We start from the raw sequence: 72089 nt of genomic DNA, 5'->3' as shown, positions 1-72089 counted from the left end.
ATGTGTGTAGAGCTCTTTCCATGAAATAACTGAAAGGAATTAAGGGACATAAATCAATCCTTTTTTTATAAACTAAACTATACAAAAGGAAGAGTGAGACTAAGCCCACCCGAGTAGTAAGCAGAGTAGTTTCAAGGACTTTTCCTATCATCATGTTGAATCCTATAACTTTCTGCTTGAATCAGCAGTGACTTTGAAGTCATTGCAATTTCATTGCTACATAAATATAACCTATAGTCCTATAAATGGGTGTTATTGACCAAAAAAATGCAGTCAGAATGAGTTTCAAAACTGTTTTAATGTAAGTTTGCCGCGTGCTAAATGAATGGTAGCATCTAAAGCAAAAATAGACTTTGGAGGCAAGCTTTATTCTATTGATGAAAAAAAAAGATGTCTGGAGAACTAAAGAAATTTGTTCCTGATCAAACAAGATGTAGATCAGAAATAAAAAGCAGATCCTGTTTGAATTTGAAGTCAGCATGAGTTTAAAATCCTGGCTTTTCCATTTGCTATTTTTGTAATCATGAGCAAATAATTTAACTTCTCTGGCTCTCAGTTTCCTCTTTTATAAAAAAGAGGAAGTAATACTAAATAACCTCTAAGGTCCCTCATAGATAGGGATGTGCTTGTAAATGTTTAAAAACTGGTTCTTTATAGGCTTTTTTTTTAAAGTTTAATCTACATAAGTCACACTTTCTCCAGCATCTTTCTTAAAATTAGACAATTAATAAAAATACATATTAATCTCTGATTTGAGCATTTGATGAATGCCAAAGTGAAAATGTCCATGCTAAAAATTTAATAATCAATTTTTCTGAGCCAGTTAGAGCCATCCCCAGCATTCCCCTGCATCTCTGGCTCCTGCTCATGGCCACAAATCTAATGATCTTTCTATTATACTGTATTTCTGGAAATGTTTCTTCCAAGGGTTTTCTGGGATATCAGGAACATAAAAAAGGAAGTATATCACAATCAGGGGAAAGCATCATTATAATTTGGCTAAAATTCAAAGGGGAGAGTGAAAAACTGCCTAATCTCAGTCATCCCTAAGGCCTTTTCAACAATCACCACCATAAAAACTAGGCTGTTTTTTCCCTGTGACTCAACAGAATCTATTGTCTGAATGAAACTGGATGAATGCTGTATAATCATGATCAAGGATGACTGTATAGTAAGAAAATATACTTCTCTACCTTCTTTGCAATGTTAGAAATTTGTATGTACAGAATAATGTATATATTACCAGATTTGCTTGACAAACTACTTTTTCTCCCTTGCTTCTTTTTTAAACATTTATTTTATTTTTTGTCACATTTGAGTTCCAAGCTGTTTCCCTCCCTTGATCCCAAATTGAGACAGAGAAAGACAGAGAGAGACAGAGACAAAGACAGACAGCGAGAGAGAGAGAGAGAGAGAGAGAGAGAGAGAGAGAGAGAGAGAGAGAGAGACAGAGAGAGAGAGAGACAGAGAGAGACAGAGACAGAGAAAGAACTACACAATACATAGTAATTTATACCAGTTCTTTCTCTAAAGCTGGATCCTCCTTTATGGAACCTTTGTAGTTGATCTGAATATTCATCTAACTCAGGATAGCTTAGTCATTTACATTTATTCTTCAAACAATATTTCTATTAGTATACATAATGTTCTCTTAGTTCTACTTGTTTCACTCTTCATTATTTCATGCAAGTGTCTTCATGTTTTCCTAAAATCAACCTACTCATCATTTCTTATAGCACAGTAGTTTTGCATTATAATCACATATCACAACCTATTCAGTCATTCCCTAATTGACAAACATCCCCTCAGTTTCCATTTCTTTGCTGCCATAAAGAGAACTGCTATAAATATTTTAGAACATATAGGTTCTATTCATTTTTCCCTGATTATCTTGAGGAATCAACCTAATTGTGGTATTGTTGGATCAAAGGTTTTATAACTCTTTGGGCATTAATTCCAGATTACTCTCCCAAATGGTTTATCAGTTTATAGTCCCACCAACAATGTATTAATGTCCCAATACTTGCCAACAACAGAAAAAAATCCCCACTAGTTCCCTAGTTCCCTCCAACATTTCTTATTTTCCTCTTCTATCATTTTAGCCAATTTGATAGATGTGAGATGGTATGTCAAAGTTGTTTTAATTTTCTTTTATCTAATCAATAATTAAACTTTTTATATGACTATTTATACCTTTGATTTCTTTTTTCAAAACTACCTGTTCATATCTTTTGACCATTTATCAATTGGAGAATAATTTGTTCTTATAAATTTGACATTCTCTATATATTTGAGATATGAAACTGTTTTCCAAGAAATCCTGTCTATATTTTTTTTTCCAGTTTTCTGCTTTCTTTCTAATCTTCACTGCATTGGTTTTATTTGCACAAAACCCTTTTATTTTAATGTAATAAAATTATCCATTTTACATCTTACAATGTTCTATCTCTCATTTATTTAAAAATTCTTCTCCTATCCATAAATCTGATAGTAATATGTTCTATTTTCTTCTAATTTACTTATAATATCTCCCTTTATATATAAGTCATGTATCCATTTTGACCCTATATTGATAAATAGTGTAACATATTGGTGTAACTTCTGTCACACTGCTTTCTAGTTTTTCCAATAGTTTTTGTCAAACAATGTATTTCTATCATGAAAATTTAAATCTTTACATTTATCGAAACACAAGGTTACTTTAATAATTTAATATTATTATTGTATTGCTACTCTATTTCACTGGATCCACCATTATATTTCTTAGCCAGTTCCTAATAGTTTTAATAATTACTGCTTTGTGATATAATTTAAGATCTGACAGTGCTACACATCTTCCATTACATTTTTTTTCATTAATTCCTTTGAAATTTTTGACCTTTTGTTTGACCCTTATTATTTTATTTCTAACTTGATAAATATTTTTTGGTAATTTAATTGGGATGGCACTGAATAGATAAATTTGGATAGATTTGCTATTTTATTATATTGGCTCAGTCACCCATGAACAATTAGTATTTATTTTTCCAATTATTTAAATCTTATTTTATTTATATAAAAAACATATTATAATTACATTCATATAGTTCCTGGATTTGGTTTGTCAGGTATACTCTGAGGTATTTTTTTTGCCTACAATTATTTCAAATCACCTATCTCTTACTACTTTTTGGTAGTGGGGCTTTGCTGGTGATATATAGAAATGCTGACAATTTATGTGGGTTTATTTTATATCCTGCTACTTTGTTGAAATTATTCATTGATTCAACAAGCTTTTTAATTGAATCTCTAGGATTTTTCAAGTATCATTTACAAAAAAGAGATAGTTTTATTACCTCATTGCCCATCTTAATTTCTTCAATGTATTTTTCTTCTCATTGCTATTGATGGTATTAATTAATAATGGTGATAATGGACATTCTTATTTTACTCCTGATCTTATTGGGAAGACTTCTAGTTATCCCTGTTACAGATAATGTTTGCTAATGATTTGAGTAGTTTCTTCTTACCATTTTAAGGAAAAATTCATTTATATTCATACTTTCTAATGTTTTAACTAGGAACAAGTGTTTTTTTTCAAAAGTTTTCTGTATCTAATGCTATAATCATGTGATTTATGTTTATTTCAAATAATTTATTTAATATTAGAATTAGTTAATCTTTAAATGTTTGTTAGAATTCATTTGTAAAGCTATCTAGTCCTTATACTTTTTTCTTAGGAAGCTCATTTGACCTGTTCAATTTCTTTTGCTAAAACAGGTTTTTTAGACATTCTATTTCCTCTTCTGTTAATCTGAGGAGTTTATGTTTTTGTAAATATTCTTCCATTTCACTTAAATTGTTTGTTATTGGCCTATAACTGGCAAAATAACTCCTAATCGTTGCCTTAATTGCCTTTTCATTAGTTGTATATTCACTCAGCATTTCTTACATGTAATTTGATTTTCCGTTTTCTTTTTTTAGTCATATTAATCAACGGTTTATCTATTTTATTTTTTTCATAAAGCCAACACAAGTTTTATTAATTCAATAGTTTTTCAATAGTCAACTTTATTGATCTTACCTTTAATTTTCAGGATTTCAAATTTGGTATTTAATTGGGGATTTTTAATTTGTTCTTTTTTTTATTTTTTTAACTGCATACCCAATTTATTGATCTGCTCTTTATTTTATTGGTGTAAGCATTTAGAGATATAAATTTTTCTCTGGTTATTTTTGCTACATAAGTTTTGATATATTATCCCTTATTATAATTCTCTTTAATGAAATTAGTTATTGTTTATATAAGTTGTTTTTTAACCCACTCATTCTTTAGGATTAGGTTATTTAGTCTCCAATTATTTTTTTAATCCATGTTTCCATAGTGTTTTATTAAATGTAATTTTTGTTGCATTATGACTTGAAAAATATGCATTCAATATTTCTGCTTTTCTTCATTTAACTATAAAGGTTTTACATGGTCATTTTTGCCACTGAAAAAGAGATGTATTCCTTTCCAATCCCATTCATTTCTTTCCAAATATCTATCACATCTAGCTTATTTAATATTCTACTTAATTTCTTTCTTAAATCCCTCATTATTTTATCTTTTCCTTTAAAAATCTGAATACTATATATAGTATTTGGTGCATATATATTTAGTATTGATATTATTTCTTTACCTATGGTATCTTTTAGAATGATGTAGTTTTCTACTTTATCTCTTTTAATTAAATCTATTTTAGCTTTTCTTCATTTGAAATCATGATTGCTGCCCCTGCTTCTTTTTATATCACTTGAAGTATAATAAATTCTACTCCAGCTATTTTTATTCTGTGTACCTCTTATTTTAAAATTTGTTTCTTATAAACCACATATTGTCAGATTCTGGTTTTTGATCCCTTCTGCTATCCTTTTCTGTTTTATGGGTAAGTTCATCCCCTTCACATTCAAAGTTATAAATATGCTTTGTATATTTCCTTCCATCTTATTTTTCTTCATTGTTTATCTTTTTTCTCTCTCTTTTTACCCTTTACCTCCTCAGGAATCTAATTTACTTCTGACCACTGACTCCCTAATTTACTCTCTTATTTCATGCCCTTACCCTCCTATTTGTCTGTATGTCAAGAAGACTTTTATGGTCTATTAAATGTATATGTTATTCCCTCCTTAACTCAGTTCCAATGAGAATAAGGTTCCAGTACTACCTGCCTCCCACTCAATCTTTCCTCTTTGTATATGCTTTCAAACTATCCTAGTAATAGAACATTCTTAAGAGTTACAAATATAATTTTTGTTGTGATATGGGAGCCACCTGCCAATGGCTGCTGGAGTCTAACTCAGATTTGTAGAATGTGAACAGATGATGATGATACAAGGAGACTGAGAGACAGTTGCGTTCTCTGACCTCTCTTCTTTTCCCTCTTGCCTTAATTTATTTCATTTCCAATCCACAAAGAATATTTGTGTCAGCAAAGGATGCCTTGCAACTCCTTCAGATGTTATAATTCACAGCTGTGGAGGCTCTCAGAGAATTGACCTGCCCCCTTCACCTAGGCATGGTCCTTAATAATTTTCCCATATGAAAAATAATTTAATCTTAACATATCCCTTATAATTAGTGTTTCATATTTACCTTCTTATGTGTTTCCTAGTTCTTATATCTCAAATTTTCTGTTCAGTCCCAGTCTTTTCCTCAAGAATACCTAAAAGTTTTTTAGTTCATTAAATATCAATTTTTCCTTGCAGAATTATATTCAACTTTGCTGGGTGGGTTATGCTTATTTGATCACCCAGTTCTTTTGCTCTTTGAAATGTTATATTACATGCCCTTAAGATTTTTAATGTAAAAGCTGCTCAATCTTATGTTGTCCTCACTTTAGATCCACTATATTTAAATTGTATCTTTCTAGTTGTTTGTAATATTTTCTCCTTGATCTTTGAAACCATAATGTTTCTATGAATTTTCATTTTTGGATCTCTTTCAGACAATGATTAATGGATTTTTTTTCAACTTCTATCTTACTTTCTAGTTCTAGAACTTCAGAACAATTTTCTTAATAATTTCTTGAAGTAAAATGTTAGACTTTTTATCGTAACTTTCAAGTAATCCAATAATTTTTATATTGTCTTTCCTTGGTCTGTTTTCTAGAGCAGTTGTTTTTCTAGTCATTGGCTTCCCTTTGCCTGAAACTAATTTTTAAGGAATTATCTTTCCTAAATTTTGGGGTCTCTTTTCTCCCACTTAATTGACTTTTTCCCATAATTTTCTTGCATTACTTTTATTTCTCTTGACATTTTTTCCTAGACCTCTCAGTTAATTTTTAAAGTCCTTTTAAGGTCTCATTTTGGGCTTGTGACCATTTTATATTTTTCTTTGAAGCTTTACAAGAAGTTGTCTCAGACATCAGGTTTTTCATGCTGTTGTTTTCTGAGCTCTCTCTGGGGACCTTTGACCTCTTAGTTTCTTCAATGTCTTATAAGCCACATAATCTATAATCTATATCATATTAAATGTATATATTAACCCAGAGAATAGGGTTCCCACACTACCTGCCTTCCACCCAATCTTATTTATAGAGCCGGCTGTGGTCGCTCCTCCTCTGGCTCATACCTTGGTCTATAAATGACTTCAGGTGCTTCTCTCCACCCTTTAGCTGATCAGGTTCCCAGCACCACTACCAGTGCAAACTCTCTTGCTCCCTGTAGAACCTCAGGTTGCTGAAGCACTAGCTCCCCTCTGCCCTAGAATCAAAACCAAGGACTCTGTTTTACTGCCAGTAACCAAAACCAGCAGGGCCCTCCACCCCTCTTCATGTGCTTGTTCCTCCTTACCCAACTGGTCAAGGTATCTGAGACCCACAGAGGGTCCCCACCTTCTTTCTCTGATTAGCTATCCAACCCCTACTGTCATCAGCAAAAGCTCATGAAATTAAATCTACCAGCCCAGCTGTCCCCTGGGATTGTTGTTTTTTGATTCTGTGGTATCTGCCTAGAAGCAAACTAAACTACTACCCTGAAGGTCAGCTCTTTCCAAAGTGGATAACTGCTTTATCTCTACTTTTAATTATTTCTACTGCTCTAAAATTTACTTTAAAGCATTATTTTAAGTTGTTTGTGAGGAAATTTGGGAGACCCAGGTAGGTTCCTGCCTTATTCCTCCATCTTCCCACAATTCCTTGATTCTTTGTTACTAGGGCTAGCTGAGTAAAGGTGCTGTCCAAACCAAAGTTATCGGTGAAAATGCTTTAAGAAAATAATTTTTCATTTTAAGAATCTGTCTGCCTGATTCCACTTTTGTTTTACAACAGACAATTAACAAGACCAATATTGTCATTTATGTGAAACCCAAAGGACCATGGTGCAAAACACCTTAAAATCTCATCTTGCCTCATGGAAACAAAGTATATGAGGAGGAAGAACAAGTAAAGAGTGGTGTGTATATCTTAAAAGAAATATATTTTTTCCAGAACCATGTAGAGGAGCCAAATTTATAAGGCCAGTTGTTTGAGCTAAGAATTGAATGGAGTTGTTGCTAAGAAAAAATAAGACAATTCTCATCTCCTCCGTGCTGAACAGCCAACACCAATTTTAGCCACCACACAGTGCTTCTCAGGGATTCTTTTCTCTTTCTTGTCAAGAGGCCATGCTCATCTGTCCTTTAGAAAATTTAAAGCATCCAGAATAAAGCAGAATGAAAAACACTTCTGCCTACTCTGCTACTAAGAGGATGGAGTGGGAAGCCATGTAGCCTATTCCAAAAATGTGGTGGAGAATAATAATAGAAATGGTGACACTTTGCAATTCTATAGCTTTTGCAAACATGAACTTGTTAATCCGGATATGCAACCTCCCCATCACTTGCTGGCAGACATGCCTTTGTGTTAGTCTTTTCTTTCCTGTCACTCTGGACCCAAAAGAGACTTTCTAAATGCTCCTATCATGCTTTGGCTTCCAGCCACAAGTCATCATAGAAGGAGAGACAGAGCTAATGCTGACAGGTTACTCAAGTGAAATCCAAATGACTGCCACTTTATATCTTAACAAGCTTTCAGGGCCTTTTGTCTAGAAAAGCCAGCCGTGAAGAGCAAGTCAGGAATGCTTAAGCCCACTGACCTACCCACACCTTCGAGTAGGAATGGGAAGATGGGGGGGAGGAAATTCTGGGTGTTAATAGCTGCATTGTTTCTGTTAGTGGGAGGGAATTTCATCAGTGGGCTCTTTCTGCCTGCTTAATAAGCTCATTGCAGAAATTCTGAGTCACTGGATCGTGGTAAGCAAGCTTAGACCCTAATTAAACCAGAAAGAGGATTTTGTTTAACAATCAGAATTCCAGGATTTTATACATCTAAAGAGTCTTTGCTTGCTTCCTCCTGAAAAGCATCACAAAGGGGCAGGTGACCTTAAGTCCTGGCCAATGTTGTCAACAAGAAGCCTATTTCAATAATCATCCTGTCATATTATCTCTAAATTCACAGTTCTTTTTGTTGTCTTAACTGTATCTAGTACACATCTGTACCCACCCACATCACATTCCAAAGCAAGAGTTGCAAAATCAATAGTGGTACCCTGCCCCCCAAAAAAGCCACACCCAGAACAGTGAATTCAGTTCTGAATGCCACATTTTGGAAAGGGTATTGTTAACCTGGAACCTGCTCAGAGTGTTGAGGTCACTGGAGAGCATGTTAAGCAAAGATTAGTCAAAAGAAAATGGAATGCTTAGCCTGTAGAAAAGACTGTTGGTGGGCTTGTATAGTTCTAAAGCTTACTCTCCATGGTTAGTTTTTCTAGAATAAAAATATTTTTAAGATTCTGAATGCTTGTTAAATAATAAATTGATGTCATTTAGATTCCACCTAAGTGATGTTTCTGAGTATCTAATTGGCAGAAGAGGAATGAGACTTTTTCTACTTGGGAGGAAACAACAGAAGAAGGAGGCAGAAATGGAAAGGGAAAGGAGGGGGAATTTAAGAATAGAAGGTTTTGATTCAATGTAAAAAAAGTTTACTAACTCTGCCTCTAGAAATAAGTAATGGAAAGGATATAGACTAGGAGCAAAATCCAATTTAAATTAAATTCAACAAACATTTAAGTGTCTAAGTCAGAAACAAAACATCATCCAGGCTTAGGTGAACTATGGTAGATTCAAGTTTAACCTATTTGTACAATGATGCACAAATCTTTTAAGGACTCTCATACAAAAATTAGAAGATTGGGCCATGTGATCACTAAAGTCTCTTTTAATTTTAACATTTCTTCAATTATCTTGTCCTTTGTATTTCAGTTTCTCTTTATATTTTTCTTCTTTGTCATGTCCAAGTCCAAGTCCTAAAATAGCTTACATTTGTCCTGACTGTCCCTTGAGACTAATATTCTCCTCTTGTTGCCAGACTTCTCTGATGAATTGCACCTACTGTCTCCTCTTCTCCTATTCCCTTCCTTCTCAACTTGAATCTGGCTTTCCAGCTCTATCATGTTATTGAAACTGCTCTAAAGTCAAATATTACCTACTTTTAACTGGATCAATGGCTTTTCTCAGTCTTCATCTTATTTCCCTGCATTTTATCATTTGGAAACCTAAGAATCTCCACTTCAAAACCTCTTCTTTCTTAATTTCTGTGACAATTTATTATCTTGGTTTTCCTTACTGCATCCTCCTCCCCCAGCACGCGCGCGCGCGCGCACACACACACACACACACACACACACACACACACACACACACACCCCTCTGTTTCTTTTGTTATGTTTTAATCCTCTTCCTTTCTACCTTTTCTTTGGATAACTTCCAAGCCTCTGCTCTGGTACTTCAATTATTCTCCCTATACTTTCAATCTTTCTTAGTCTATCTATTTGATCAATTTTCATCTTTACAGTAATGATTCCCAAATTATCTCTCTGGACCCAACCTTATTCACCCCTCCCTACAATACAATTCCACTTGACTCTCCTATTATCACCTCAAGCAAATTTTATGTAAATAAAACTTAATCTTTTCTATTTATGTCAGACATTATTATTCTTGCAATTTGCTAGGAAAGAAATGATGGAGTCCATACCCACTTTTTCATACTTGTTGATTGATTGACTAGGTTAATGGGAATTTGGAAGAACAGCAGAAACCATTTTCTCTTCGTGTGTATTTTTTGTTGCAAAATTAGAAAGATTTCATCCGGCTTTAGACTCTCTGTTTTTCAGTTTAATCAGCCTATGGGATAAAATTCTTCTAAATCAAGGTATTCACACAGTGGCTCATAAACCATGATTCCAAAGGGAACCAAGTTACAGCTGTATCTCAGGAAAGAACTCTTCTGTTTCTTTAGGGTTCACCTAAAAGATAATACCCACTTACATTTCTATTCATTCAACTTCAATTCTAAATTCTTTGACATGAGTCAGAGTCTCTTTGAGAAATATGTTGGATATGAATAAAATGCTAATTTTATCTCTGAAATGGTTCATTAATAAATAACAAAGTGTTTATAAATATGCAAAGAATACGATTAGTCCATTCCACAAGTTCTCTGAGATGGGAACATTAAAAGCATGCCCTACAGAGAAGAAAAAAAGTTAAAATAAATTTAGATTCTCCCTATAACATATAAGTAATGAATACTGAATAATTTGCTTCTGATAGTCGTTACATAAAAGCAAATCATTTGTCCCTTTGAACACGAACAACATGTCATAACTATAATTTACACATATGGAAAACCGTATAAAGACTAAATGAGTTATCAATGAGAACAGTAGCAAATAACAGCTGTTTCAACAAAATTTCATGTATCCTGACTTGTACTAATCATCATTTTATTTAAGCCCAGAAGGCCATAAGAATGTTACTCATTCCACTGAAATATATCTCTCTTGAACATTTAAATTAAAACTTGAAATAATTATGTTATTTCAATGCTTTATTACAAAAATGGTGAGTACTCCTCCCATGAAAATCTGCAACCCCTCCAGATATGTAGTTACAAAGTCAAGTACACTTCATATTCTACATTCCCTCTTCAAAAAAAGGGGCTTCTGTGCTTATTTCTAAACAAACAAAAGTTTCTTTCAGGAGGGCAAAGTGAGAGGGGAGTGAGAAGAGAAGGGAGAAAACGAAAAGAAAATGGAAGATGGGAGAGGAGGAGACAAAGAGAAGATAAGAGCAGGAGGGAGAAGAAAAGAGAGCTGAGAAGAGAGGTAGAGACAGAGACAGAGACAGGGAGAAAGGAGAGGGAAAGGAAGAGGGAGAGAGAGAAGTAGAGGGAGAAGAAGAGGGAAAGGGAGAGGGAGAGGAGAGGAGAGGGGAAAGAGGGAGAGGAAGAGGGGTAGAAGAAAGGGGGAAGGGGAGGGAGAGGGGGAGGGAGAGGGGGAAGGAGAGGGGGAGAGAAAAGGAGGGGGGGAAAGAGAGAGGGGGGAGAAGGAGAGAGGGAAAGGGGGAGGAAGAGGAAGAGGGAGAGGAAAAAGGAGAGGGGGAGGGAGAAGGAAAGATGGAGAGAGGGAGGGAGAGGAGGAGGGAGAGGGAGAGAGGAAGAGGGAGAGAAAGACAGAGAGACAGACAGAGAGACAGAAACAGAGACAGAAAGAGAGAGAGAGAGAGAGAGAGAGAGAGAGAGAGAGAGAGAGAGAGAGAGAGAGAGAGAGAGAGAAAGAGAGATCTTTGCCTGTCATATTCCCTCACCCCACCAAAAAAAAAATGCTGGGAATTTTTTATAATACTTAATTCTTTGATAGAAATGAGCCCTCAGTAAGGCATCTCATTGTCATCTTCTGATAAAAATTCTTTACCTATCATCGCAGAACAATGTTGTTCTTCCTTTGAAATATTCCCTAGAAAAATTGCCCTGCCAATCTTCTCAGTTTATATGATTAGGTTTGCAATCTCATCTCTCTAGAGGTTTATTCACTGCTTAAAAGAAATGAACCCATAATTGGGTGTGCTACATTGGACAGAGGGTCCAACCATCCCTTATTTAAGCCTAGCAATGGGCAACAGAGATAATAGCACGTTTTTCCATTCTTATGTGGATTTTAACAATACTAGCAAATGTTAAAGAGACTACATGGCATAGTGAACAGAGTGATAGACAAAATGAGGAAGAATTGAATTAAATTTGACTTTTGGCACTTGAACTTTATAGTTCAGTTTCTATGGTTAAGTCACTCTAAGACTTATCTATTACACTATAGATGGGTTTCCATATGTGTTGCTCAGAGGATTTCTCAACAAAATCACTGGTTATTGACTTACTAATATGTCAAAGATTACAATTTAGAGTACATAAAAATGTGAAGCATGCCTTCACCAATTTTTTTTACTTAAAATGATTATTTCTTAATTTAAACATGATATCATCTCTAGGCTTCAGGAAACTATTTCTCAATATTAAATTCATCTATGGGTCTGGGTTCAAACACTGATTCTATCTCAACCTCAATTTCTTCAACTATAAAAAAAGATGAAGAATGGACCAGATAACTTCAAAAAAATCCTTCCAGCTCTTAATCTATAATTCTATGATGTATCATTTCATCAGAGCAAAGTACAGTAGTATTTTCATCATAGTTATATTAAAATTGTATCTTGCTCTGATTATCCTGACCATCATCATCTCCATCTAATCAATATTTTAAGTTTTATAAGTAGCCAGTATAAAAGAGGCAATAGCAGGAAATAAGAATGCCAAAGAGGAATTTGGACATCACTTACAAATTATCCCAAAGATCAAAGGAGCATAGTTTACAAATTTTATCACACATTAATTAAAATTACTATGCAGCAGTGTTACTACTAGGCTTATATCCCAAAGAGATCTTAAAAAAGGGAAAGGGACCTGTATGTGCAAGAATGTTTGTGGCAACCCTTTTTTTTTATAACTTTTTATTGATAGAACCCATGCCAGGGTAATTTTTTTTACAGCATTATCCCTTGCATTCACTTCTGTTCCGATTTTTCCCCTCCCTCCCTCGACCTCCTCCCCTAGATGGCAAGCAGTCTTTTACATGTTGAATAGGTTACAGTATATCCTAGACACAATATATGTGTGCAGAACTGAACAGTTCTCTTGTTGCACAGGGAGAATTGAATTCAGAAGGTAGAAATAACCCGGGAAGAAAAACAAAAATGCAAGCAGTTTATATTCATTTTCCAGTGTTCTTTCTTTGGGTGTAGCTGCTTCTGTCCATCTTTGATCTGAATTAACTCTCTTTATCGAAGAGATCCACTTCCATCAGAATACATCCTCAAACAGTATCATTGTTGAGGTATATAATAATCTCCTGGTTCTGCTCGTTTCACTTAGCATCAGTTCATGTAAGTCTCGCCAGTCCTCTCTGTATTCATCCTGCTGGTCATTCCTTACAGAACAATAATATTCCATAACATTCATATACCACAATTTACCCAACCATTCCCCAATTGATGGGCATCCTTTCATTTTCTAGCTTCTAGCCACTACAAACAGGGCTGTGTGGCAACCCTTTTTGTAGTGGCCAGAAACTGGAAAATGAATGGATGCCCATCAATTGGAGAATGGTTGGGTAAATTGTGGTATATTATGTTATGAATATAATTGTTCTGTAATAAATGACCAACAGGATGATTTCAGAGAGGTTTGGAGAGACTTACATGAACTGATGCTGAGCGAATGAGCAGAATCAGGAGATCATTATATATGGCAACAAGACTATATGATGATCAATGCTGATGGATGTGGCTCTCTTCAACAATGAGATGAACCAAATCAGTTCCAATTGTTCAGTGATGAAGAGAACCAGCTACACCCCGCAAAAGAACTATAGGAATTGAGTGTGGACCACAACATAGCAGTTCCACTCTTTCTATTACTGTTTGATTGCATTTTTGTTTTCCTTCTCAGGTTATTCTTACCTTATTTCTAAATGTGATCTTTCTTATGCAGCAAAATAACTGTATAAATATGTATACATATATTGTATTTAACATATACTTTAACATACTTAACATGCATCGGACTACCTGCCATCTAGGAGAAAAGGTGAGGGGAAAGAGGGGAAAAGTTGGAACAGAAGGTTTTGCAAGAGTCAATGCTGAAAAATTACCCTTACATATATTTTGTAAATAAAAAACTATAACAAAAATTAATATGTTGGTAATGTACAATCAACAAACCTATGAAGACACTGCTGTTGAAGTTCTTGGTCCTATTTTATACAGATCCCAAATAAATTCTGGACTTCCTCAGTAAAAACCAGGATAATTCCAAGTGTTACTGATAATTTTGAGGTGGTATGAATATATTAACTTTAAAGTTGAACTGACAACTTTGAAATGATTTGGATGTTAATGAACTAGCCCCAAAGTGACATAGATAAAAGTTAGTTCTCCAAAAAACCCTATTAAAATGGTACTTCTAACTCCTGCCCCCAAGCAATCTTCTCTCTCCATCAGGTCCAGGCTGCTTAGTGCTCCCAACTCTAATCCAGTTACACATCCATATGTCTTCCTCTCCCCTTCATCCTCTTCCGCACTGCGACCTGTCTTCCTTCACCATCCCATTCTTCTGTCCTCACTTGGTCTGCCTTTGTACTCCCTTTCATTCTTTTTCTTTTTTACATACTGACAGCTGAACAAAGATGAAGAAATTACAAGTTATCCATCCGTGGATTCACTACAACTTTATATCACTTCAACTAGTTTTCACTACTTTAAAGTAATCCTTTTAGACTCTTCTTAATTCACTGTCCCACTCATGACAGTGACTCTTTCAAATCTTTTCATCTCTTCTCAAACCCTCCATTTTCATCTCTCCTCATATTTTGTTGAAAAATAGAGACAATTCATTGAATGTTTCCTCTTCTCTCATCTTCATCTCAAATCACCCAGATGTTTTCTACTTTTTCCTCATTCACCCATCTCACATGATGAGGTAGCCTTTCTCCTGGCCGAGGCAAACTGTTACAGGCATAAGTAATCCTATTCCCATCCCATCTTCTCCAACCGACTGCCCCCCTCTTATCATCCTTATTCTTACATTTATCTTCAATGTCTCCCCTTATAATTAATGACAATTGTGTCCTGTAAGCACTCAGAAATCCTGTCTCAGTGCAGCAGGAGCATGAAGTACTGGACATTTTAAACTAGATGTCCCACAGCCATCTTAAACTCAACCGGTCCAAAATTGATCTTATTTTTTCTTTCCTCAAAACCCTCCTTTATTTCTAATTTCTCTATTACTGGGTTTGAGTTTGGGTTGAAGCAATGGCTCAAATTGTGATTTGCTCAGGGTCACACAGCTAATAAGTAACAAGCGTCTGATGATTGGTTAGGCCATCAAACCATCCCCTCCCTATTACTGTTGAAGGTATAACCATCTTCCCAGTCATCCAGCTCACAAATTAGATGTCATCACCATCTCTTCCTTTCTAACCCTCCTTATCCAATCAGTTGCCAATGCCAATCAATTTTACTTGCAGGTAATTCTCATATGCACTTTTTTCTGACCACCTTGGTATAGGTCCTCATCATCTGACACATAGACTATTGCAATATCCTTCTGATTACTTTCCCTGACTCAAATCTCTCCTTGCTCTAGACTATCTTCCTTTCATCTGTCAAAGTCAGCTTTCTATCAAGCCATTCTCCAATTGATAAATGGTCAAAGGATGTGAACAGACAATTTTCAGATGAAGAAATTGAAACTATTTCTAGCCATATGAAAAGATGCTCCAAGTCATTATTAATCAGAGAAATTCAAATTAAGACAACTCTGAGATACTACTACACACCTGTCAGATTGGCTAGAATGACAGGGAAAAATAATGCGGAATGTTGGAGGGGATGTGGGAAAACAGGGACACTGATACACTGTTGGTGGAATTGTGAACACATCCAGCCATTCTGGAAAGCAATTTGGAACTATACTCAAAAAGTTATCAAACTGTGCATACCCTTTGATCCAGCAGTGTTTCTACTGGGCTTATACCCCAAAGAAATACTAAAGAAGGGAAAGGGACTTGTATGTGCCAAAATGTTTGTGACAGCCCTGTTTGTAGTGGCTAGAAACTGGAAAATGAATGAATGTCCATCAATTGGAGAATGGTTGAGTAAATTGTGGTATATGAATGTTATGGAATATTATTGCTCTGTAAGGAATGACCAGCAGGATGAATACAGAGAGGAGAGACTTACATGAACTGATGCTGAGTGAAATGAGCAAAACAAGGAAGTGGATTTCTTTGACAAAGAGAAGCTCTAACTCAGTTTCAATTGATCAAGGATGGACAGAAGCAGCTACACCCAAAGAAAAAACACTGGGAAATAAATGTAAACTGTTTGCATTTTTGTTTTTCTTTCTGGGTTATTTTTACCTTCTGAATCCAATTCTTCCTGTGCAACAAGAGAACTGTTCGGTTCTGCACACATATATTGTATCTAGGATATACTGTGACATTTACCTTGTATAGGACTGCTTGCCAAATGGGGGAGGGGGTGTAGGGAGGGAGGGGAGAAACCGGAACAGAAGTGAGTGCAAGGGATAATGTTGTAAAAAAATTACCCAGGCATGGGCTCTGTCAGTAAAAAAAGTTATTAAAAAAAATTTTTTAAGTCAGCTTTCTAAAGTACACTTTGACCAGGCCATCCCCACTATGCAATAATAAACCAGCCTTTAAAGGCAAAAACAAATGTACACAAGCAGTTGGGGAGTAAGAACTCACCATTCAATACAATTCTGTCTCTATTCATTCTATAATGGTTAGTTCATTCCCACCCCATTAATCCCCCTATTCAAGAGTTATTGAATATCCCAACTGCTGAAGTATAACACTTTAGCTATGTATTTCCTCATTTCCATCTACTTCAAACCTCCTATTCCCCAGTTTTCCATTCCATATCTGCCTATCTCTTCCTCTGAGCCCTCTGGAATGCTCTGGAATTAATAATTTCTCACATTAAACTTCTTGAGTTTTCCTATTGCCTCAAGAATCAAATTTAATATAGGGAAATGAGCCAAATTCATAAAAATAAAAGTCAACCCCAGGTTGATAAATGGTCAAAGGATAGGAACATATAATCCTTAGAAAAAGAAATCAAAGCCATCAATAGTTACATTGAAAAATGCTCTAAATCATGAATGATTAGAGAAATACAAATTAAACAACTCTGGAATACCATCTCATATATATCAGATTAACTAACATGAGAGAAAAGAGAAAAAGACAAATGTCTGGAAGGTTTATGGAAAAACTGGGACACAAATGAACTGTTAGTGGACCTGGCAATACCAGTGCTAGATCCATATCCCAAAGAGATCAAAGAAAAGAGGAAAGGAACTATTCATATTTCATATTCATATAAAAAGTATTTATAGCAGTTCTTTTTTTGTGGTGGCAAAGAACTAGAAATTGATGGGATGCCCAATTAAGGAATGGCTGAACAAATTGTGGCATATGATTGTGATGGAATACTCTATGAAATACTATAAGAAATGACAAGCAGGACAATTCCAGAAAAACCTGGGAAGAATTATATGAACTCATGCAAAGTGAAGTGAGTAGAACCAAGTGAATATCATACACAGTATCAGTAACATTGTAAACATGATCGACTTTGAAAGACTTAGTTACTCTGATCAGGACAATAATCCAAAATAATTCCAAAGGACCTATGATGAAAAATGCTCTTCACCTCCAAAGAGAGAATTGATGACCTATGAAAACAGACCGAGGCAATGCTTTTTTTGGCTTAGTAGATATTGTTCTGTCATTTCAATCACATTCAGCTCTTTGTGACCTATTTGGGGTTTTCTTGGCAAAGATACTGGAGTCACTCATTTCAGGCAAACAAGGTTAGGTAATTCACCCAAAGTCTCACAGTTAGTGTCTGAAGACAAATTTGAACTCAGGAAGATCATTCGTCTTGACTCCAGGACCAACATTTTATCCACCAACTGCCTTATTTTTATTATTTTATTTTGCTTGTGTTTCTTTTGAAACATGACTAATCTGGAAATATATTTTGCATTATTTCTTATGTATAATCAATATCAAATTCCTTGCCTTCTTAAGCAAGGGGAAGAAGAGAATCTAGAACTCAAAAAAAAATTTTTAATGGTTGTTTTTTTTAAATGTTAACATGTAGTTGGAGAATATTTAATGAAATAAAAATAATTTCTAAAAAGAGCTATATGTAAAATCTTTTGATTCTTAAAGCCCTCAGTGACCTTCTCTACTTTCTAATCCTTTACTCCTTAACCCCACCCCAGTTCCCATATAAGCTGTGACAATGGCCTCCTTAATTTTTCTTTCACAAAATACTTCTAATTCTGGGCATTTTCCCTTGCTGAACCCCATGCCTGGAAATCTCCTCCCTCATTTCCAACTTCTTACTTCTCTGGCTTCCTTCATGTCTCAGCCAAAATTCCATTTGTGCAAGAAGTCTTTCTTGATCCCCCTCCATGGTAATGCCTTCCCCCATGTTGATTATCTCTAATTTGTCTTGCATAAATCTTGTTTGTACATAGATGTCTGCATATTGTCTCCATGGTAGTGTGAAGGCAAGGGGGGCTCATAATACTTTTTGTACCCATAAAACTGTTGGCACAGTGTCTGGCACTATAGGAACTTAATAAATGTTTGTTGACCTACTGGCTCTAAGGGTTACTAGAGTCAGATAGGAAACAAGATGTGCTGGCACCTGAGCAGTGCCTCAAGTTGTTGTGCCTCCATGGATCTCCAGAATCTGGGTCAAGAGGAAGGAAGTGACAGCACTAACCTCTTGAATCTCACATAGTTATGAGAATAAAATGGACTTACTGATGTCAAAGAGCTTTGAAAAAAAAAGTAAAAGCTCTGTGCAGATTTAATAATTCCACATTTACTCTGTACAATTGGGTTTCATTTCCAAAAGAAAGTTACTACTGTCTATATAATTTATTCTCTCAGAAAAGTAATTATAAGAGCTTGCCCAATGGCCATAGTAAGTTCCTTCTTTATTCTTGTTCTTCCTATTACTTGTCAGGTCTTGCTTCCTCTGTGAAGGGGCAAAAGGCGGGGTGACAGTTGGAGCCCCAGTAAAGAATGTGACGTGTTTTTCAAAATCCTTCATGTAGAAAACTCTCAGAAATCCCAAATTCAAATGTTTACACAATGCCAAAGCAACCCACTCTTATGATGCTTTGGAAAATCACTGGAAGAAGTGAGAAAGAGAAAAAGATGGGATGAATGCTGTACATGCAGGGACATACTGATTAGTTCCTGATTGACTTTTAATCAAGACTATTTTAGACAACTATAAATCTCAGCCTCCCCCATTTCAGCCCCAGTCTAGTCCCATTTTTCCAGTTCAGCATAGCAGACACAGCTGGGAGGATAGGGAAGGAAAATAGAGACAATATGCAGTTCTGTTAGTATCCTAAGTCAGAAGGGGAAACGGAAAAAGAAAATGAATAAGTGTATTCCATTCCAACAGGTCCTCTCTCTCTTTGTTCCAGCAACAAGATAGTATTCCAGGAAAATTGGAAAGGAAAAGGGAAATGCCAAAATAGTAATGGGTTTTAGTAATGGAAGATTTCCCTTTTCAAAGATATCCTAAAATTGATGCTCTGGAAAGAATCAGGTCTTTTTTAGTCTTTTAGAGGGAGATACATAATCAAGAGACTTTTGTTCTGAGCATAAACACTGTATACACTGGCTCACATGGATCAGGAAATATAACCAAGCAGAAAATAAGTAGTTTCTGTCCTAGAAGAAAAGCTCATCTTGGGGTCTGCTATTCACTGGTATCACTTTTCATACTCTCTTACCTCTTGGATCTTCTTTTCTTGAAACTTGCCAGTCATACCTCTTGGCTTCCAGGATTTCATTTACCAGGAACTACTTATTGTTTAGCTGTGTTAGGCCCTGGTTGTTGTCATTTTTCACTTGGTTCTGATCTCCATGATCCCATTTCAGGTTTTCTTGGCAAAGATACTGAAGTGATTTGCCATTTTCTTTTCCAGCTCATCTTACAGATGAGGAAAATGAGGTAACCAGGGTAAAGTGACTTGCCCAGAGTCACACAACTAATTCTGAAGTCAGATTTGAACTCAGGAAAATGAGTTTTTCTGACTCCACAGCACTCCATCTACCAGACACTTAGCTGCTCCATCAGGCAACTGGGGGAAGATATAAAAATAGATATAATAAGCTGCCCTTGGAATAATTTATAAGAGATGATAAGATATATAAAGATAGGAACAAAGACAAAAGCTCCCAGATTCTTCCATTCTTGTTTACTGCTACATATAGTCTATCACATGGTCCATTAAACCTTCCAGCCTGACCCTTCTTGCATAAGTAGATTCAATAATGGCTACTTGTAACTTATAATCCCTGATGTCTTCTCAGTTGGAAGTGGTTCAACAGCAGAAATGACAAAGATAACTAAAATATAAAATTAGATTAGAAATTTTAAAGTGAATAATGTTATAAATACCCAACTGGTCCTTGGAAGAAAAAAGATTCCTCATCCCTGTTGTAGAAGGTAGGATTTTAGGTGGAACTTACAGGAAGCCAGGGAAGTCAGTAGTCAGAGTGGAAAAGGCAAAGCATTCAGGCATGGGGGACAAAGAAAAAAATGGCCAGAGATGAGAGACTGAGCATCATGTTTGTGGAGCATCCAGAAGGCTAATGTTGCTGGATCAAAGAGTATATGTCAGATAGTAAGGTATAAAAAGACTGGAAAGGTAGAAGGGGAGGAAGGGCTTTGAACACCAAACAGCATTTTGCTTTTGCTGCCAGATGTAATAGGAAGCCACTAATTTTATTGAGGGTGACATGATAGGACCTACACTTTAGAAAAAAAATATTTTAGTGTCTGAATGAAGGAGAGATTTGAGGCAGACAAATGCACTCCAACAGGCTATTACAATAATCCAGATGTGAGTTGATGAGGGCAATGTCAGAAGAAAGAAGGGGATATATTTGAGAGATGTTTCAAAGGTGGAATCAATAACCTTGGCAGTTGATTGGATATGGGTCATGAAAGAGAATGAATTCCGGATGATCCTTAGGTTTGCAAGCCTGAGGGATTTGGAGAATGCTGTTGTCCTCTACAGTAAGGGGGGCAGGAAAAGGGAATGTTTGGCGGGGGGAAGATAATGAGTTCCATTTTGATGTTTAAGATATTTATTGGATAGCCAGCTTGAGACATCCAAAAGACAATTGGAGGCCAACAGAAAGACTAAGTCAGAAAAGGTAGATTTGAGAATCATCAACAGAAGGAGGGAGGCCTAAGATAGAATGTCAAGGGATGCCTACAGTTAAAGAGTATGATCTCACAGAGAATGAAGTAAAGGAGACTGAAGAAGTAAAGGAGAAAGAACAGATTGACAAGAACCAGGAGTCACATCCCAAAAACCTAGAGGGAAGAGAGCATCAAAGAGGAGAAAGGGAATGACAGTGTGAAAGCTTTCAGAAGTCAAGGAGAATGAGGGTGGAGAAAAGGCCAAGAGACCATTGCTAACTTCGAGAGATGTTTTGGTGGAATGATGGCCTACGTAGAATGATCTCTATAAAGGAGAGAAAGTGGAAGTACTTTTTGGAGACCATTTTTTCAATGACTTTAGTTACTAAGGACAGACAAGATACAAGATGATAGCAGGGATGGAAGGATCAAGTGAGGGTCAGAATAGGGGAGATATGGGTAAGTTTGTAGAAAATGAACCAGGAGATAGGGAAAGAGTGAAAATAATTGAAAGAAAGAGGATGGCAGAGAGGTGGATCTGTTGAAAGAGATGGGGTTGCTTGAACAAGTGGGAGAAACTAATAGCTTGGTAAAGAGTTAGACTACTTCACTATGTGAGACAAGGTGGGATAGGAGAAAGTAGCAGAAGGCTCCTGAGTGTGATAAGGAAAGAAATGGAAGGAAACAAGCATTTATATAGCTTCTACCATGTGCAGGCACCATGCTAAGCACTTTATAATCATTATCTCATTTGATGCTCACAACTTTTCAAGGTAAATGTTATCAGTATTTCCATTTTACAGGTGAGGAAATTGAGAAACTGGAATTAAGCAATTTGCCCAGGGTCCCTGGCATCTGGAGTGCCAGGTAGGGAGTGTCTAAGGCTGGAGTTCAATTCCAGCCTTTCTGACTCCAGCCTTCTATCTGCTGCATCAGATTTTTCACTGTCTTCCACTTCTAGAAATCAATGTACTCGAATAGTATTGCCATTCTGTCAGCATAGGGCAATATTTAGCAGTAGGCAACCTGGCAGAGTAGAGTAACTAGAATCAGAGGCACTGCCTCCTGGCTCTGCCATTTATTCACTGTTTGATCATAAACAATCTACTTCATTTCCTACCTCGATTTCCTCATCTGTTAAACAATCAAGTTGGATGATCTCCAAGCTTTCTTTCAGCTCTAAGTCTGCATTTATTCATCCTAGAAGATTTCCCTATGGAGAAAGGCATATGGTAGGCCTTGGGGTACCTGGCCTCAGAGAGCTTATAATTTATTTTCTTTTATTTATTTTTCTTTGTAGAGATAGTTGCTGGTTTTTATTATTTTTATAATATTAGCATTTTATTTTTCAAATTACATGCAAAGATAGTTTTCAACATTCACCCTACAAAACCTTGTGTTTCAAATTTCTCTCCCTCCCTTTCTACCTTCCTCCTTTCCTAGACAGCAAATAATCCAATATAGGTTAAACATGTGCAGTTCTTCTAAACATTATTTCCACATTTTCCCTGCTGCACAAGAAAAATCAGATCAAGGGGGGTGGGGCAGGGAATGAGAAAGAAAAAAACAAGCAGAGCTTAATAAGAATGATAAAACCAAGTATGTTGAATGTCCATAGGACTAGGGGTCTCAGCCTAGGGGGGAGAGGGTAACACAGGCAACTCTGGGAATTCAGAAAAGACTTCATGGAAGATGAACCTGGGCCTGAAATGACAGATAGGAAATAGGGAGTTGGGAGGTTGAGAAAGGGCATCCCACTATCCTGGCAAGGAGAAGTGAACCAGCAAGGGACCCTGCAAGGCAGTTCATCCACCAATGCTGAAGCAATGCTAACTGCCCCACCGGAAGGCTCTGCTCACAGCAGGCATTTGATGAATGTGGAAGGCTAAGGCATTCAATAAATGTCACTGACATGCAGATAATAGGGGACAGCAGGGATCCTCCCCAGCAGCTGCTCCATGTTGGGCTGAAGTGAGCCCCGTGCTTTGAGGATACAATAAAGTAGATTGGCAGGAAGAGACATAACTAGGGATTATAGTGACAGAGAGGCTAAGAAGCACTAGTCAAAGAGAGGGAAATTGAAAATGTGCAAATGGCCCAAGAAGGTTGTGCAAAGTAGTAAATGGACCATGTTCTACAACATATTTGAATCCTGGGACTCTATTCTGATGACTCACATTAACCTAGTGCCATCTCTAACACCGGTCCCAGAAACCCTTCATTGAATACCCAGTCAGCTCTAACCTAAACTACCTCATGATGAAATCTGAGTCTCTCTAATCTGCCGTTGCCTCAAATGTTGTTCTGCTGGAATTATAGATCATCCTTATGTCCTATCCTCATAATAACTGCTAGTGCAATCCCTGTTTTCTCACCTATATGTTTTTGCTCAAACTATTCCCTATGGCTAAAATTTTCTCCATTTTCATATCTGACAATTCTAACCATCATCCGTGGCCTAGCTAAAATGTCATTTCTGTGAAACCTTTTCCTATTTCTCAACACTCAAACTTTTACAGAACTTTACTTATACCTCTCAGATGCAAATATATTGATTTTAAGTCATAGCACACATTCAAGATATATTGCATATGTATGATATCCTGGAGACAGGAACAATCTCATTTATCTTTGCATGTCTTTCAGTACCTAACAAAATGTTGAACAATGACAATCTTTAGCTGAGAAAAGTGCTACAATGACACATCATTCTTCACTGACACACCAGGATCACTGTATTATGAGTATATTAGGACTCTACTTGAAGTGCTAGTTTAGATAAACCCTTAAAGCATTAACCACATATGTGCTTTGGGCTGAATTTAATTTTCCAGCAGGAAATAAAAGACTTAAGAAATGCAAACATACTTCTATAATCCAGCATCACTTACTATTAATAGCAACATAAATGCCGACATAGCAACAACTTAGCTAAAGCCAACAACTGGTCATGAATTTGCTCATTGTCCTTCTCTACTTTAGACTTTTACTTTATTATATGAGGATTAAAATCAATTGTTTTGTTTGTATCAATCATTCCATCAACATTCAAAAAACATTTATTAAGTGCCTACTGTGTAAAGAATACTGTGGTGAACATTAAAGAACTAGACAAAGCATAGAGAAGACATGGAGCTTATTTGTCTAGAAAGAGGAGTAAGGCTCAAATACAAATAACTAAGACAATATTACATGAGTCCATTATAGCAATATGAATTTTGAGATGAAAGGTTGTTATTGACCAGTCTGAAATGGCTTCAGGGAAGGAATGGCATTATAGCCAGCCTTTAAAGGAGGTTCAAGAATTAACTGGCAAAGGAGATGAAAGACATTCTAAATGCAAGGAATAAGAGGAAGAAAGCAAAGAAGCAAAAATCACAGGGAACGTTCAGAGACTGAGATTTTGACCAGAGCATACAGTACACCAAGGAGCATAAGACAAAGCTGAAGCTGAGCCCCAAAGATAAATTGAGAAAATATTCCTCCCTCCCTTTTATCCAGAGGTAAAAACTTGGGATATAGCAGAGTGCACATTCTCTAAGGCATGTTGATGGTTTGATTGATTTTGGTAAATTGCTTTTCCTCCTTTCTTTTTCAAACCTTTGTTACAAAAATAAATAAATAAAAATAAATCTTTGTTATAAAGTTGACAGAAGAGTGAGGCAGGAATATGTTAAGAAATTAAGGTGATGTAAAAAAACCTAAATATATCAGTAATTTTTAAGACAAGATTAGAAAGTAGTACCAAATCATGGGTGGCTATGAGTATTAGGCAAAGGCATTTGAAATTAACCCATTAAGTATTATTGAAGATCCTTGAGAAGAGATTTTGACAAGAATTATGCCTAAAAAAAGATTATCTTGGCAGCAGCTGTGAAAGATGCATGGGGGAGGAGGACAGGAGAATGGAGTCTGAAAGATGTTAGCTCATTAATCCTTTTTCTGCCCCATGAGGTGGAAGAATTGCAATCATATTAACCCGATATAGAAAGCAAGGCTGCTCTGAAGCTATCTGACTTTATGCAAGTCATTCTCCTGAGCTTCAGTTTCCTCATCTGCAAAAGGAGGAGTTTTGATTACATTGTTCTCAGCCCTTGGTCTAATTCTCAACAACCTGGGATATGATGACTAATGCAAAGTTCACAATACCCGGGCAATGTCATCACCAAGTTACAGCTTCTTTAAAAACAGGTACATGTAAAATGTTTGTGGCAGCCCTTTTTGTAGTCACTAGAAACTGGAAACTGAGTGGATGCCCATCAGTGGAGAATGGCTGACTAAATTGTGGTATATGAATGTTATGGAATATTATCATTTTATAAGAAATGACCAGCAGGATGAATACAGAAAGGCTTGGAGAGATTTACATGAACTGATGCTAAGTGAAATGAGCAGGACCAGGAGATCATTATACACTTCAGCAACAATACTACATAATGATCAATTCTGATGGACGTGGCCCTCTTCAACAATGAGAGGATCCAAATCAGTTCCAATTGATCTGTAATGAACAGAACCAGCTACACCTAGAGAAAGAACACTGGGAATGAGTACGGACCACAACATAACAGTTCCACTCTTTCTGTTACAGTCTGCTTGCATTTTTATTTTTTTCTTCTCAGGTTATTTTTACTAAATCCGATTTTTCTTGTGCAACAAGATAACTGTATAAATGTTTATACATATACTGTATTTAACATATACTTGTTTAACATATTTAACATGTATGGGACTACCGGCCATTTAGGGGAGGAGGTGGGGGAAAGAAGGGGAAAAGTTGGAACAGAAGTTTTTCCAAGGGTCAATGTTGAAAAATTACCCATGCATATGTTTTGTATATAAAGAGCTATAATAAAAAACAAAATTATATTAAAAATGAATGTTGAAAACTATCTTTACATTATTTGGAAAATAAAATACTATTGAGAAAATTTTTTAAAAAAAAAAAACAAGTGCATGTGCTGGGCATTTCTGTAATTCATGACACTGAGAAGTCTAAGGCTGGTGGATTGTTCTAGCTCAGGAGTTTGGGACTGGACTAGGACTAAAGCCCATGACGTGACTGCATTAAGTCTGAGACTAGTAATGGGAAGGTGGAGAGGACAGAGGGCTCCGGGTTGCCTAAGCTGAAAATAGGGAAGGTTAAAGTTTCCATGGCAGTCAGCAGTGGGATCAGCTCATGAATTGCTACTATACTTCCAGCCTAGATGACATAAGAAGACCCAGTCTCAACAGTAAAGAAAGAAAAAACACATGTTATAGCAAGCCACATTCAAGAAAGGGAAAAGTGAAGGAAGAACACAGAGGAAGCCTCATGGCTAAAGTCTTGGACCTTCAATTGGAAAGGCCTGGGCTTAAAGTCCACCTCTGACACCTGCTACATCACAGTGGACAGGTCACCTAATCTAAGTCTCAAGAGCCTCTGCAATATGGTAATACCTATGTAATACTTGCCTCACAGAATAATTTTGAGATTCAAGCATAATCAATGTAAAACATTCAGCAAACTTTAAGGCACTCTATAAGTGTCATTTATTATTCATTTCATATTTAAGTTCTTTAGTGAATCAGTCAGTGATAAGTAGCATAATGGCTTAATTTGGAAAATGGATTGAGTTTCAGGAGTACCCAAATTCCAATACATAAACCAGAAATTAAGGAAAGGAAAATGATCAGAAAGAAAAGTAGCTACAAAATGAGCAGAACCAGATCATGGTACACAAGAACAGCAAGATTATGATGATGATCCATTTTTAAGGACATGGCACTTCTCAAAAGACAAAAGATGACTCAGACCAATTCCAATGACCTTGGATGAAAAGAGCCATCTACCCCCAGAGAGTGGACTGTGGGAAGTGAGTGTGGATTCTCACTCTTTTTGTTATTGTTTGCTTGCATTTTTTTTTTTTTTTCTTTTTGATTTAATTTTTCTTGTGCAGCAAGATAACTGTAAAAAAATGTATTCATATATTGGACTTAACATATATTTTTGCCATATTTAACATATATTGGATTATTTGCTATCTAATAGGGGAAGGGATGGGGAGAAGGGAGGAAATCGGAACATAGGGTTTTGCAAGGGTTAATGTTGAAAAATTATCCATGCATGTTTTGAAAATTAAAAAGCTTTAATTAAAAAGTATATATAGTAGTAAAAGAAATTATTTTTTAAAAGTAATGAATAACTTAGTTGTTTTTCTCAGTGTTCCTTAGTGGTTAATACATAGAAAAATTTTACTAGAGACTCCATTCTTGTATAAGAATCAAATCAAAGAACTGAACAGTCTGACCTACAGCAGTTGCTGGGTGAAACTTGGGGATATTTTTGGTAAATTTATCATCAGCAAAGAAATGAAATTCATTTGCCTACAGTTGAAATTTAAAAGCAGCAGATGGACAACAGCTGTCTTTTGTGTGCAGTGCTCAATTATTTGCTGGACTGTCACTGTGCTCCTAGCAGGGGTTGGAGGAAGAAGGGGTCAGAAAGGAAGATAGGCCATTCCTAATTGCTTGACACAACAGGGAGGGGGAAATACCAAGTTCAGGCCAAGGTAATATGTAAACCACATGAATTAAGCATCTGAAAAAAATTTTAGCTTAAGCCCAGTTTTTCAGGCAAACATTAAAAACATCAATGTCACAGTATGGGGGCAATAAATATTAGAGTCAGTTTCATCCGGTTGTCAACTACATTTCTAGAAATCACTTCTAGCACCATTTCCCCAAGGGCAATTCAGGGTATTTTTTAAGGTATGAACAAACTAACAAGAGTTAAAATTTACCTAATATCTATGACTAGAAAAGGACTCCTTCTGTTTTGGACTGACAATCTAACTCAAATAGAGAGCTAGAGAGCAAATAGAGTTGCCCAAGATACAGAGACAAACTGAATGAGTGGTTTTGGACTTGGACTCAAAACCTGGGTGTCAATCCTTTTGGCCTGAGAAAATTCACAACCTTTTAGCCTCAGTTACTTCATCTGTAAAATGTATTTAAAAATCATGACCTCATAGGGTTGTGAAGATCAGAAAGAATGTACATTAAAAAACAACTCATAAATGTGAGCTGTTATTATAGTGGTAGGTGTGAAGAGTCAGAGTGACTGGAAGAAGAAAAGTAAACAAGAACCTCCCTTTTCCACACAAATATTTCCTCCTCTTTCCTCCAATCCCTCTCCCAAATCCAAACTCTCATTCATTTTTTCATTCTTTACTGATTAAAGTTGCTGATATCAAGAATTGAATTATCATTGCACTTGGCCGCTTCCAGAAAATATTTGTGTCCCCAATGGACTGACTAACTGAAAAGTATTTCTACTGGTAGAATGAATAAGGTGTTTTTAGGTAAAGGGCCTTTGGGTGCTATGATCAACCTAAGCCAGCCACCATTTCCTCATAAATTTAGTCCACTAAATGTTAATAAATGGAGTTAGTAGCCTTCCATAAGTCTGTCATACACTTCCAGACCCCAATTTACACACAAACACACAGACACACACAAAGTTTTTTTAAAGAGACCAAGTTTCCAAGCTCAATAAACTTGTTAGAGAAAAAAGTGGACTGACTGGCACAATGAATAGTGAATGACAAATCTGAGACTACAGAAATTCTCTTTTAGTTACTTGTAATAAGAGGCCTCAAGCAGCATAATACATTCCTAAGTGCACTTCTTGAGTGAAAATGCTATTATTCCTTTCCATTAGTTATTTTATGGTATACCTATTTATCTCCATTCTTCTTCCCTTTTTATTCTATGAAGTTTCCAAGCCTTGTATCATAGATTGGATTTCTTACTTTAGTGAGGGGAGATAAGTACCTTGAAGCTTTATCAAATCCTTTGGGAAATCTTTGGTGCAAGGTGAGGAATGAAACACCACAAAAACAAAAGACTTTTGTCAAAACAAATTATATGAATGATATTCTCAGTATGTTGTATCATACAAAACAGGATTATTACAAAAGAAACAATTCTAAGTTCAGAGCAAAGGTTGAGGCAAAACAAATTTCATCTATAAAACAAAAAGGAGAGCAATAAACCCCCCAAAACCTTTAATCTAATTCTAAAGAACCATCTATTCATAATGTCATGGATTATGATAAGGTAGCACCCCAGAATGAGCTGTTTATTAGTTATTAGCAGCCTTTTAAAAAAAACCTTTCAGAAAACATACAAATCAAATAAACAAGAAAATGATTAGTCTTTCAAACCTGAAGATGGAAACATCCCACAATTCTTTTTTTAAAATTTTATTTTATTGCCTCAATTCTTGCAAAGAGTTTTAAGTGACAGCCATGCTGAGGATTGTAGGCAGTTCTCCCCTATCTCCTACTTGCTCCTGGTTCAAAAAATAAAGAACTCTAAACTAAAGTGAGTTTTCTTTCAGGGAAAAGAAAGTTCTTAAAAATGGGCTTTCATATGACTCTTCTTTATTAATAGTAGGACATCTCAGCAGACTGACATAAAAACACTAGAATCCCATCTTATAGCAGATAGCCTTAAGAAAAAAAAAGGCAATTTTCCCTCTAGTCTCATTAAATCATCTAGTAAGCTTAAAAAAAAAAAAAAAAGTTAAAAAGTGACCTAGTTCTACCAGGAAAGTTACATCTTGGTATGTGCCATCTATACTGTTTTGTTCTCTATTCCCAGAAAAATTAAAGATGGGGACAGAAGAAAGGTATAAACCCTTTGCCATAAACTTACTGTGGAAGCAAGTGAAAGACAATGTACACAAAATAGCAGCAAATAATGAGACACTTTTAAAAGTATATGTATATTGATACTCTGCAATACAAAAGATTTCAAGAAAATACCTTACATCCATGAAATGGTTAATGACAAATCATTCAAAAAGACCCATGACCATTCACTTTCAATTCATTTACAAAAGATAATACAACTTAAGAGTCTCCATTAAAAAAAAATCCTATACAATACATATTACTGAGTTCACATCAAATGCTCATAAACTCTAAATTCTCTGCTCAATAAAAACGAAGAATTTTTCTTTCATCAACACAGTAATGAAGTAGTAATATACAGCACAGTATGAAGCAGTAATTGGACCCAAGTTTCTGATAGAGCCACTTCTCCAGGCCTCAGTTGTTGTTTTTTCCCAAAAGCACAGATTCAACTGATTCAAGCAGTTAAACCGTACCAGGAAACTCTTCCAAAATTTGTCAGCAATTATCAACTGTTGATCTAAATACCACATAGACTTTTTTTTTAATCCTCTGATAAAGCACTTTCAAGATGGCTTAAATTTCTTGGTTCTGCTATATAAAACCCTAGAGCCCCATTTCTTCCCTCCTGCCCATATTTAATCCAATAAAAATATTCAAATCTCAATAATAAAGTCTTTGGATGACAATTCATTTTTGAGCAAATGTAGACTAATAATACTACCAGGAGCCACTCTTCTGCCAACCAGCCAGTTTAACCTTTATTTGGTGAAAAGTTTTGTCTGAAAGGTAAGCATTTTATCAAAGCCTTTTCCAAGAGTCCTTTAGGGTTAAAAATTGAAACCTGTCGTTTTAAAAACATTCTTATAATACTTTCCTCCTCCCCAACACTAAGTTATAGAATAATCAATCCTAACATCACCTTTTCAATATGCTCTCCACTTAGAAGGAAGAGTTGATAAGAATTGAGTCATAATCTTTTCTGTCTTCCACTTGGGCTTTCCATAGTATAGCGAGGAATAAAAAAAAAAAGTTATCTTCTTTATTGGAAAGATATATGCTGAAGGACACTTTCCCAATTCACTATTCATTATCCAAGTGAAATGCAAGCAGGACAATCAGAAAAAGTCATTTTCTATCTGTGGTTCAGTCGATCAATAAAGTTGACTGCAGAACAAGCTTTTTTTCCTCCTCTTGAGCTTATCCATGAATGTATGTATAGACTAGTATAAGACAAACTTTTCAGAGAAGAAAATGCCTCTGGCCTAGTTATTATAGGTTAAGCAGAATCTCTTTAAGTACAGGACCAAACACTAGGTCTGAGATATTTAGGTTTAAAATACCCCAACTTAGAAAAGAGCTGCTTCTAAATTTCACTATTGCTCAGAATGTCATTGTTTAAAAAAGAGCTCCCAGAAAAAGCATTAGACCCTCTTATTTCTGGCCATTTAATCTTTAGAGAAAATGGAGAGTTATAAACTCTTTCCCTTAAGCTTATCCTTATCCTACATACAGACAGACAGACATTCACACACACACACACACACACACACACACACACACACACACACATGAAATGATAAGCAATAGCAATATCAGAAAGTTTAATTCAGGTCAAAGGTGAGAGACTTTAATAAGGCTGGCACATAATTTTTAAAGAAATACAAAGGTCTTCCCAAGAAACTATCATGAAAAGGGCCTTTCATCATCATACATCAGGAGAGGAAGTTGTTAAAAATTTGTTCACCAGGACCACATGAAAATAAAAGTAAAAACAAATTTTTACCATTACCATGTTATGTCTAAACATCTTTTTTTGCAGTTCTTTTGGTAATTTAGCAGGTTTGTGGAACCATCCAATGAACTTGATGCTCATAAAGCTTTGAAATAAATAATCTCAAAAAGGTTCAACCACTTCTCTAAGAGAAAAAGGCACCATATTCTGTTTCAAAAAAGCATCACTATCAAAAAATTAATTTGTTTCAGCCAAAGTTTCACCTAAATGCCAATAGTGCAAAAATTCCTCCAAGAATTTAAAGGATCATCTATGTTGACCTGCTTTAGAAATCACTAATAATTCCAAAATCTTAATTCTGACAACCAGTTCATAAAGGAGAAAATCCAGTTTTTTGGCCCATCTTGCAAATGGAATGGGAGGAGGGAGAGAGGAAAAGAGATATTTTAAAGGCAGTGTATCAGCACAGTTCCAGTTAAAAGGTACAAAAGGAGCAGATGGTAAATAGGAAGGTGTCATTTATAGTCAGCACTCTGGTTGAGTGCATTTTTCAAGAGATATGGAATAACCATAATCTTCTCTGTTCATATTCCCACCCTTTTTAGCAGATGGCCAAAAAAAGGAGGGGGAGAAAAAAGGTCAACATATGGAGCCAATGCATAGGGCAAAGGTCCAAGAGGCACTGTATGTTGGTTTCAATAGCTACAAAGCTTTTCTGGTTTGATTCAAAATGCTATGGCAGTACAAAGAGGTATTCTTAGAAGGAGTCTTCATAGATTGATATATTCAAAGCACTCTCTCTGCTGTATAAAAAAGGTCTGTGAATGTCCCAAGAGTCCCAAAACACTGAAAGCCTCAAGAACTAAGAGACCTTCCAGGGAGTAAGAGAAATATTTTAATAGTATAGACGTCTACTTACAAAGCTTAAGAGAAATAGCTCCAAAAGATCCAGAAAGACTACATAGACTAAACAGAGAAAACAGGAGAGGGGAAGGAAGAGCAAAGGTAAAAGAAGAGAATGGAGAAAAAAATAATTCAAGTCAGATCGAATTCCCTGGGTTTCAAACCGTGTCACTAATAGACTTTAGTGCAATGATCAAGGAAAGGCAAATTCAGTCACTTCTGGGTGACTGGCAAACAACAGATGCACATACTTCTAAAGTTATGAGTTCTGCAATCCTTGTGAATGATGCAAATCTAATTTTGAAGAGAAATACTTATTGCCTAAACTCATAATTCCTGAAGTATAAGAGGAAACAAAAAAATAGATGAATACTTTTCAGTAAAATAAGATTCATCAACCCAAAGTGACAGGGATATTTCCAGTTTGATGAAAAAATGTTCTCTCTCCAGTTCCGAATTTACTTCTGATACAGCCACTGTTCTCAGCCATCCAAACTGCCACTCAGTTAAATTCAGGCAACTGAAAACACACACATACACTCACACACACAAACACAGCTGTGGCAAAATCAGAGGAAGAAAAATGGCACAAAATTTTACACAAACCAAAAGCTGCCTGGTGTTTTATTTTCCCAGCAGAGGAGGAAAAATCATAAAAATATAATTTTTTTTCCTGAAATCCACAATTCTTTTCAAACCAGCCAAGTCTAATTCTGTTGAACTCACACTCCTTAAAAAAATAATAATAATAATAATAAGCCTAACAAAAACTACTTCATTTCAAACACCAATCAGCTCCACTGGAGCATGAGGAACAGCACGATTCAGTAGGGGCTAGTGCAATTGTCAAAATCAGTAGCAAGCAATCACAATTTTCTTCATCAATAAGTCGGCCGCATAGAAACACACAATCCTAGCAAGGCTGGTTTAGCACAGAGCCACTAGCCACCGTTGTTGAAATCTGCTTTTCCATTAAACACACTCACCAAAAGATTAAGGCAAGTGGCTGGAATTTAAAGCAGCCAAGAGGCTGGTACAACCTCAGATCTTGAGGCTCAAGAGTCAGAAAAGAAAAAGCATCTAATTCTAAAGTTCAATTTTTTTCTGGTTTTTTAGTGTTTGGGATCTGGTTTTATTTTTTTTTTTAACATTCTCATCTTGCAGAAATCTGCTTTAAAATGAGAAAAGCAAAAAATAGTTTCTACCCTTACCCCTTATTAAAGAACCTCTTCAAGAAGAAAGAACTGGAGCCTGGTGGCATTTGAAAGAGACATTCAAAGGACTGACACAGGTTAACCTAAGGTAGTGGTTTGGAAATGAAGAGCTTAATTCTGACATTTTGTCACAGAAGTTCAACACAGGCCCGCCTGCTGCTGAACAGTTTATAAATAAGGTCCTGGAGTCAGAGGGAATATTTGTTTTGGTATCAATGCTTCAGAGATGATGACTTCCACCCTCCCTTTCACACTTCAGGGTCCAGCAGAGTTTTCTATGGCTGACTGATTTTCCATGGTGTGCCCCAACTCCAGAAAAGTGGTTTTTACCTAGTTAGAAAAAAAAAAAAAAGATTGAGATTAGAATCTTCCAGTGATATCTTCATTAATTCCATTCATGTAGTCATTTAAGGGAACACAAAGGAGAAAGCTAAATCTAAACACTTCTCTTCGGGTATTTGTTCTTTGGTGCTTATTTATTTCCAGGTTATTTCTGTCATGAGATGATGATACTGGCAATTACAAACTGGAAGAAAACAACAAAAAGAACAATGGAAACAAGAATGCCATTGATCCTATAATAGCTATTACTCTCAACCCAGTCGAGTTTAGTTTCATGATGATACTCTGGAAAATAATCCCTCAGTCAGCAACTATGTTTTCTCTTTCCTTCCCTAATTCAAAGGCAAAAGGCAGAGAAGTTGATATAACAATAATTATACTGGAAAAAAATTTAAGATCACCTATTTTAATCTCCTATCGATCTTTAGGGCATCTTCCCTGAACATAAATTCTGTACTATCAACATTTCAAACTAGATATCTTAAACTCAAGAAATCTAAACTGAACTCATCATTTTTCCCCCAAATCCTCCCCTCTTCTAAACTTCCAGCCTCCTGTAGAAAGTTCCATCGTCCTTGCAGGAGCTGAGATTCATAATCTTAGTTTTACTCTCAACTCCTCACTCTTTTTCACCCCACATAGCCAATCAGTTGCCAAATCATGCCATTTTGACCTTCACTACCCCTCCTGGCTTTCTCACTTCACCCAGCTACCCATATTAGTTATTTATCATCTCGGGTCTAGATTATCGCAACAGCAAGTTTCCCTGCTTCAAGTCTCCTACCACCTCAATCCATCTTTTACACTGTCAAAGTTTTTCCTTAAATACAGGTCTCACCATGGGGCTTCTCTACTCAACTCCGGTGACTTCTTAATGTCTCTAAGATAATTCTTAGCAGAAGAGCTAAGATTTAAAATCCTTACGCAACGTGGCCCCAAGCTAAATTTCCAGCATCAGTGTACATTTATTTCCCTTTCTGAACTCTAGTATAGACACTATCTCATTCCTGTGCCTTTTCATTGGTCTTTCCACTCCTGAAATGCACTCCCTCCTTACCCTAACCTCAGAGTCCCTCTTCCTTTAAACTGAAGTTCATAAATTATATGAAGCCTTTCCTCTCTCCCAAACTGTCTTATATTTAACTACTGTGCACATATTTGTAATTATTAACGTTATATTTATGCCACATAATTTTTGTTATTGCTATCCTCCCCACTGGAATGTCAAGTTCTTACAAGTAAGAATTGTTTCTTTCTTTCTTTCTTTTTTGTATCTATATCCCTAGCACCTAGTCAGGGCTTGGCAAGTAAACACTTAATAAATACTTGTTGATTGACTGAGTAGAAGCATAGGATTCTTCTCCCAAATACTGAGTCAAGAAATTTACAGTTGACATGATTCTACTATGTTACACCATATATAAACATGCATATTCATATGAATGCACACAATGAATGGGGCTTAGTGAATCTGAAAAGAACTGGTAACATTTGGAATTAGTTGTGCAAATGGCTCCAACAATGAAAATGGAAAAAGCATCAAGTGGAAACTGAATGCAATGTAATTATCATCAAGCTTGGCCTCCACAGTGGAGAAAAATGCACCTCCCTCCCTTCTTTGCAGAGGATGGGTGGGGTGAAGGGGGACTACAACCACAGAGATGGAATATTCCACACGCTGTCAGACGCAATAAATGCAATGGTTGGTTTTGCTGAACTGCTTGTTCCTTCTTTTTTTATATCTACAACAAAGAATGTGTTTGATGGGAAGGACAGGAGGGCAGATATATTGGGAAATAAAAGTGATATAAAAACAAAAGATAACAATAAAACAAGTTTAAGGGAAAAAAAGAAACAGTTACACAAATGTAATGCTTAACTACTGATGCATTAGAAAATTTGCCTGTAGGTATTCAAATTTACTGCTTCCCAGATCTGAAATGGCTTCATATGGAGGCTTCCACAGTGTTCACTGTTTGGTGCTCCAACAGCTTGTGAGCTCTCTCCCCTCTGCCATCTCTCTGTCTCCCTTCCTACATACTTTTCCCCCATCCCATACATATTCTCCCTCCTCTCATACTCTCATTCATCTCTTCCCCACTTACCTACACATATAAGCACACACACACATGTATACACACACACACACAGTCTTTATCTCACACAAACTATCTTCAATGTTGAACGCATTTAAAGCACCTACTATATGCACAACACTAAGTGATAGATAGTATGAAGATTTTAAAAGAACATTATTCATCCTCAGAATTCATTTTCTGTTATGAAGGATATAAAATATATACATATATACATATAAATATAAATATTTATAAATACATATAAATATATAAACAGCTCATATATTTTATGTCAAAGTATCTTATGTATATAATATGTAAATATAATTAAATTTATAAATATAAACAAATGTAAACAAATTTTTAAATGAATATTAATAGAATTAAATATATAAATATATTCACATACATAAACCTATACATATACATGGTAGGGCATGATGGGGCAAAAGAGAGATGCAAGGTGCTTTAGGAAATTTTTGAAAGGACAGGAATGTTTTCATCTTAGATGAGGAGGGAATGAAGAGGAAGATTAAGGAGGAGACATCTACCAAACTGAGTCTAGAAACAAGAGAAGGAGCTGAGGAAGAAGTGCATTCTAGACACAAGGAATAGTCTGGGTAAATACAGAGAGGGGAAAAATGGGATGTCAACTTCAAAGAACAGTTAGTAACCCGGTTTGGCTAGATATAGAACATCAACAAAAGCAATGTGAAAAATAAGGATGGAAAGGAAGATTGGAGTTGGATTGTAAACATGACTTAAAAACCAAACTGAATTTGTATTTTATCCTATAGGCAACAAGGAGCCACCTAAAGCTTTGTGTAAAGAAATGACGTGGTTAGATCTGCATATGAAGATTGTTTTGGCAGCTGTGTGAAAGATGGGTAGCTGGGTGGCACAGTGAGTAGAATGCTGGGTCTGGAGTCAGGAATGCTCTTCTTCCTGAGTTCAAATCTGGCCTCAAGATGCTGTGTGACCCTGAGCAAGTCACTTAATCCTGTTTGCTTCAGTTTCCTCAACTGTCACATGAATTGGAGAAGGAAATGGCAAACCAGTCTAGTATCTTTGCCAAAAAAAAAAAAAAATGCAGTGCAAAGAGTCAGATGCGAAATTGAAGACAACTGAACAACTACAACATGAGAAAGATGGATTGGAGAAAGCAGAGATTGGAAAAAGACAAGACCATAGTTACAATGTTGTTATAATAATATAGAAAAGAAGTGATGAGATCCTTTATAGGGTTGGGTCCATGTGAGTAATCTTAAAAGGAAGTATATGAGAGATATTACAAAATTTAAATGGTCTATGACCAGCAGGATGAATACAGAGAGGCTTGGAGAGACTTACATGAATTGATGCTAAGTGAAATGAGCAAAACCAGGAGATCATTATACACTTCAACAACGATACTGTTTGAGGATGTATTCTGATGGAAGTGGATTTCTTTGACAAAGAGACCTAACTCAGTTTCAATTGATAAACGATAGACAGAAACTGCTACATCCAAAGAAAGAACCCTGGGAAATCAATGTGAACTATTTGCATTTTTGTTTTTCTTCCCGGCTTATTTTTACCTTCTGAATCCAATTCTCCCTGTGCAACAAGAGAACTGTTCAATTCTGCAAACATATATTGTATCTAGGATATACTGCAACATATGTAACATATATAGGACTGCTTGCCATCTAGGGGATGGGGTGCAGGGAGGGAGGGGGAAAATTGGAACAGAAACGAGTGCAAGTGATAATGTTGTAAAAAAAATTACCCTGGCATGGATTCTGTCAATATAAAGTTATTATAGAATAAAATTTTAAAAAAAATTTTAATGGTCTGAATTTGACTCAATATATGAGGTTCAAGGGAGAAGAATCAATTGAAAAACATTTCAAGCTTAGGTAGCTGGGAGAACTAAGGCTCATAAACTGAAAAAGTAAAGTTGTGAAAAAGGGAAGAATGAAGTTAAGAGGAAAGTTTCAATTATAGACAAGTGAATCAAAAGTGCTATTGGACATCCAAGAAAGTGCAATTTTGGGAAAAGACACATAGTTCAGATGGATTAATCTACATGGATATAGACACTTTAGATTTGGACATATAGAGCTATAAATATGTGATAACTGAGCACATGCTCATGAGCATAAGGGTGTCAAGGGTGAAAATTTAGGAAATGAAGAGATGAACAAAAGCTGAGGGAGACCCACATTTAGGCAAGAGACCAAGAAGGAGTAGTGAGACAGGTAGAAAAACAATTAAAAAGCCGATTTCAGAAGCCAATGGAGGAAAAAGAATTCAAGACAAGGTTGGTCAATAACACAGAATGTTGGAGAAAAATAAAATAAGGATTGAGGAAAAAATATGAGGATTGAGAAAGGGTCATTAGATTTAGCAAGTGAGAGGTCACTAGTGACCTTTTAAAAATTATTCCAGCAAAGATCTTCTGGAAAGTGAATAGAGGGTGAGAAAGTAGAAGCAGCAAGTACAGATTACCCTTTCTAGAGTGAGGACTGAAAATGAGCAAAGATATGTTATTATAGAGTTTTAGGATATGACAGAACAGAGAAGGTTTCTTTTATTTTTAAGGACAGGAGAGATTTGGACATGTTTACGAACAGCAAGGACATAGTGGGCAGGGCCATGAGGGGAATTCAGTATCATCTCAGGAAAGTAAAAAGTGAAGTTATATGCTGAGAAGGTGAAAAGAGAAGGTAAGAGTGAAGTTGGGTACACAAGATTTAGCAGCCTTAGTGAATAATGTGATAGTGAGTCAAGTAGAATTGACTAAGATTGGTATGTAGAAGTAAAGGCACAGTTGAAGTTAAATAATATAAAAAGACTGAGGATCCAGCCTCAGTAGTTTTCTGACCTCTAGAAGTGCTCAAAAGCATGAAAGTTAAAAGAATAAAAGCAAACAGCAGAGAAAACCCACTGTTGAAAACTGGAAAAAAAAAAATATGGTGATAACAATTACAATGGAGCAACAGAAAGAATACTGAACATAAGAGTTGCAGGAACTGAATTCAAGTGTCTTTGGGCATGTCACCATCTCTGGGCCTCTGTTTCCTAATCTGTGAAATGAGGAAGTTGGACTAGATGACTTCTAATATTCTTTCCACTTTTAGATCTAGGATCTAAAGCAGGAGTCCTCAAACTACGGCCCGCAGGCCAGATGTGGCAGCTGAGGACATTTATCCCCCTCACCCAGGGCTATAAAGTTTCTTTATTTAAAGACCCACAAAACAAAGTTTTTGTTTTTACTATAGTCCAGCCCTCCAACAGTCTGAGGGACAGTGAATTGGCCCCCTATTTAAAAAGTTTGAGGACCCCTGATCTAAAGCCTATTTGTGTGAAATCTGAGACCAATCTGACTGAGAGAAAATAAAACTCAAAGAAGAATGAGCAGCTTTACCTCAATATTCCCAAGTTCCTTAACAGGAAATTTGTCTTCTCATAGACTTGGAGCAACTGAGTACTTGAAGAAATCTTAGAAATCATCTAATAATCCTTGTTTATAAGTCAATCAACAATAAGCCCTTATTTAGCACCAACTATGTGTCTGACTAAGCACTGGAGATACAAAAAGAGATAAAAGATAGTTCCTGCTCTCAAGGAGTTTACAATCTAATGGGAGAGGCAACATAAGTCAAATCAAGCAACCAACGGCCAAAGGAATAATTTAGTTAGTGGAAGAATCGTGACTAGAACTCGGGTCCCTTGCCTCCCACTTCAACTTCATGGCTTTGAGTAATAGATTCAATATCACAGAATATCTGAGAGTTCAGAGACCTTGGATACCCTCTAGTCTAACCCCTATGGGAAAGAATCCCTTCTGTCTGGAAAGACTTACATGAACTAATGCTAAGTGAAGTGAGCAGAACCAAGAGAACACTACATAGTAACAAGATTATGTGATGATCAACTGTGATGAACTTGGCTCTGTTCAACAATGAGGTGATTTAAGACAATTCCAATAGACTTGTGAACCATCCACAATTAAGAGAGAGAAATATGAAGACTCAATGTAGTTTGACGCAGTGTTTTCACCTTTTGTTGTTGTTGTTGCTGTTTGTTAGCTTGTTTTTTTTTTCTCGTTCTTGTGTTTTTTTTTTTTTTCACTTTTGGTCTGATCTTTCTTGTATAACATGATGAATATGGAAATATATTTTGAAGAACTGCACATGGATTGCTTGGGAAGGGGATAGGGAGGAAGAGAGAAAAATTTGCAAGGTTTTGCAAAGGTGAATGTTGAAAATTATCTTTGCATGGATTTGGAAAAATAAATATTATAATAAAAAAATTAAGAAAAAGAAAAGAATTCCTTCTATGCCATGTCCAGTAAACAATGTCAATACATAAATTGGGGAAAGAATGAGCATTTCACCACTTTTTCCCTCCCAAAATCTATAGTCTGCTGTGAGTACACTGCCAAACTTAATTCAATGCTGCATTAAATTAGGAGTTCAAGAAGATGTAGATTATTAATATAGTAATTTTCAGCCATAGCTATTTCTGATAAAACTCCACAAGAGAGAATTTGAACAAAAGATAGAATTTGAGAGCAAACAAGAAACAAACTTGGAGAAAATCCTAAATTCCATAACATTTTCTTCCTTTGGACCCTTGGAAGAGGTTAAGGAGCTATTTGGAATTCACTCTCTTCTCTACCTCTTAGATTCATTGATTCCTTCAGGAGCCTCCTTCTAAATGAAACCCTTCCTTTTTCCCATAGATAGTGTCCCTCAACTTTTTCAAATTTTTCTTGTTTCCTTACTGGTTTAAAGTTGTTGAATGGATACACAGCAACAGAAAGATGGACATGGCTCTCATAAACAATGAGGTAATTCAGACCAGTTCCAATGGTCTTGTCATGAAGAAAGCCACATACATCCAGAGAGGACAGTGGGAACTAAATGAGGACCACAACATAGTATTTTCACTCTTTTTGTTATTGTTACCTTGCATTTTGTTTTCTTTCTCATTTTTTTTTCTTTTTGATCTGACTTTTCTCATGCAGCATATTTGTGGAAATATGTACAGAAGAATTGCACATGTTTAACACATACTGGATCACTTACCAACTGGGGAGAAGATGGGGGGAAGGGAGGGAAAAAATTAGAACACAGTTTTGTAGGGGTGAATGTCAAAAATTATCCATGAATATATTTTGAAAATAAAAAGTTTTAATTTTAAAAAAAAAAAGGACTTTCACTTTTTATTTGCTTGCATTTTGTTTTCTTTCTCATTTTTTCCCTTTTTGATCTGATGTTTTTTGTGCAGCACGATAATTGTAGAAATATATATATAAAAGAACTGCACATGTTTAACATATACTGGATAACTTGCCATCTAGAGGAGGGGATAGGGAGAAAGGGGAGGAAATTTGAAACACAAGGTTTTGCAAGGGTCAATGTTGAAAAAAATTATCCATGCATGTTTTGAAAATAAAAAGCTTTAATTTTAAAAAATTATTTGCAAAAGTTGTTGAATGGAAGCTCCCTGAAGGCAGAAAAAAAAATTTTTGTCTTTGTATTCCTGCACTATTAGCCTTAGACTAGGGTAAGTACTAAATATTTGTTATTGGAAAAAAAAGTCCAAAACCCACTAAAATATTCATAGCACTTTGTGTAGTAACAAATAGCAGAAACAAAGTTAATGCTCCATGACTGGGGAATGGCTAATAAAATGGCAGCTGAATGTGATGCAATATTACTGTACTTTAAGAAACAATATGAAGACTTCTGAGCTACTAGCAAATCTGAGGCAGAACAAAATAAGCCTAAGAAAATAATATGTTTAATGACAACAACAATGTAAAGGGAAACAACACAATAGAACCCAGTGAAATTATCATGACTAAATTTAACATCAAAGAAAATACACCCTTTTGTAGAAGCGGAGAACACCATATTTGTACAAAGTGACATATATTGTCAGACTTGGTTGACATAGTTTACTGATTTTTTTCTTTTTTCTTTTTTCCCCTCTTTGTTACAAAGGATGGTTCTCTGAAAAAAGGACATAGGGAGAGATAAAACTGGAAATGGATGATGTAAAAATATAAAATGTCAACACAAAAATTCAGCTATGGAATAAACTTGAACAAATTTAATCTAATTTCGTATTGTATAAATGAGGAAAATATAGTTCAGAGATTTAAGTGACTTGTCTACAGTCACAAAACTGTGCTGAGCTTGCAACAGAGGTCTCCAAATTCTCAGGGCAGCCAATGCTCAAAGCTAAGTTTCAGATTAAGTAAAGATAGGAGAAGAAATCAAAACTTACCCAGGGACCGCAAAATTGGACTTAGTGATTCCCTCTAACCTTACTTTATGAGTAAGTTAAATGTTGATACAATATGATCCATAAGAGTTCATGTTAACACTATATTCTGGGCCAGGCCTAATTCAAGTCAGTCTAATGATTCACTCACAAATATGGGCAATGAGACACACATGGCCCATAAAATGCAATAAAAGTGACTTTACTAGAATAAGGTTAAAAAAAAGATACATTTCCTAAAGTTAAAAAAAGGATACTAATGCAGATAAATTACTATTCTTCTCAACCTCTGCGGTTACCATGGCAATTAGCAATGCTAGGTTAGAAAGATGTCCCTGTGGGTCAATAGGAATCCCACTAAAACTTCAGATACTAACTCCCAATAGGCTGACATTTATATCTAAAGAGGCAAAAAGGCAAAGAGCATCCCCATTTTCTTCAAGACTAGCCCAACATACAAAAACAAGTGCTATTCCTACTGTGGATTTTTGTGGTGCCAAAAACTGAGGCAAAAAAGTAGGTACCAATTGATTGGGGAATGACAAAACCAATTGGGATACATGAATGCAATGAAATATAACATTAGAAAAAATACAAATAACTCAGAGAAACATGGGATGACATATGAATGGATGCAGTGAAGTATGCAGAAACTGGAAAGCACTCTCTATAGTAAATAAAACAACATAAAAGGAAATAACAATGCAATTGAAATTCGATGTTTATAATAACCAAGTATGGTTCTGAAGAAGAGAGAAGAAGATATATTTCCCTTCTTTTCATTAAAGAAATGGAGACACCATAGGTATTCAAAGTTACACATGTGTCAGATACAACTAAAACTTGGCTATTTTGCTTAATTTTTTGTTTAATTTTTTTTAATCTTTATTACAAGGGAAGGTCTGATGGACAGGGGGCAAAAGAGGCATATTAAGAAATTAATGTGACATAAAAGCAAAAGGCATCCATGAAATGTTAGAAAATTGTATATATAATATGTATGAATAGTAATCTTCAACATTTTGAGCTGAAGCCTTGAAATAGACTAACAAACCCTCTTCCAAGCTGAGGTAGAAATTACAATTGATCAAGTTGGGGGAAAAACATTTTCTGTAGTCAAAGGGCATTCCAGATTCACTTGAAGTTATTAGTCATTCATTTGCACTCATCATGCACCCTAGATTCTAGAGGAATTATTCTAAACCTTTACTAATTAATGACTTAAAAACTATTTCCATATTTCTCTACATTCCCCCTTGTCTCAGTGATGAAGCTCTACCTTCTACTGTTAGCAATTTAATCCTCTGAAGATTATTATGGTTTAGGCTGCTGTCAGGATGGGCAGAGGGGTGGAAATGAAGCCTTCCTAGCAAGGCCATTAATGAGACCTTAGAAAACAAGATGTTGACTAAAAAGTCATCATATCAACCCACTTTAATTTGTGCAGCACCAGCATAAAAGCACCCAGACAGACTCTGATTTTTAACTTTTTGGTGCAAGATTAGCAAATTACATCCTTTTTTTATCCCATTTCTAGCATTTTGGACCACTTCAGATCAGTCCCACTCTGCGCTCCAGGGAACTCCAGATTGAAAACTGTATGAGGAAATCAAGCCTTAGACCCACAAGAGGCTGGGTACATTCCCTAGCATGCCAGTAGAAAACTTAACAGCTCCTAATCATATTCACAAGAACAGACAGTCACAAAGAGGACGGGAAGGTGGGTATTTCTAGCGCTGTACCCAACCCTACGCTCATCCCCCTCCCTTTACATTCCTCCCATTACTTCACAAGGGTCACTTTATTTTTAAACATCCAGAAGTTCGTTTGCCAGGAGGGGAGGGAGGGCTCCCTCTCCGGAGGTTATGGCAGAAGAAGTAGCAAAGATGACTTGTTCTCCTATTAGCATCAGCTTGTGCTACAGTTGTCAAAATGGCAAATGTTCCCTGTCAGATAAATGAGCACTGGAGCCAAGATATGGAGATTCGGTTCAACAAGCATTTATTAAATATTATGGGCCTGGCATGATGCTAGGTAGGCTTGGGGATACAAAATAAAAATCTAAATAGTTGTGCCTTCAAGGAATTTACATACTATGAGGGAGAAATAACATAAAAACAGGTCAGTGAATTTAGAAATACATTCCAAGCCGCTAAGGAACCAGTGCATCACCAGCTGGGGCAAAGGCTTCTCGAAGCTAGGTGGTCTAGGTGGCAAAATACATAGAGCACTCAGTCTGGAGTCAGGAAGACCCGAGCTGTGCAACTCGACAAATCACTCAACCTCTGCTTGCCTTAATTTCCTCAACTGTAAAATGAGGATCGTAATAGCACCTACCTTTCAGAGTGGATAAAATGAGGTTGAGCAGGGCCAGACACAGAGTAGGTCTTTAATAAATGTTTTCTTCTTATATTCCTTCCTTCCTTGTAGCAGGTAGCACTTGAGCTGAGGTTTTTAGAGGAAGGGATCTTTGGGTGGTAAGTGAAGAGGTAAGAAGAGAAAGTATTCCAGGGAAAGGAACAGCCTTGTACAAAGCCATGGGAAGAGAGAGGTGGAATGTTGTGCACAGGAAATGTGGAACAGGCCAGTGTGGCTGGAATTTAGAATGCATGTGATGCTCAAGGGATAGCCTGAAGGGTTTGACAGACGGCTAATTCAAAATAAATTAGAGCTATCGGCCCTGAATGCATGGTGAGTACAAGTGGGATGCAGCATATTACCAATATCAACTTGTAGCACAGGAAATAAATCAATGTCCTTGTAAATGTATATAGTGCATCCAATAAAACCCTCAAAACTCAGGTCTTAACCTTTTGTAACATGCAGCAATCTTAATTCTTTCAGAATGATTCAAGCTGGTTTATCCACCTTTCGATCAGCCTGCTTTTTTGCTAATGAGAGTTGGAAACATATGTTTCTGGAGAAATAGCCTCAGATTTGACCCTAAAAATTAAAGATTTTTATCTCATGGATTAGAGTGTCTTAGTTGGGGGAGGAAGGGAGAAGGAGGGAGAATGTACCCAGAAGCAAACTTGCCTGCCTTCTTCCTTCTTAATCAAATTTCCAACCTGGTAGAAAACCCCAGGAAAATTAAACCTGCCTTTACCCTCACAGCAGGATATCAGTCACATGATATTATCATAAGAACTGTGTGTGCAATAATCCTCAGATTATTGTCCTGGTGCAAAAAAACATGACTTCCCTTCTCCCACTGCGCAAAAGGGCAGGTGGAATATCATGTGCTAAAACCATCAAGACACAAGGTCATGATTCAGTCACATCTCCAATATTAAACGTAGCTTTTTCCGAGAGGAAGCCCAAGGACCATGGATGAATTATGTAGGAAATAAAAAAGAGTTTCTTTTTTCTTATTTAGTCACAAGGTTGCTCTGACTTTGCTCTAACTTAAAACATGCCTGTCTTTGAAATAAAAAAGTAAACTCCATGCTATTCAGTAGATCACCACATGACAGTCTATCCATTAAAACAAGGCTGATAGAGAAGTTCACTCCAAAATTAATCTAATCATCAACATTCAAAAACAAAAGTGGATGAAAAATGTAAGCTTCCAGGCATACCATGTAGGTACATAGAGTTAAATTAGCTTATCAATCTAGAGCAGATGAATACTGCATTGGTTCCAGGATCTAGGAAGAGGGATAGAAAGAAGAGATATAAGAAACTGTCTTGAAGTTTCTTTCAGAAACCATAAACTTCTTTCAATCATTCCAAACTGTCCATTGCCCCACATAGCCATTTCTCCCACAAAATCTGATGCAATGTGCTCTCAAAATGTTTTAAAAGTATAAATAGCTTAAAAGTCAATAAGAAGATGTTTCCTGGTTATAAGAGGGGTGGAATATGTTCTTGAGGATTCCAGAAGATTGTAAACACATTACTGAAAACAGAGAGGACCAGAAGAGGGGGCAGAGGTCACAAACAAGGATGAGTAGTATTGGAACCCCCAAGATAATAAAATAATAAGAGGAAAACCTTCATCTCTTTTACAGATACATGAGAAAATATGAACAAAAATCAAACATATTGTATGAGAAATTTTGGAGGCCTGGAATTTACTCAGATAAGTTTCAGTGTCTATCACCTTAAAGATAAAACACACTTCTCAATTTGACATTTAAAATTCCATATAGCTTTAGCCTATCATTCCAGACCCTTTCACACATTTTATGCTGTAGTCAAACTGAACTATTTGCTATTCTCTGAATTCAATGTTCTATTTCCTGCTTCCAAATCTTTACGAAGACCACCCTATATGCCTGACCTGCATTCTTCTATCTCTTAGCTTCCTTCAAGATCCATTCTAAATGCTACATCCCATGGAAACAGGTTTCTGATCTTCCCAGTCGTTGGTACTTTCCTTCATCAAATTTTCTAACACTTGCCTACCTTTGTAAACAAATCATGCAGAAGGATAAAAGCTCCAGGAAGGTAGTTTTTCATTTTTTGTCTTTCTGTCACTACAGCCTATCTCTGTGCCATAGTATACACTTAACAAATATTGATATGGTCTGAGAATCAAAAATCTTTGAGTCCTGTCCCAGCTTTCAACGTGGAATAACTGTGTGACTTTGGTCACTCAAACTTTCTTCATCTAGAATAGTATAGACTTAGATGACATCTTAAAATACTATCCAATTAAAAGAATCTATCTATTCTGAAATATTCCAGGAAGGCAAGGGAACTTAAAAGATACAAATGTTCTGGAAAAAAACAAAGTCATTCTGATTTTGTTCTGATTTATTGAAGAAACATCCCTGTGTTTCCAGCTTGACAAGACAATATACTCTTTTCTTTGCATTAATCTACGTTTAGCCTTTCTGAACCCACTATAGCAAGGCTAGAAATTCCAGTTTGTGTGCATACTGTTTGACTGGCACAAATTTATACTATCATTTTACACTATGGCAAATGCATGAGAAACAAGAACTGGAGTTGATTATTTTAGACCCAACTCCTATAATTTCCTCACATATCAAATTTCTCAGTTTATCCATTTCATAATTTGGGAAGCAATAGAGTGGAGAGGGGTGGGAAATGAATGTTAGTTTAAAGAACAAAACATGAAACTCTGTATACACTCCATGCTGTCAGTATTTTTTGAAGTGGATTTCAGAGATGTACGCCTACTAGAAATTACTTTCAAGGGCCTGACATGTAGGAGTTTAAAATGCAGTTCACCATCCACCCAAACACTAAGAAGTCAAGGAAGAAATCTTTACCAGAGCTACTGATATTGTACCTGTAAATATACCTGTATTTGACATCAAAAACTGTTGAGTCTTCCTCCTCATCATCTTCTTCATTTAAAGGAGTCATTTCTACTCTCTCTGCTGGAGTCGTAATAATATCATATTTCCGGGTTTTCTTTATTCTCTTTCCAGACCTAGGAAGAAAGAAAAATACTTACAGAATAAAAAAATAAAAGAAATAGGTTGCCCTGGCCTTCACCTCAGGCTGCAAAGGGAATGGGCTTATTATAGCTCTCTGACGCAGAAGACTAATTCCCACTGTATTCCTTTCTCCTGAATCGGCAACTGAGCTCATTCTCAGGATCCTGGTTTCATATAAAACACATCATTCCAGGCAATCTTCTGCTTCTCACACCCTAGCCACTGTATCCCCCAAGGGTGACCACAAACATGTCATCTCCTGGCTATGCTAATTAAAGATACTGAATCACTGGAAGCCTGAGGTAGCCTACTTACTAAAAAAGCTTATAGAAGAAAAGGTATCCCTACAGAGCCAGAGGAAATAAGAAGGAAATTTGGAGACTTGAGTCGCTAAATTGTTATTTTATACTATAGTGACAGACCATTGAGGATACAATGGAAAGTTTGAAATCAATGATCTCTACTCTACTCCTAAATTATCTTTCTGTCCAACTGAAAGAACTGTCAAGAGTTATTGTGATATATATTATGGGGTAATGGAATATGCATTGGACCAGGGTTCTTTTCCTGACTCTGCCACAGTTTTGACCTTGGATAAATCATGGCACCTCTAAAAGCATCAGGTTTCTCCTTAATAAAATAAAAAGGTTAGGTAACATAATCTCTAAGCTTCTTTCCAGCTCTGTAATAGTCTAAGAACATAAGCTGAAATGAGAATTAAGGCAGAACACTATCCTGACTGAGGAAACAACACAAAGATACCAGCCATGACATTTTTCTTAAGTGTATAGAAAACATACCTTGATAAAAGTCATAAACTGATGCCTCCATATGGTATTAAACAGATTTTGAGTCTTTAAGATTATACTAAACAAGTAAAAGCTCTCCTAAGTCCTGATACCTTAGTAAGAGTTTCAGTATAGACTCAGTGATGGGCCCTATGATTTTAAGATTAGACAGAGTAGCTAAATTCAAAGAGCTTCATCACCAGAAAGCTGCTCACTGAGTGATGATAAATCTATTATCCCCAGCAAATTACCCAGGCTATAGATTAAAGCAAAGAGGAAGCCTAGTGCCTTGCATCCCACGGATACTTTAATAAAATGAGTGCTCACATTTATAAAATTTGTTCCTGTTGTGCCTAATTCTTTTTTTTAATAGCTTTTTATTTACAAGCTATATGCATGGGTAATTTTAGCATTGACAATTGCCAAACCTTTCATTCCAATTTTTCCCTTCCTTCCCCTCATCTTCTCCTTCATCGAGCCAACCCTTGATGGCAGGTTGACCAATACATGTTAAGTATGTTAAAGTATAAATTAAATACAATTTAAGCATACATGTCCTAACAGTTATTTTGCTGTACAAAAAGAGTTTGAAATAGTGTTGTGCCAAATTCTTCATGACCACATTTGGGGTTTTCTTGGCAAAGATACTGGAGTGGTTTGCAGTTTCCTTCTCCAACTCATTTTACAGATGAGGAAACTGAGGCAAACAGGATTAAATGATTTGTCTGGAGTCACACAGTAAGTGTCTGAGGCCAGATTTGAACTCAGGAAGATGAGTCTTCCTGACTCCAGGCCCCTCACTTTATTGACTGCATCAACTAGCAACCCATTTACAAAATTATGGATTACTAAATTTCTAAAAAAAAAAAAAAATTAATATGTTTGCATAGAACTAAGCCCTTCTCAAGTAAGTTTCAAAGCCTCAGATCATTCAAGCTGAAATTTTTCCTCTACTGATAAATCACCATAGGACAGTTCGCAACTGCTTCTCTAAAGACACTTGTCTCTTCTATTGTCTTTTCACAAACAGGGATGATGGTTCGTTTAATTTAAAATAGTCAAGTTTATAGATAAGTCTCAAACACTACAAAATATGCACCTTTCAAACATAAGAAGCACATTTTAATTTCACAAGGCTTAGCACCCTTCTCACATTGTTCTGAGGCACACTATGTTACGCTTAGAATTTTGAACACATAAGTGGTCAATTATAACTGAAAGTCAGGACAGTTCCCAAGACAGTAATAACAAAATCCCACAAGCATGAAATTTGGGAATCTTTTTTTAAACAAAATACAAGCTAGGCATATTAGATCCTTTATCATATACTCCAAACATATGAGGATAAAACTATATTTTTCTTATGCAAACCATTATCAGCAAACAAGCATATATATATGTGTGTGTATATATATATGTATATATATAATTTCTAAGATTGTGTGTGTATATATGTATACACACACATACACACACACACACACAATCTTAGAAATCACATTCAATGAATACACAAGACAGGCTATGCCATGTGCTTTAAACAAATCCACATAATCATAAATATAAAATGATTTATGATGACAGTGAGTTACCATAATAAACTTTAACCTAGGGAAAAGAAGAAGGTACTATGGGTCACTAATGGAGAAAGGCTGCATAGTATTTCTATCTCTAAAACAATTACTCAAAAAGTACATAGCTGGCAAATTCATGCCATAAGAGTCATATGATGGTGTACTTTTCATTTGTTAGTGCCTTCTTCCAGACAAGCTTTTTCATAAGTACTTTTATGTACTCATTTTGAAGCAAAACACACATGAAGCAAAACACAATGAAAATTAAAGCTAAAGAATGAAATTGTTCACCTCCTGGACTTTGCCATGCTGGTATTTGGACAGTACACCAAGCTAGTCCATTAGTATCGATATCTTAGGACAGGAAGACAACAAGCTAAGCCTAGAAATGAGCAGAAAAACAAGAATATCATAGATGGCATTTGGAAAATGCAGCAGTGTTTTCACTGATCCTAAACTGCTCATTTCCACAAAAGTCCATCTATTTCATGACAACAATCATCTGCTGGTGCTATATGGCTTCCAATTATGGAAAAACACAATCTGGAAAGAATAAAACTTGCAGGTGACCCAAAAAGCAATGGAAAGCTGCACAGTGATGTGGGTATATTGTCAGAGACAAGATGCCAAAAGAAAGCCATAGAAAGCATGTATGTCCGAGTAATTTAGGCAGTAAGACAAAGAGCCAATAGCTGGGCAATCCAAATGCTACACAATCTGAGAGTTAACAAAAGATCACTGGCATGTCGTGTAATTTCTTTATGAGAGATTTATAAACAGATATGGATGAAGCTTGTATAAGATGAAAATGTAGTGCACAAGTGAAGAGGTACTCACATTGATGCAGTCACTGATTCCTCTATGTAAATAAAGACAGAAATCAGAATGTGATTATTCATTGGATAAATGCATTTTTATCAAAAAATTCCCTATGTGATTGCTTTAAAACTGCAAGTAACTTCTAGTATATGTATTCAAAGAGTTTTTTTTCATAAAGTTGCATTGATGTGTTCCATCAATTCTTTGGGAAAAGAAAAGATAAGCATTTAAGGAAAAAGGAAAGCTGGCTAGCAGGGGTCCACCAAATTGACAATATTTTAGTACTCTAAGTAGATAGTAAAATGCTTTGCATTAAGAATTTTGGAACTTGAAGTCCCTTTTAAGGTTATTTAGTTCAAATTCTCCCTTTTTACATAAGGAAACAAACCTATAGAGATTGAGTGATTTTCCCATATTCACAGTCATAGTAAATATTGTCAGAATTTGAACTCAGGATTTCAGACTCCAGATTCAGAATTCTTTCTTCTATTACATCACACAATATTAAAGTTGGAGCATCACTGGCCTATATCCTTAGATATTCTGTCCTCGTTTTCAGAAACATAAAAACACACACAATAAAACCCATTTTAGAGCCTATGTCCAAATAATACATATAATCACAATAGAATAAGCTCTAAAGGTTCAATATGGGAATAGGAGAGGCGAGCCAAGTTACAAGGAAACAATGGTTCACAAAAATAATGTTATTATGTAAGGAAGGGTTGAAAGAAATAAACATATGACCAGTGATTGTTAACTTGAATGTGAAGATGGAAGGACCAGTCCCCCTCTCTTAATCACTGCACTCTCACCCTCTTTCAGCAAGTGATAATTCCTAAATCTTTTTATTTTGGTCAAAAAAAATCTCTAGGCAAATTAAAACCTCCTGTAATTCTGACAATACTATTTTGAAAGGTCTATTTTTAATTAATGGATAAATTTCAGTAGTCTGTCCTTCAAACACATTTGGTCTTTATACCTAAAAATGACTTTTCCCTCTTGAATTCCTGCCCATCTTTAATAAATAATAATAATAATAACAGCTAACATTACTATATTGTTTGCTATATGCCAGACTTACTATATACTGAGCATTTTACAATTATTATCTCATTTGATCCTTTAAATAGCACCACAAAAATGTCACTTTTTCCTGATTCCTACCTTCCATTACAGTACTTCTTGAACCTTTCCCAGTACTTTGTATTGTACTTCTCAGATATAGTGTTTTACAAAAGTAGCTTTGTGCAACATCCCTCCTACCTCTGGTAGAATATAAATTCCCTGGTGACAGGGATTGGTCTTGCCTTTCTTTGGGACCCCCGAACTTAGCATGGTGCTTGGTTTAGGGTAAGTACTTAATAAATTAATAATTAGACTGCCCATAAGCTCTAAAAGGATAGGGACAAAGGCTTTTCTAACTCTGGCTCTTCCTCCTTCACCACCATCACTTAGTACTTAGCCTCTGAATTAAAACTTTAATAAAGGTAAGTCAAAAGAATGACTTAAGAGAAGATGTTAAAGAATGAACCATTAATTACCAGATTACTAATTTCTAATCTCCAAAACCTCCAAAATCTCCGAAACTGAGTAGTGGGTGAGGACCCACCTTCCTAACTTTATGCTATACTATATCCAGGGAAATTATATTGGGTATTCCCTAAGTGATTTAGAATTATTCCTAAAGTTCTCATCAGAACAAAAGGTTGATCAATGGTCCCTCCTCAATACTGTATCTCCCCAAATAATGGGGGAAAGTGGCACCCAAATAAAATCTGAAAATAAATCTTCAAGCTTCAAAAGAATGGGTGGATTTTAGGAACCAGGTAAGAATAACAAAGGATTAAGAAAGAACAATGTTAAGCGATTAGAGGGCCTAATAATTGATGTCATGGTTTAACCAAACTTGCCCAAGGAATCATAGGCAGCTACTCAAATGCAGAGTCTCACTAAATGATTCCACACTTGGAGAATTTCACATCTATTTGAGTAAATGGCCTCTAGGAAAAATCACTGCTGACCTCAGAGAAAAGTCTTCAAAAAAACCTCTAAATTTATTATTGACGAGATTTCTCAAGGCTCAGACAAGGCTTCTAGGGGAGGGAGAGAGCAAAGTCCTTCAAAATAAAGTCTAAACTAGTTTTCCTTCTTTGCAATTAATTTCCCAGTCACAACACTCAATAAAACCATCTGCAAAGCTTTAATAAGGTGCCTAAACATTTACTAAGTCTATAGGAACCTAAGGGCTATCGAGGGCTTGAAAAGTCACTACCTGTAGAGCTGGCTCTTTCTAAGCTTGCTGTCTCTATTAAAAGAATAATTTAAAACTCTGAAAATTATCCCAACGGCTATTAGAAAAAGCCCTCATGCGTGATTCATACAACAATTTTGATGTAATGAACTTTAGAAATTACATTTCTAACCACCAATTCTCCCAAACCTCATGGAAAGGAAGCAATTTTTATGCTGTTCAACTGTCCTGAGTGTTAATAAGGTGAGACTGAAACTTGTGAAGTCTTTAATGACATCTAGACTAGTTTTTGCCCGTGGCTCAACTGGAAGTAATGTCAAGTAAGGGGAGAAAATAGAGTTGGATTGAAAGAGTACATAGAAAAATCTGCTGTGCACTGGCAGAGTCAAGATTCCAGCAGGAGTCAGAAGTCTTATCATATATTTCTCAAATTAAAAATATATGGGGTTTTTTTCCCCTCAGCAGCTAGCTGCCAATTAGAAGAGAAGAAAGGAAAGGCGTGACTATTCCACAACCCGTCTTACAAAGAGATCCAAATAAGGCTTCTAATAAAACATCTGAACACAAAAGATGGCCTGTCTAAAATGATGATGATAAGTTAAGATTGTACCAGACCAGAATATCCTCAACCACCAAAGCAAACTGGTGCCTATTCTTGGTCATCCTATAATCAGCCTCAGCCATTTTCAGAATCTTTCTAATTTCCTGAATAGTTCTAAAACCTAGAAGGGTTTTTCAAAGGATAGATATCACTCACAGATCAGCAAAATTTAGTTTTAAAACTATTTAAATTAAGTAATTTAAATTTAAATTATTGGTTTTAAAACCAAGTAAGGGACAAGAATTACCAGAAGCTGTCTGGTCCCACCTGATGCAATTAAAAAAAAAAATTAAGAGCAGAAATTAAATATAAGATTGGCAGGTGGTGCTACATGTAGCTCATTTGTGTAGAATTAGAGATCAAAGAGACAGAGCTGCCCACTGATAATTCTTTATCTTTGCATTATAGTAACAGTGTATCATTTCTCTTCTATTAGACTATAAATTCATGAAAGACAAGGAGGACCACATCATTGTATTCTCAAACTTTTCAGTCATACAGTGTCCTGAACTCAGTAGTGATTTAATACCTGCATAATCTATGCTTAATGTTTGTTGAATGAATAATAGATGCAAGTATTTTGAAAAGGCATAAGTAATTATAAAAATGTAAAGTATAATTATTCATTTTAATCCATACCTACTTTATTGGCAGCATAAAACAGTTTATAATAGAACTTGAAATACTATAATGCTCCAAAACAGGAAAGAAAAAAATCACTAAGTACCTCAGCATCGTGGGCAGTAACTAAGACTCAGGTCAAATACTTCCACCTGCTGATAATGTGACTATGTAACACAAGTAAAGCTACTAGAAATGAGAGGAGGTTAAACTAGAAAAGGAAATTATTTAAGACTAAAACAACATTCATTTGGCTAGTTATTCAGTGCTGCTAATAATCCATAAACTGAAGACTACTGTAAAAATAGTGACCACTTTCAAAGGTTGTCAATCATTTTCTTCTTTATCTAGACCCTCCCCCCCATTTCACCCTAACCCGATTAAAGCCAGATTTTTTTCAATAGGTGAGAACAGGTCACTTTGCTGGGACTTTTCAACTCACTGTCTGTGACAATGAAAAAAAGCAATGTTTGAGAGTATGTGTAACTGGAATGTCACAGCCCACTGTTGTGTCAAGCCCAACACACACATTTCCTGAACACTTGATAAGAAGGTGGGAAAAGTATCCCAAGATTATATTGCTCAAGAAATAATTTGTTACTGTAATCAGATTTTCCAGGGCAGCTATTGCTCTGGTGAAAACACTACACAAAAATCCAAATAAACAAAAGTTGAATCCTGAACCTTTAGGACTACAATGGCAGGTGGGTTGGATTGCTAGCCAGCAAGTTCAATAGAATGCCTTAAGTAGATTTCATTCAAACACAAAGGCATTACCATAAGAGCATAAATTTCTCTACTATTATCAACTTATTTACATTTTCAACTTTGCTGTTGGACCATACATTTTCTTCCTATTTGGGGGATTGGGGAAGAAAAACAAAAAACAATTAAGCCATAACTACTCCCCAATAAGTTGAACAAGAAAGGATTCTCCAGAGTTCTGCAGACCCATCACATATTTTAAGGAGGAAACCTTGTTCTTTGGAGCAATCTATAGGCATGTAATTCTCTGAGGAATTAGTGAATGTGATGGATTATTCAAATGGACTTGGGAGACAGAAAAGCCAAGATTCAAATCTCACCCCTAAAACTTCTCTGTGGACCCTGGGCAAGTACTTTCAGAGTTTCTGACATTCTCATTTGTAAAAAAAAAAAAAAAAAAAGTGTAATAGCATTGTAGTTCTTCACATCAAGGAGTTTTGTGGGAATCAAATGAAATAATACATATAAAGTCACTTTGCAAACTTTAAAGTACTCCATACATGTTAATTATGAAATGCTATGAGTCAGGAGGACCTGAGTTCAAGTCCCCTGAACAAATTGAATAATCTCTAATAATTAATGCAGGCATTCTGTTCTATCCTGGGGAAGGGAGTTCTCACCTAGAACCTATGAAATCACAAGCCCAACCTCCCTTTCCCCTCCACACATACAAAACAATGATCTTTAAGATTTCTTTCAAAAAGGATACCAAGAAAATCTTTATGCTTCAAAATCTCCCTAGATCACAAAAAGTATATTGTTCCCAACTGTGTGCATCAAAGTCATTACCCTCAGGTCACATCCTTTACCATTGAACCTTTTTTGACCCACCACTGTACCTTGTTATTGGCACCAGGGAAGTGGCAATATGCTAGAGAAGAGACTAGGTTTGGGGAGTGGGAGGAATAGGAAAGGAGAAGATATGAAGGGAGGAAAGTGTTCCCTCAACTATTCCTTCTTAGAGAATATTGGTAATATAACTTCAAACAAATTAAAACATAAAAGCTCTCTCTCACACTCTCTCTCATCCTCTCTCTCTCTCTCCCTCCCTCCCTTTCTCTGTCTCTTACTCTGTCTCTCTCTCTTACTCCCTCTCATCCTCCCTCTCTCTCTCCCTCCCTCTCTCTTTTCCTCCCTCTATCTCCCTTTCTCTATTTCTCTTTCCCTTCCTTTCTTTGTCTCTCGCTTTTTCTGTGTCTTTCTCTCTCTCACTCCCTCTCATCCTCCCTTTCTCTCTCCCTCCCTCTGTCTCTCTTTTTCTCCCTCTCTCTCCCTTTCTGTTTCTCTTTCCTTCCATCTCCCTCCCTCCTTTTCTCTGTCTCTCCTCTTTCTGTCTCTCTCTCACTCTCTCCTATCCTCCCTCTCTCTCTCTCCGTCCCTCTATCTCTCTCTCTCTCTCTTTCCCTCCCTTTCTGTCTCTCTTCCTCTCTTTCTCTCCCTTTCTCTGTCTTTCTTCCTCCTTTTCCTCCCTCTCTCTCCTCTTTCCTTTCTCTTCTCTCTCCCTCTCCCCCCTCTTTCCTTTCTCTTCTCTCTCCCTCTCCCCTCTTCTCTCTCTCCCTCTCTCTCTCTCTCTGTCTCTCTCTCCCTCCTCCTTTTCTCTCCCTCCCTCTTTCTCCTTCCCTTCTCTCCTCTTCCCTCCCCCTCTTACTCTTCCCCTCTCTTTCCTTCCCTCTCTCTCTTCCCCTCTCCTTCTCTCTTCTCCCCCCTCTCCCCTCTCTATCCCCTCCCCATTACTCTCCTTCCTTTAACCTTTGGAATTCAGATATACACTTGCACCATTAATCTTCCAGGAAATATCTTCTCAGTGCTCTCATGAGATCTTTCCAAACACCTCCCATCACCATGCCAGGTCCTTGTGACCCTCTGTGTTTAATGTGTTAGAGGAGTCACAGGGAAAAGAGTGATAACAATTTCTGCTAGACAAGTTTCTCCAGGTTTGCACTTGTATTTATACAGGGCTGAGTACTTTTGTTTGCAAATGCCAATAGAGAATTAGGACACCATTCTCAAGAGAATTTTTAAAAAGCAGAAGTATTAGGAGTTGGTCTTTGCCCCAGCCACCCCCACCCTTAACAAAAGTGTAACCTGTCCACTTTCATGGTGTAATAATCTTACTATATGCCATTCTGGATGTTTCATTTTTGTGATTAGCCAAGTATAGGGAAATCTCAATGAGGAAGTTTCTCTTTCCAAAGGACCCTGCTCTGCAATGTAACCTTAAAGAGCTTTCTGGGACATTGAGAGATTAGGTAACTGTCCAGTGTCACGCAGCTAACCTGTTTTTAGCAGAGCAAGAATACAGGGCTTCCCGATTTCAAAGCCAGCTCTCTATCAGTTATGACCAACAAATTACCTCTCAGGAGCACTGAACCTTAAATAACAGACCATATAGCAACTGTAGAAATACCTTTACCTTCAACCTGCTTTTCCCACTCTATCACCAATTCTAGGAAAAGCCTTGAAAAATTCATCTTTTAACCCTCTTCTCTTCTCATACTTGAAGACTTCATCCTTTCCCATTCTTCAACTATCACCACCATGCCATACTACCATGCTGTGGGAAGAGCACTGGATTTGGGGTCAGGAACTGTGTTCAAATCCTGGCTCTGACACTTACTACTTGTGTGACCTCTGGAGTCACTTAACCACTTTGGACCTATATTTGGACTTCAACTATAAAATAAACAAGTTGTACTAGATTATCTCAAAGGTTGATTCCGGCTAAAAAATTTATGTTTCTATGAAATGATCCATTTCCATCCTTGATCTGTTTTCTGGCTCCAGCCTCACATCTGCAAATATCTACTCTGCATTTCTACCGATTTCAAACTGACCTAAAACTTAACTCATTATCTAACTTCCCAAGGCAACTCTCCTTCGTGACTTGTTTGTTTCTTTAAAGGGAATCACCTCAGAGTCACCTTTTAGCCCTCCCTTTCCCTGAAAACCTTCATCTAATCATTTGACAAATTCTGTTCATTTTTTTTTTTTGAAGTACTGGGAAATTCCAGTTTCCAAGTCATACAGGACACTGTCATTTGATTAATTGTGCTAATACATCCCTTGGATGATTTTATTTGTTGCCCTACTCAGAATTTTCAGTGGTCCCCCATCATCTATAGAATGAATTCTAAATTCTGCGCCCTCCACAATCTAGTTTAAAATCTATTCCATTTATCTACCAGCATCATCTCCATCCTTACCATTCCAGCCAAAAGGGTCTACACATAGTCTCCTGGAAATGTCTTATGTTTTCTATATCTGAACCTTTACTCGCACCTTACTTATCCTTACTTATAATGCCCTTTCATCCTCTTCTTTTTTAATCCTTCATAGTGAGTCAGTAAAGATTTATTAAGTGTCTACTATATATCAGAGACTGTGCTAAGTATTAGGTATATAAAAAAAGGCAAAAGAAAATTTCTTCTCTGGAGGAGTTTAATGGAAGGGAATAACATGCAAATAAATGAACAAACAAGCTATGTACAGGATAATTTGGATATATTAACAGAAAAGGCAGGACAATTATGGGAGATTGGGAAAAGCTTCCTAGAAGGTAGAATTTTCGATGGGATTTAAGGAAACCAGAGAAGTAAGGTGGCAGAGATAAGGAGAGAGAATTCCAAACATGAGGGACAATAAGTGAAAACACCTAAAATTGGGAGATGGGGTATCATGTGAGAGGAATAGTAAGGAGGTCAAGTTCTCTGGACCACAGAATATATAACTAAAATCTGAATTTATTTCCATCTATTCCATCTATATATGTTATATATATAATACCTCATGTTATGTCTGCAAAATAAACGCAAACAAGGTCCTTAAAGGCCAAAAACATTATGTGCTATGATGATATAAAGGCAAAACCCACATTAAAACAAAAGACTCCGTAACAAATTCAAGGGAGGATTTTCTCTTGTCAATTGGAAGAAGACCCAAAGTGACATTTCATGCAGACCCACAGCTTGGCATAAGATATATAACTATAAGGCTATAAAACTCAATTTATGTTATTGACGTAATGAAGAAATTCAATACCCAAGCAGATGAAATACAGTGAGGTCTCAAAAGAAAGAAAAAATCTAGACCCTCCAGGCTCAAGAGCCTCTGGTCTAGGGAAGCAGATGTTCTGTTCTAAATTATTTTGGATACAGGGATACCTTAATTTAAAAGACATTTCTGTTCCTTAAAAGTTAAATATAAATTAAATTTTGGTAAATCAAATCATAATTTGAATGTACTAGAAGAGAGTTTAGTATTTTAAAGCTGAGTTGAATCTGTCAAACAAAGTACCAAAAAAAATGGGTTAGAAAAAGCAGCATTGGGGCAATAAGAAATGATGTTGAACTCTTATGACTTGTAATTTAAAAAGCACATATTCTCACTTTAATTTGTATGCAGTTAATTTAACACCTTTACTCATTACGCATTAATAATAGTAGTTAGCTTTTATAAAGCACTTTAAGCTTTGCAAAGTATTTTACCTATATATCTTTCTTTTCCCCCATAATCATCCTAGGAAGTAGATACTATTATTAATCTCACCTTGCAGATCAAGGGCATTTAATAAGTGTCTGAGGCAAGATTTGAATTCAAATCATGTTGATTCCAAGTCCAGCAGCACTTTATCTATTATGATACTTTATTGCATTATGAAACATAAAACACTCAACAAAAGTTTCAGTTCTACTTTTTATCATGATCAGCAAACAAATCAAATGTTGATGTTCTCCTTTAAAGTCATAAAAATAGTCAACTGGGCTCCTTTTTGTTACCAAAGATACTGAGAGGAATTCCCTTCCCCCCCCTTATAATTGAGATGACAATTATAAGCAACAACTAGTCTATTTGGGATAGGGTGATGGGAGTAAGGGGTGGGGAATGTTTTGTTTTGTTTACTGTTTAGCTTCTGCTTAGTGCACAGTCTAAACAGAACTCCCAGTGCCTCAAGAGTCTCCACAAAAAAAAAAATCTTGCCTTGAAGTTTTGCCACTGATCCAAACCAGGAAATGTCAGCTGACCCATATTGCCCAGCCCCACCCCAAATCCAAGTACCCAAGAAAACTTTCCTTTCAGATAGAAATTTATAGTGATTTCTAGAGAAGTGGTTAAACAAGAATAAGAGTACACATTAAATATAGCTATTTAAGCAGAAAGTAAATGGGACAAATAATTCTGAAGAGTGGAGTGATGACATTTTGTGCCTCAAAAGCCATTTATTTTAATGTAAACCATTGAGAACTAAGTCTTACTGGTCATACTGACATTTAGTATCAAGTTATTTTCATTTTCACTTTAGTTCCCTAAGCCTCAGTTTCTTCATTTATAAAATGAGGAGGTTTGGCTCCTGAAGTTCCTTCAGAAGGGAAATGTTACCTTCTTGGCAGGCCATTTGCTTGGGAGCCTGCCAGGAGGTCAGTTTACCTTGGCTATCTTGCTTTTCCCAGTTCATTCCCTTGGTTCACATCTGAACACACAGTTTATGGAGCAATGAGAAAGGGCAGGAGGGAAGTAATCATTTCTATAGATATATAGTTTGTAAGCTGGGCATTTGTAAATCAGAGACTGATAATACTTTTCTTATTTATAGAACCTTTGGTCAAGTCATATCAGACCTTACAAGCCTTGAAAAAAACAGGAGAACTGCTAAGTTTATATACAGACAACTTATGGCACTAGAAGAGCAAAGAATGATGCAGTTCTAAAGTACTTTCCAACTCTAATTCTGACCCATGATATCAATGCCAGGAACAAAAGCAAAGAATTATTAGGGGGAAAAGTCTGAGGAAAAGTGACTTTTAGAAGGTAGCTTCAAAGCTACTATTTGACGTTCAGAAGGTCAAAAACAAAGGCACCCTGCCTCCAGGTGACCTAATTTTTTTTTATCCCTCTTTTTTTCTTCTTCAGGCCCTTTTTTTTTTAATGAGATAATTCACTCACTGGAGATATCTGCTATTTTACAAATACTATCTCCATTTTTTTCTCCACATCATCTCTATTTTTCAACTCATTCAATACCTACTATGTACAAAACATTGTACTTGTAGATTTGGAAAAATAAAAAGAAATAAGCCTTCAAGAAGCTAACAATTTATTAGGGAAAACAGCAAATACCTGTATTACTATAATAACTGTAGGCACAATAGATAAAATGGTAGAAGTGCTAAAACTAGGAGGAAGAGATCCCAACCTTCAGATAAAAAAGCAGGAAGAAAGGTTTCATGAGGGAGGTGGAATTTGGGTCATTAAAGTCCTAATAGGGGATTTTCAACAAGAACCACAGTAGCAAAAGAAAAATGCAGGATATAAATGGGGATAGTGAGTAACAAAGTTTGAATGAAGTATTTGCTTATATGAATGGAGCAGAGGGAAAGCTCTTAGAAAAGAGGCACTTAGGTTGTGCTAGGTGAAGGATTTTCTACCCCCACCCTTCAATTTACTTCTTCCCCAAAAGAAAAAAATGGCACATTTATTTATGCCATAAATTCTAATTCAGCTTTATAATTAACCATGTAAACCATCCTTATGGAATACAAGTTAAAGAAAATTGAAAAGGAATTTCCTAAAAGTAGCATTGTAAAGAGTATTCGATTTACTAAGTTTATGGTTAGTCTCCTTTTTGCCAACATAGATAACTAATTAGATTCTTCTTGCCCACAGGTATAGGTTCAGAAGCTAACTCAAATAAAAATGGTCTAGAGGAGGAAAAAACACTAATCAGTTTGCCATGACAGCTGTTTCTTGGAAAAACTAATCTCTTTTTATCATTCCACTCCCAAGTAAACAAGAATCCACCCCCTCTCTAGTCTGTAGAATAAGCTGCCTGACTCAAATATGCAGTCCTTTCACATCTGGAACCATGCTGGTTTATATTCTATTTCCCATTCTTGGGGCAATAACAAGGAGCATGCTGGTTAAAGAGTTAAAGTATTTCCTTTTTTTTTTCTTTTAGTCTTATGGCTTTGGTTTTCTGTTTTGGTCCAACTAACAATTGAAATATCCAAACAACTGTTTCTCTAGCCACTTAAGTTCTCTAACTGGAAAGCCAGGAGAATTCTGGGATTTATGGTTTCCCATCTCCTGTTTTTCATGGCTCCTTTACTTCTAGGACACAGTGTGTTGTTTATTTTTATTTCTCCATGAGGAAAACTCTTTACCCAAAGTTCTGCAGCAAAGAATCACAAAAGTTTTCACCAAGACCCCAAATCTGCAACCAAAGTTTGTCCCATCTGTTGATGGCACTCATAAGCTCAGTAAGTTTCTTGTTTCACACATGCACCTATGAATACAACAGACATCAAAGTGTTTGTTTGATAGCCCAAGAATGGAGACAAATGACCCATGAAATCCTGACCTCCACAGGTTATGAGCAGCTAAACTCAGCTGAGAAACAAGACACATTTGTTACACTCCAAGCAGGATCAACATCTTGCAACCATTACACAAAATGCTACTTCAGCGAATTATTGTGTGGCCACACACAGATATACCATTCCCATAGTGAACATTAACTTCTCCATGAGCTCTCAGACACATAATCGTCCCTATTTCCATTACCAACATCACATATGCAATCTGAAGTAGAATCAACCCATTACCTTGGCCCTAAAATCTATAAATTTTTCATTTAAAAGTTCCTTAGAGTGCAATTCCATTTCATTTACTCAACTTTTACTTACGTCTCATTTATATCCTAATTACTCTATCCTGTTATCATAAATTAATAGCTTATATTTACATAGCATTTTAGGGTCAGCAAGCACTTGTACAACTATTATCTTTCTCTCTGTAACAACCATGGGAGTTTTTGGCATTGGAAAGATGTTGAATTTGGAGTCAAAAGAAACTAGTTTGGGGTAGCTAGAATGCCCAGTGGTCAGAACACCAGTCTGGGAGTCAGGAGACCCCGATTTCAGTCATAGACACTTAAAGATCCCTAGATGTTTGACCCTGAGCAAATTACTTAATCCCAATAGCAAAAAGAAAGGAAGAAATTAGATTCAAATCCTAGCTCTATTGCTTTCTAGCTTAATCCTGGGTAAATCGATCATTAACTTCTCTGGGCTTCAGTTTCCTCAATTGTAAAATAAGAAGGTTCGATTAGATAACCCATCACTCTCTAAATCTGTGGTCCAATATGAGAGACCCTTATTGTTTAGTAGAAAACAGGCCTTGGAATCAAGTCAGGTCAAGGGCACATATTACTTGAGTGGCCTTGAGTAACTCATACTCTTCTAGTTAATTTATTTTACAAGTGGTTTATAAGTGATGGTAATAAATAAATATCATAGGATACCAAAGCAAAAACTAAAACAAACAAAAATCCCTGTGATATAAGTAGCACCAGTATTGTCATCCTCACTTTATAGATGAGGAAATAAGCTCAGAAAAGTTCGTACTATTGCAAAGCTAGTAAGTAAGCAATTTTGAATTTCAAGTACAAGTCTTCCCACAAGCAACTATATAGTACAGTATATAGAGAACTGATCCTGGAGTCAGGAGTTCAAATTCACAGTTAGCACCAACTGTGCCATCTCAGGTAAATTCCTCGACCTCACTCTGTGCTTCAGTTTTAACCCAAGGATCAAATGGGATAAAGAAGTGCTACATAAATGCTATTGTGATTATTTTAACTATAAAGCCAATGTTCCTTCTGTGGCTTTTAAATCTGCTTTGGAGAGGGGGAGAGGGGAAAGGGACTGCCCCATCACACAGAGCCACAACTTGAATATAAACATCTCATGATTCCCTTTGGCGTTGCTCTAACTCTAGTATAACACCCGGAATGAAGCAGCACCTGTGTACTCCAGTTCACAAACGCGTCTCAGAAAGTAAAAAGTGGACTGGAAAAAAAGGCATCAGAAACCAAAGTCGGAGACAACGGAAGCTAAAAAGAAATGCCTAAAGACAGATTTTTTTTGGATGAGGAAGGATATCAATTGAAATACTAAAATGGGGGGATGGAGGATAGAGAAAGCAAAAAGGTCACCAAAATCACTGCATTTGAGAGCCTGAAGAAAGCCTGGAGTTCCGCGTCTTTTCCCACAAGGGGGAACTGAGGCCCAAAGCGCTGAAGGAGTAGTCCTAAAGTTTCTGACAAAACGTACAAAAATCGAGACGCCACTGCAATGAAACATCGACTACACCACAAATTAAGATCCACGGGGATCTTAATTTGCTACAGTTACGCTAGAGCAAAAAGTCAAGATTTCCTTGGAAAACCAAGCATATGACCTGTTATTTCTCAAATTAATTATGACAGCTGTTGCCCAGCTGTGACGGCCCGTGAGCATCTCCAGGATCAAGGGCGCAGACTCTGCCGGTGCTTTCCAAGGCCCTCTCCTAGAACACCCCTCATCACTTGGCATGAGAAGAGAAGCGGGGCTGAGGAGAGGGGAAGGGGGCCCGGGAGAGCCGGCCCGAGCACCGGCTGCGGCTAAGCTACCTGAACACCCGGAGCAGCAGGCAGGCGATGAGGAAGGAGGTGAAGGCGCACGCCACGATCACGGCCGCCTTGAGGGTGGGCAGGTCCCGGAGCAGGCTGGAGATGCGGGTCACCAAGGTTTCACTGCGGTTGCCGCTGCCGCCCACCGCCGTCTCTCCTTCCAGCAGAGTGGCATTCCCTGGCCCCGACCCGGCGCTTATCTCCGGGGGCACGGGCGGCTGCGGCTGCGGCTGCTGCTTGGGCGAAGGGATGGATACGCTAGCCCAGGTTCCGGGAGCTAGCAGGAGCAAGAGCAGCAACTGGGAAAGCAGCGCTCTCATGATGCCTGCGGAGGCAACTAACCAGAGCCTTGCGCTCAGCCGGGCCGCGCTAAGCTGGGCCGAGCCGGGGAAACTGCTGGGGTCGCAGGCTAGAGGAGACAAGGGGCCGGGCAAGGGGTGGGGGCTTCTGCTTTGCAGGAAACGGCGGAGGCCGGAAGAGCCCGCGCAGCCGCCGCCACCACGTTGCACCGAGCCATTCGATGGGCTGCGGCCCCACGTGGGCGGGTCCGGGCAGCAAGACGAGGCTAGGGGAGGCAAGGAGGGGCGGGGAGCTGCGCTTAGGCTTCGTGCCTGTCCCCCGCCCCGGCTCCCTGCGACGCGGCGCGAGGGGGACAGCTGGGGAGGCGCCGGGGATGCGGACACCCCTACGGCCACAGCTCTTCGCCCTCCTTGAGCTTCCAGACGCCTTTTCTTCCTCCCAAATCCCCACTGGGACCCTGGAGAAAGTTATTTAGATCCGAGCTTGGCCAGTTCTTTCTCACGCGCCCAGTAACTGTTAGTAATCGCAATTCCAACATTTCAAAATATTAACTTCCGAGCTGAGCCGCAGAGTACGGCTTTAAAAGGTAAATGACCCATTTTGCCTATTTTTTCCTCTTCCTTGGAGAAGAAAAAAATGCAGTGGGAATTAACAAACAAACACAAAAATTAAGACAGAGTGAAGTGAGAGTGGATTATCCATGCTCCCAGACTCAGTTATGTTTTTCTGGGGTCTTCCTCAAAAACAAGAAAATAGTACCAATTACAAACCCGCCAACAGCAACCCATATAAATTTATCATCTCTACTGGAGGAACACATCACATTTCGAACCTAAAGACTTTTAAGTAACAGCAGCCTTATCTTTAGAAGAACAAGTCTTTATTTTGTAGTGATATTTAATGTAAAATAAATAATATTCACTGTAAAAACAAAACAGTCTGGCAGAGTGGATAGAGAGGAAAGTTTGGAGTCAGGCACACTTAGTTCAAACCCAATCTCTGACAACTAGCAATGTGACCGTAACTTTAATGCACTTCAGGCCACCGACACTTAAGTCACAAGAGAATTGAGATTTGAGATTGATAGAATTTCCACATTGAGAATCCCCTGCTGCTGAAATCACAACTCCTTGCTGAATGTGTATTATGTGGGAAAAGTCATCTATTTTTCCCTCAAGAAACTTTTAAAATTTTCATTACCATATTTGGCAGGGTTGTTTTCTCAGGCATAGATCATAGCCATGTTTATGGGTCTAATATTTCAGAACTTCTCGCCACCTCCTAATGGGGAAAAAATAATATGGTTCTTGAACATTACATTGCCATTACGATTTAAACTTTGTGGATACACAACCCAGCAATTAACTAACTTTCTTTAGATAAAACAGAGATTTTCAATACTATTTTACAAATGTGTAAACTGAGACAAGAAACTTACTTTTGGTACTTTAGGTTGTTTTAGAGAGAAGTTGAAACCAAGAATGAAATTGGATTGAACTCCATCTCACAGCCAACCTGCTAGAAAAGCTTGTCTATACTTGTTACCACCATTTTCTCCATCACATACACACATACACCCCTTAAGCAATCCCTTTGAAATCTGGCTTCCTATCCCACTTATCAGACTGAAACTGATCCCTCTAAGACTATCAATGATCACAGCTGCATAATCCAGATTATGCAGGTCTTTTCTTAGATCTCATTCTTTTTCACCTCTACACAGCTTTTGACATTGTTAAACATGCCCTCTCCTTTGACACTCTCTTTTCCTTTGCCTTCTATGACACTGATCTTTCTTGGTTCAGTGCAATTCAGTAAGCATTTAATAAGTGCTTAATATCCTGCCAGGCACTGTAATAGGTGCTGTTGATATAAAGACATAATAGCTTTGCTTTTAAGGAACTTGAATTCATTCTCTTGGTTCTCCGCCTAACCATCTGATTGTTCTATCTTGATATCCTTTAATCAATTATCATCCCCTACCCTACATCTTAACACCCCTTACCATACACTAAGTATAGAAGTTCTCCAAAGCTTGTCCTGATCTATTTTCATTCTTTACAATCTCTTCTTCAAAGATCTCATTAATTCTTCTAGTAGAGCCCCTAATACGATGTAATCCTAATCTCTCTTCTGAATTTCATCCATTCCTTTATTACCAATTACCTGCTTGATATCTCCACCTGGATGTCAAACAGAACCCATCTTTCTCCAAAACCATTTCTCCTCCAAACTTTCTAATTTATGTTAATGGGGCATCATCCTTCTATTTGTCTTAGTTTACAAGCTTGGAGTCATCCCTGACTTGATACAAATTTAAAAAGTAAGAATCATTACCCTCCAGAAATTAAAATCTAATAGCCTAAGAAAATACATAGAACACATAGAAGAGGTGATAGCCAAAGAGAGTGATTTGGGATTTGGGGAGCTACAAGGACCATGAAATGGAGCTTTCAGACAAAAATTTACTTATTTTTTCCAGGAATTATAGTACTGAAATGATTGTTCTTTTCAGAGCCAAGATTGGAAAGAGAGAAGTTAGGAAAGGATTTAACTATTGTTTGCAGAGTATGAAATAGAAGAGGAAGGAGCAATCAGGACTATTCTTACCTGATCAGAATTCCAGGGCCCCATATTAAGGACTCAGTCGCAAATCAGAGGTGGAGACTGGAGATGGTAAAAAGAAGACTGGTATGAAGATACCCATTGGAGGAGAGAGAGAAGGAAGGAGGGAAGAAGAGAAAGAAGGAGGGAGAGAAAAGAACAAGAAGAAAATTTCATTATCTGCTCAACATTATTTGCTGTAGTTCTTGTGAATAGGGCTGCCTTTTATTTATTTATTTGTTTGTTTTTAATGTTTGCTAAATAGTGAAGGAATATAAATAACAAAAAAAAAAAAAAAAAAAGAGTTCATCTTTGATCCTAGAGGGAATAATAGGGAACCATAGGAATTTACTGAGCAAATTAGTGATATGATCAGAGGTATGGAATATCACTGTGGTAGATATGTAGAGAATGAATTGGAGAAAGGAGAAGCTAGATTGAGGATTCCTTAACCTTTGACACACTAATAAAATCTGTAGATCATTTCTTAGGATGTTTTTAAATGCATAAAACAAAACACATGATTACAAAGGAAACCAATAATATTAAAATCCAATTATCAAAATTTAAAAAAAAATTCACAGATCACAGACTTTTAATCCCCTGATTGGAAATGAGGAATCCAATTAGGTAAATACTGCAATAATCCATTCTATTGCATTATAGTGGAAAGAGATTGGTTGGTGAGGGTTTTGCAGATGTGAGATGTTTCTAAGATTTAATCAATAAGAATTGGAAACTAATTTTATGGGAGAAAAGTAAAGGAAAGTGAAAAATTGAGGTTTGTAAACTTAGATCTCTAGATATATGGTAGTACCACTTTTTACAACATTATTCATCTTCTCCAAACTGATTATTTAGCCACCTTCACTCCATCTTGTACACAAGAATATCATGAGAGACTTTGTCAAATGCCTCACTGAAATCCAGGTGTACTACATTTTTGAAATTCACTTGATCAATCTACAAGTCTATTAACCCTGTCAAACAATGAAATGAGGTTAGTCTGGCATGACCTGCTCCTAATAAACAAGTTTTCTGAGAAGCAGGGCTTGTTTTCTAGATAGCTGATAACTGCCTCCAAAGGACCTAAAAATTTTGCCTAGGAATCCTTTTCCTGGGGAGGGGAGGAGGGAAACATATGCAAGAAGTTTCTTGCATATGTTCCCCTCCCTCCAAAATAGGGTTTTACATTATCTTGTTAAGGCAAGAGATGTTATATTTTCAAAAGGAGTTTTTCAAATCAAATCGACAAATATTTATTGAGCACCAACTACACCTTAATAAAATATAATAGTAAAATAAAATAGCAATCCAAGGAATAGGACAATTCACATTCTTGCTGGACAAACAATATGGAAAAGACTCAAATTATCCTTTAAGATAATAGAAAAGCAGGCAAAAGTAATATATGTTTAAATGCCACCAATGAATTATGCAAACAATAAATGCTATATAGAAGTTGGAAGAAGCTGGAACAAGATGGTACAAATATGAGGGGAGGATCAAGATAATATTAGGATTTTTTTTAGTTAAATTAAGGATTATATGCATTTTAATTGGGTTCACAGGCTTATTAGTGCATCCCCAAAATTCAGGTCTGACAATGTTATCCCAACAGCTCTCAGTATAGCAAGTATGGGATGTGGATATATATCGTATATATGGATATATATTACATATGAATATGACTTTTGACATAATAATTCAATCATTTCTAAGGGGAATTTTCCCATCTAAAGAATGGAAAAACCATATAATTATGCTCATTAAAACAGTATAAGTGACTTCTGGGAAAGTGAGTGAGCCATAAGGAAGACAGATAGGTCTGAGAGGCTATTGTAGCAAGAAGAAAAAGTGGTAGAAACAGCAAAGGCTGAGGTGTTCATGATGGCTCTGTGGTTAACCTATCAAATCCAAGAACTATGAAAGCCACAGAAATCTGTTGGTATCAATTGGTAATAGGAGAGACAGGATCAAGAACTAAGAGATAGGATGCAAACCAGGTATATGGATAACAGAGTAAGGGAGTGAACTTCAGACCAGAGAAAATGATTTTTGCCATCCACCAAGCTCATTCATTTAATTAATTTGTTGTAATAATTACACTTTGTGGATTCTATAAGATTCAGCCACTTGGGACAAAATAGCAAACTGCAGGCTACAACTGTATTCTTGCTTTTCAAGATAAAAAAAACTTTTCTGTTTTACCTGAATATTAAATAATACTGTGTTCTATGTCTCCTAAGCTTAATGCTTAAAGGAAAAGTAAATATTCTTAGGAGAACTAGAAATGAATTAGATTGTATTTTTCCCAGAGAGAATATTGGGTGGGAGCAAAATAAACTATAAAATTATTATTGAGAAGACTTCAAGGATAAAAATTGTCCAAATAAACCCATACCTATAATCAAAGACAATGAGTTATTTGTAATAGTATTGGTTGGAGAAGGATAAGAATAGTAGGAGACAAATTCATCCTAATATTCATGCCCACAGGAATCCCTCTAGCCTTTAAAATAATTTCTTAGTCCAGTTTCTTTTTTTTTTTTAACACATACTGAGAGTAATACAACACTCCTGAGTACTTTTATAGTTCTATTGACCTCCTCCAACAACAAAAAAACTGTTATCATAAATAAAATAATAATACACCAAAGTCAATTTTTTTCTCAAAATTCAAATTATAAAAGCCCCATATTACATTAGAAAATTTCTCTTTAATGAATTTATAGAAGAAAGTAACTTTTTTTTTTAGAATTGAACTCATTCATAAGCATAAGATCCCCATTCTCAACTTGTTCCCCTTGTCAGAGTTACATTGGTTCTGATGGATAGCTTGATGCCACTAATTTTACTTTCCAATGGGAAATGAAAGTTTTATCATCTGATATTCATACCTAATTTTATAAATTATTTATCACTTTTTCATGGAAGTAAAATGGCCTCAAGCAAAAATATTTCAAAGAAATTTTTATACAGTATTCATAAAAGAATCATGTGCTAGTTGCCAGCCAGTTTGTACAAGTCCTGAAGCTAAAATACACTAAGCACTGTCTCTATTTTTTAACAGGAAAAAGATTGGCAAAGCTCTGTCTCGGTTCATTCTTGATAGGTACAAAAGATTTATGTTTTCTTTGAAATTAATATGGGCCTTCCTTAGCCAGTAGCATTTATATACATGGATCTAAAAATAATTTTATATAATATACACATATAAAACTGATGGAATCATTTTTTCAAACCTTGCCTTGTCAAATATATGAATATGTTATTTCTACATCAAAAGACACTAATGAGAATGGGGAAGGAGAAGAGAAGGAAAGAAGAAAGGAATAAAGAAAGGAAGGCCAACCTCTAATAATATTGTCAGGTGTGGTTTTGGCAAATGGGATCAAAACTAATTTCATTTTTTCCCAATTCTTGAAGTTAGTTTGTTGTTGCTGTTTTTGCTGAGGCAATTGGGCTTAAGGATCACACAGCTAGGAAGTGTTAAGTATCTGAGACCAGACTTGAACTCAGGTCCTCCTGAATTCAGAGAAATTAGTTTTGGGTTTTTTTTTTAAAGAAATGAAATAACTTAAAAATATTATCATTAGATTTTTAAAAAGGCAGGGTCTACTTGTCATTCTGTTTCTGTCAATATTGTACATTTTTTAGAAGATGTGATATTACATATTTCATTCTCTAAGTTAATCAGTTCAGTTTCAGTTTTCTAAAAATGATATTTGGGTCTATTTTTATGGTAATAAGCATCACTATCAATATCAAGTGAAAGGACCATTAACTTCAAAATGTAGCTAATGAAAAGCAGTGTTTCTTCCATATTTTCAGTCAGACAAAGCTAACAGCACTATATTCAAGTTCTTTACATTTATCATTTCATCAATTTTTATATTGTCTGGTTGATAGGAATTTTTCCAAAAAAAAACCAAAAAACAGTGAAAATGACAGAATTTTGCCAAGTAATTATTTCAACACCTTTTTCCTCAAGTATCCCCTCAGAGGGAAAAAGACAGTAATGAAATACCAGTTTTAACAAGCCAATCAAGCAACATGTAAAAGTGCCACCCACTTTAAAAAAAAATCAAAACAAGTCATTTTACAGTATTGGAATGAATAATGAAGAGATGAAAATATTTATAAAACCTCTGAATAGAAAAATTATTTCATCTGACTGTCAAACATGTGCCTGTATTAAAGTCTCTGTGGGGGAACAAAGACTTAACTGAACAAGGCCATACTACCAATTTTTCCTACCTAAGGTCTTTACATGGGAAGCCATTTTTGACTTGCAATTTATAAATAGTTATTATGGGGCTGAATCCAATTGATACTATGAAAACTTGCCAGTTGATGTTTCCTTATGCTATATCTAACGTCCTATCAATATGAAGCATGAAGTAGTGCATTAAGCACTATATTTAAGTCAGAAAGACCTGAATTCCAATCCTGCCTCAGACATTTATTCACTATATAATTCTGGGCAGGTTATTTAGCCTCTCA

At 36.4% G+C, this 72089-nt stretch overlaps 1 protein-coding gene across 2 annotated transcripts; it reads right to left on the bottom strand.

Moving 5' to 3' along the window:
• Window positions 1-31453: 31453 nt before the first annotated feature.
• Window positions 31454-65088, bottom strand: FAM174B (family with sequence similarity 174 member B). Of its 2 annotated transcripts, none has more exons than XM_051981048.1 (3): window positions 64680-65088; window positions 47662-47805; window positions 31454-34032 (listed from the first exon to the last, which is right to left on the bottom strand). In XM_051981048.1, exons 1-3 carry the CDS (start codon window positions 64997-64999, stop codon window positions 34029-34031), a joined length of 468 nt encoding a protein of 155 aa, XP_051837008.1. In that variant the 5' UTR covers window positions 65000-65088; the 3' UTR covers window positions 31454-34028. The 2 variants fall into 2 exon arrangements, with proteins under 2 accessions (XP_051837008.1, XP_051837009.1); XM_051981049.1 differs by having other exon boundaries at window positions 47674-47805.
• Window positions 65089-72089: the final 7001 nt, after the last annotated feature.

The sequence above is a fragment of the Antechinus flavipes genome, chromosome 2 (assembly GCF_016432865.1).
Source record: "Antechinus flavipes isolate AdamAnt ecotype Samford, QLD, Australia chromosome 2, AdamAnt_v2, whole genome shotgun sequence".
In the NCBI taxonomy this organism is placed as follows: Eukaryota; Metazoa; Chordata; class Mammalia; order Dasyuromorphia; family Dasyuridae; genus Antechinus; species Antechinus flavipes.
The sequence above is the reverse complement of the archived record's forward strand: the minus strand, read 5'-3'. Positions and strand labels throughout refer to the sequence as shown.

Excerpts from the sequence above, each read along its gene's own strand:
- FAM174B (XM_051981048.1), bottom strand. The coding sequence starts at position 64,999 with ATGAGAGCGCTGCTTTCCCAGTTGCTGCTCTTGCTCCTGCTAGCTCCC. Across the intron at positions 47,806-64,679 it reads CTGCTGCTCCGGGTGTTCAG|GTCTGGAAAGAGAATAAAGA; the intron begins GTAGCTTAGCCG and ends CTTTCTTCCTAG.